General features: G+C 42.8%; 2 protein-coding genes and 2 non-coding genes across 5 annotated transcripts; all 4 read right to left on the bottom strand.

Moving 5' to 3' along the window:
- Positions 1-2,124: 2,124 nt before the first annotated feature.
- TRIT1 (tRNA isopentenyltransferase 1) lies at positions 2,125-38,949 on the bottom strand. Of its 2 annotated transcripts, XM_090269178.1 has the most exons (12): positions 38,750-38,949; positions 20,257-20,399; positions 14,552-14,648; positions 13,178-13,323; positions 11,068-11,210; positions 9,176-9,287; positions 8,687-8,799; positions 8,360-8,437; positions 5,657-5,766; positions 5,219-5,336; positions 2,767-2,962; positions 2,125-2,407 (listed from the first exon to the last, which is right to left on the bottom strand). In XM_090269178.1, exons 1-11 carry the CDS (start codon positions 38,921-38,923, stop codon positions 2,793-2,795), a joined length of 1,404 nt encoding a protein of 467 aa, XP_090125304.1. In that variant the 5' UTR covers positions 38,924-38,949; the 3' UTR covers positions 2,125-2,407; positions 2,767-2,792. The 2 variants fall into 2 exon arrangements, with proteins under 2 accessions (XP_090125304.1, XP_090125305.1); XM_090269179.1 differs by lacking the exons at positions 2,125-2,407; positions 2,767-2,962 and having other exon boundaries at positions 5,228-5,336; positions 5,641-5,766.
- Positions 18,827-18,933, bottom strand: LOC150014674 (U6 spliceosomal RNA). Its single transcript, XR_016510188.1, has one exon. It is a non-coding gene; the product is annotated as a U6 spliceosomal RNA (small nuclear RNA).
- A 4,368-nt stretch (positions 38,950-43,317) lies between the features above and the next one.
- On the bottom strand, positions 43,318-43,423 carry LOC150014675 (U6 spliceosomal RNA). The gene has a single exon (XR_016510215.1). It is a non-coding gene; the product is annotated as a U6 spliceosomal RNA (small nuclear RNA).
- A 7,681-nt stretch (positions 43,424-51,104) lies between these two features.
- On the bottom strand, positions 51,105-58,095 carry MYCL (MYCL proto-oncogene, bHLH transcription factor). The gene is made up of 3 exons (XM_090269180.1): positions 57,880-58,095; positions 57,015-57,519; positions 51,105-53,854 (listed from the first exon to the last, which is right to left on the bottom strand). Exons 1-3 carry the CDS (start codon positions 57,985-57,987, stop codon positions 53,256-53,258), a joined length of 1,212 nt encoding a protein of 403 aa, XP_090125306.1. The 5' UTR covers positions 57,988-58,095; the 3' UTR covers positions 51,105-53,255.
- Positions 58,096-71,533: the final 13,438 nt, after the last annotated feature.

Consider the following 71,533-nt stretch of genomic DNA (forward strand, 5'->3'; position numbering starts at 1 on the left):
ATGTAAAAAACAACATGGGATAGATACAATGCTAATTTCTTGTTTGACCAGAGGAAAATTTACTCTTGAGATTAGTATCAGTTAAAGTGGGGTAAGGCTCAGTAAAACTCAAGGGGCCCAAGGTAACCCACAGACTAGGGGAAGAAGGAGAAGAGAAGCCATTCAAGTCAAGTTGAGAAACCCAGCTTCCAGATCACATGGTACCACACTTGCAGTCCTGGCCTCTGACTCCTTCCCCAGATCATGCTGTGCCCCATCAGGAGTCTCGACACATGCCTCCCCCAACACAGGCACACACTCCCAAACACCAACCTGAGGCAGGGCCTCATGTTACCTGCTCTTACAGCAAGTTCCTTTCTTTGCAGCCCTTATCACAGCTGTAATTCTGTATTTGATCAACGTGGACTTTCCAATCACCACTGTATTCCGACAGTCTAGTACAGCGTATGACACATAAGTTCTAAAATATTTACTGGCTGAATGAATGGGCTGGCCATAGCTTAGGAATTCCTCACAGGCTGCTTTTAGCCTAAACCCTGGCATCTGAATAAAGTTCAGTATATGAAGGTGAGTATATTGGGGGGCCCTAGGGCAGTGGTTAGAGCCAAAAACAGGATACCTGACAGGTGGCAGGAGAAATCCAGGCATACACAGGTACTGCCAATAGGTAAGATGACAGATGAAGACAGCATGTGCCATACACTATCTTTTGAGTAAAAACTCTCGTCCTGGCTGGTATGGCTTAGTTGGTTGGAGCATCGTCCCATAGCGAAAAGGTTGTGGGTTCGATTCCTGGTCAGGGGACATACCTAGGTTGCAGGTTCAATCCCCAGTCCAGGCATGTGCTAGAAGCAATCAACTGATGCTTCTCTCTTGCACTGAAGTTTCTCCCTATCCCTTAAACTTTCTCTAAAAGCAATGAAAAAATGTCCTTGGGTGAGGATAAAAATTGTAATAAATTTAAAACTCAAGATATATAAGAAGCTAGTAAGTGACTATCTATGAGGAGAGAAGTGAAAGTGGGAGTGACATTTCTCAATGAATGTCTTCTTATATCATTTTGATTTCTGAATTATGTAAAAAAGAAAAAAACCTTTAAAAAATGTTAGTAATAAAAAAAGGAGAGTGAAGCTCTGGAATTCAGCGCTGTTTAAAAGGTCAGTCGAGTTCAACAGTTCTTTCACTTTATCCCCTCCTTATATGCATAGCTAACAATACATTACCAAGAATTGCTTTTTAAGGTCCAGCAGAAATGCTCCTTCTTCCACAATCCCTTCCCTTCCCCACCAAAGTGAAATTCCACACAGCTCTTAGGGCCTATGATATTTTCTTACTTAGGTTGGTGGTCTGTGTATATATATGATATTCATAAGCTCCCTCAAAGCAAGAACCACATCTCATTTTATCTCTGTATTCCCTATTGCCTAGTTCAGGGTCTCTCATATATAGTAGGCTCTGAACAAATAGAAGTACTACTTGAGAGGGGACTTATTGCTTAATTGGTACAGAGTTTCTGTTTGGGGTGATGAAAATGTTTTGGAAATAGTGGTGATGGTTGCACAACATTGAGGATGTAATTACTATTGCTGAATTATGAACTTAAAAATGCTTAACTTTAGCCCTGGTTGGTGTGGTTCAGTTGGTTGAAGCTTCATCTGTAAACTGAAAGGTCATGGGTTCGATTCCTAGTCAAAGCACATGCCCAGGTTCAGTCCTGGTTAGGGCAAGTGGTGTGTGTGGGAGGTGACCACTAAATATTTCTCACTCGCGTCAACGTTTCTCTCCTCTGTCTCCCTCCCTTCCCCTCTCTCTAGAATCAGTGAGTATGTTCTTGGGTGAGGATAAAAAAAAAAAAAGCTTAACTTTACGTTATATGCACACATACATATACTTAACATTGTTGGCAGCTCAGATCATTCCAAAAAGAGAGCTTCAACTGGAGATAACGTAAATCTCTAATAAAAGACTCTCTCCAGATGTCTTTTAGTAAACATCTGCTAAAAAAAAAAAATAGTATGATAACATGAAGAATGTCAAATATGAGAAAAAGCCATCTGTTGATACAAAGCATATTGTGTATAAACTAGACGTGGACATATATATCTTTTTAAGGACTAAAGAGACTCTTGCAAAGTTTTTCTTTTATTTAACTTTCATTGAAAATATACATTCCTAACTCAATAGAAAGACAGAAGTGATAGTAATTATCACACAGGAGGACTTCAACAAGTGTCACAGTCTTTAGTTTTTCAAATGCCATGTCATAGACACCTTGGTCTGATTCTCTCTTTCTCTATGGAATTCCAAGAACAGGTTTGGTTCACTCAATCATCTTGCTGGGCCCGTCCTTTGCTGCCATTCACTCAAATACAGAACTCCTTTCTGTGGGGCTCACAAACACTTCAGTCTGCAAATTAGATATTTTTAGTCAAAGTCAGGGACATAAAACTTCTTTTTAAGGGATATAGCGAATCCTGGTATTCATCACCAAAAAGATCCTCAGGTGTAAAAAAGTGCAATCTATGCCTCTTTAAAAAATAAAACTTTTACGGTTAAAAGGAAAAAACAAAAACAAAACAGCTTCCTGAATTCACTGTCAGGTTCATTGGCCACACAAGGAGCTGACAAGACCTGCTATTTCCATGACAGAGAACTTTCAAACCAAATCACCGAATGACAGAAAATGGTGGGAGCTTTCTGCACGGCACTCCTCTGCCCAGATTGGGACATAGAGTAACCCTCCCTCCCAAACTGGACCCCTGTCACCTCTGCAAAGGTCCCAGACATGTCTCTTAAACACTGGATTTCAACTCTTCACCATTCTGCCCTGGGGATCCCTTCTCTTGGAGCTCTTTGTCATGGTCTGGGGAATCACTCTGACTTTCTACGGTGGGGATGGCATCTGAATCCAATCTTCTTCTTTTCTTCAGCTGGTGCAAGTGGGATTTGGATTTTATGTGTGCTACAACAAAATAACAAAAACAAAAGAAACTTGTTAGGATATTCTAGAATTAGTCCTACATGCATATAAAATTAACAACACAGCCCTTCTGTTTAACAGTAAAGAATCGGCACATGTATTGCTATAGCTGCTTAGCAATTTTAAAGGGAGAATAAGTTATATGCCAGCTAGCTAGCAAACTACAGTGAGCTACCATGTATCAAATGCACCCTGCTAGGTTGCTTTATATCCCTAATTCTCCCCATAATCTTGCAGACAGTACTATTTGCTCATTTTATACAGGAGGAAATTGAAGTTCACAGAGCTTTTACATTTTGTCCAAGACCACACAGCAGGTGAGTTCCTCAGCTTACCTATAGCTCCAAAAAGAGGCCCAATTTTCCAGAATCAAGACTCTTGACTCAATTGTCAATTATGGGGCTTCCTGTTACAGTTACTTCAACCCACAACTAAAAAGTCACGAATCCAAGTCTTTGTCTGTATTGCAGGACAGCTGCCCTGTCCTGCCACAGGACTGCATCACCCAGAGATGCCCTTCCCACTTCTTCCCTGCTCCCACAGGTGGTCCCTCCTGGTCTGACATCCCTCTGCCTGGATCAGATAAGCCATTTCCATGACTAACTCACAAAGCTCACATTATCCAAGCACACAGTGCTCCAGGCAGATAACAAGAAACATTCTTTTCTGATGATCCCTTTTGAAGGTCCACAGAAGCAGTAAAGCTACTGTTGCTTGATATCAATTTCTGACCTCTTACTCCAGACAGTTCCCACCCTCTGACTAACTCACACAAGCTCCTTTTCACTAGGCTGTTCTTTTTCAGGGAAATCTTATTTGGGAACACCTAAAAAAATAGACAACTAGATTAAATTATATTTTCTATTTATTTAAATCATCATTTTTAAGGGTTCAGAAACAAAAATAAGGAAGGAAGAGGTTAGAAGTCAAGAGTAAGGTTTACGTGGGGAAAAAGTCAGCTTTGTTCTCCAGCTAGAGCCTAAGGCAAAGGGGGGGCGGGGGGTTTGCTGTGGCCTGGCTCTCCATGGCAGCAGCAGACAGGCGCAAGGACTGGACAGATGGCACTACAGAAGGGCTCACACAAGCTAGGCTCACAAAGGCTCACAAATGTTGCTTCTCTAAGGCTATCCCTGAAGGACATTGGACAAATCGAACCACTAAGTTTCCTTCAGAAGAAACAATCAGACACTTTCTCTCTCTTCCCCTTTCATCATTATAAACCAGCGACAATCGAGGCTTCTTCTGCTGCTTGGGCAATCACAGCCATCCCCAGTCTCTGACAATAGAGTTCATTTTGCCAGTTACCAGTTAATAGTAATCATTCTGCTGGTTGGTATGGGGAGAAAAATCTACTTCTAAGAGAACCCCACGGAAAGTGGTACTCTGAACAAAAGGATTCCAGCCACGAGGTAGGCCGACTGTGCTTAAAAGGAGTGAGACCTAAACAAGTTTCTAAATGCCGTATAAATTCAAGGCTTGGAAACTAGGGCGCTTTGGGCTTTGACTGGACGACTGCAGAAATCCAACAGCAAGCGCAGTGACTCTGGTGGAGGCAGATCCAGGCTCTAAAACAGAGACAGAGCCTTGATGCCGGGCTGACCCTTGGTTGGTTGGAAGTATCTTATAAAGAAGATATTATCAGTAACCACCTTCTTCACACATGACTGACAGCCTCGCTTTCACACTCTGCTGGGTTGAATGTTAAGTTTCCCATAACACTTCTGATCAGTTTTAGCAACCACCACCATTTAAACATATTACCTTAAAAATTACTGAGGAGACACCACTTCTGAAGAATGTACTCAGGGAGAGTAACTGCACTTCGTGCTCCCTCCCAGCTGTTGCTGCTTCTTTGGTTTCTTGGGTGCCTTGCCTGGTTTCCCTTACAATCCCACCTCACCCCACTAAGGTCTAAACATGAAAGGCAAAGGAACTCCTATAAGGCAGGATGACAAAAGGCAAAGGAGCTCCGGAAAGTTACCTGTAGACCCTTCAGTATAAAATATCTACTCTAGCTAAAGTTAGAGGGTATTCGATCTTCCTTTGAAATTCAGAATACAGAGATAACTGTCCAATTTGGGAAGGCATCCATGAAATTTGAGTACAGGCTCTCAAAGGAATCTGGCCCTCCATTTACAAACAAGCAGACAAGCATTAAACCTCACAAAGACCTTAAATTTCATGAAGTCAGTGTGATCCACCCTTACAGATTTCTCTGTGCCCTTCCCCAGACTCTACCTGCCCATTCACGGTCCCCAATGATGATTCGGTCACAGAGGTCACACATGTGGTAACTTCGCTTGTTCTCAGTTTCACTGCATGGCATCCTGACTGGAGCAGCAGCAGGCTTCCGGCCCTGAAAGAACAAGGGGGAGGGGGTGTGGGGGAGAAGCATTCAATTCAAAAAGAGTAGGACACTATTCTTCAACATTAAGGGGAGTGGTCCCAAGATTCCTTTTTCTCATTCCAGAGAGCAGGAGGGCTGGGAATAGATTTTCACAACAGCCTTTCTGAATGTGAAAGCAGAAACGCAGCCTCCAGGAATCTAAGAGCAGCCAGCCCTTCTACTCTAGTCCACAGAAAGGCCGCTTTGCTTCCTGACATAGCAACAAAGGCGTAAGCTAAGGAAAGCTGTCTGAAAACCAAACAGTGGACTGTACCGTGATTAATAACCACCTGGATGAAACTCTGCACAATTTCAAGAGCAGGTTCAAGAACAGACTCCTCCCACTTCGAGACATCAGATACTTCTAAGCCATATACTGGGGGGACACTGGGACCAGGTCCTAAAGATGACAAAGAAAAGTTGTGAGAAGTCAGCCCCAAGACCTAATCTATTCTGCTTCCAGGACTTCAAAATCCTCAAGGGGAAACACGGGGACCAAAGGAATTAACGTTCTGACCATGCCATTCATTCTAACCAGAAACGTGAACCCAACAGCTACATACAATCCAAGAAAGACCTAGAAGGTTGACTCGTCTGCAGCCAACAAGTCTAGCTATATAATCCAAAGTCTCAAGTGTACGATCTTCCAAATCAGTCAGGAAAACAATATAGAGTAACAGCTCTAATGACCTCTGTGTGGACTACAATATAAAGACGGCACACTACAGGAGGAATTAAATTAAAGGCTTGAAGTACTTCTGAATGCATGTAGGACTGAAGGTAGCCAAGAGGACAGCTACAGGCATTTCATCCATCTCAGCCAACCATGTTTAGTCTCTGCTGGTAGCGTCCCCAGTCTGTGGACACACTCAATTGCCTTTCACAGCTAGGTTAAGTCAGTTGCCTAAAGGCAAAGAGCACTGCCCCATGGACAAAAACATCGAAGTCTTCAGGATGCCAACGGCTGGCAGGTGCTAGCCTTTTGATTGTGCCAACCACAAATAAGATTCTTCTTAAAGTGGACTAGGCTGCACCTGCCACCACACGGAAAGGTGAGACTGGGAGGGTGCAGGCAGCATCCACAGCACACCTGGCCTTGGCTAAGCTCTGCACCTGTTTCCAGGCCACTCTATATTTTCCTTTCCCCTCTAAGTCCTTTGTTGGGCTTCTGTGCCCTGTCTAAGCACCTTTCAACAAGTTCTCGGCTCCCAGCTGCTATTCCTGGCTTGAGTCCAAGGCCAAGCTGGGGTGGGGAAGTCCCTCTGGCTTCTGGCCAGAACCATATCCCAGCAGACCAGCCCTGGCCAATCACACACAGCTCCTGATTTACAGGGCAGCTGCGCCTTTCACACTAGCACCAGGACGGTGCCAGCGCACGGCTGAATGAGGAATGGGCATATGATGCACTGTGCCATCAACCCCTCCTGACTCGGAGATGGGGGAATTATTGCGGCTCTACCACAGGAGGAAGTTCCAAATTATTACAAAAAAAAATCTTTTGTTACAGACTAATTGTAGCCCTGGGGAGAAGAGAAGCTGCATTAGAAATTGGTAGTAGTGAACTTCAATTTCAGCTGACTCAGACTTCTATCTAACAAGACATGCAGAGAAAGCAGGATAAGTAGAAGAAAGTATAAAGAGCCTCTTGGCACCAGAACGACAAAGGAGAGCTCTGTCAGAGAGTGAGATCTAGGAGACAGAACTGTAGCAATCTGGTGGGCAACAACATGAATCGGGGTGTTTATGCTCAGAGGCACTGAGAAGCAGGGGTGGAGGACCTCCCTGTCCTCGCCTATAACTGAAAGCAGAAGTAAAGGTAAATGGGATGATTTGTTAGCATATTTTTTAAGTGCCCACAAGATAAAACTGGGGTTTCACTTATGCTTGCTTAATCGTTTTTTAACTTTAAAAAATTTGTTTTTTATTTATTGATTTTAGAGAGAGAGAGGGGAAGAGAGAGGGAGAGAAACGCTGATTTGTTGTTCTACTTATTCAAGCATTCATTGGTTGATTCTTATATGTGCCCTGAGATTGAGCCCACAACCTTGGTGTATCGGGATGATGCTCCAACCAACGGAGCTACCCAGCCAGGGCCATGCTTGCTTAGTCTCTAAATAAGCACACAGTTTCTTACCCGAGGCCAGTATCAATGCTGTCTGGCTAATGGAGGAAAACATAGTGTGGGGCTTCAGCGTCAGGCCCTGTGTATTAGCTCAGGGGCTTTTGGCAACTTATTTAACCTGTCTTAAGCCTCCATTTCCGTATCTGCAAAAAGGAAAGAATAACACCTACCTTGAAGGCTCAATAATTTATGTATAGCACCAAATGTAGTGCTGAGGATCAATTGAATGAGATTTTCCTTTCCTTTTCCTTAAAAGTGCTATTCAACGAAAATTAAAGTTGAAGCAGTTTGAAATCCCACATATCTGAACACAAAGGTGCTACTGATGAAGGTTTTATCTGACTGCTCTTTAAAATGAGAAGTGAAGCCCTGGCTGGTGTGTCTCAGAGGACTGAGTGCCGTCCTGCAAACCTAGGGGTTGCCAGTTCGATTCCTGGCCAGGGCATATGCCTGAGTTGTGGATCAGGTCCCTGGTTGGGGGCTTGCAAGAAGCAGCCACACACTGATGTTTCTCTCCCTCTCTCTCCCTTCCCCTCGCTCTAAAAATAAATAAATAAGATAAAATGAGAAGCTAAAATCAACCCTGAGCACCAACTCTGCTAAGAAGATGTTGCTATTTTGCTCTGACCTGTTCGTAGCCAACCGGCATGTGTTCAAGGCATAAGGCAGACTCTTCATTAGAAAGATTTGTTTTCTGAGCCAACACAAGAAAATACCCCTGGACAATCATTTATGCAACAGACACCCACCCAGGTCAGGTCTCCAATCTTAAAACAGGTCCAGAAACTAAAGTTCATCATCTGGGTGAGGTAAGGACATCTATATTCTATTGAAAACAGACCCAGGGGATAAGTAAAAGCACGCAACTTACTGCTCAAAAAACGGTTTTTAACCCATCGGTTTTGCTTCCGGGCATATCTCTTAGTCACTTGTTTCAGAGCCTCAATACCTGAAAGATGAAAGTAGACGTTAAGAACCTGTAAGTACTTTTCACCATAAAGGCAGGCCCACCCTGCCCAGCACAAGAGAAAACTGGCCACAAACAGCAGCATACTGGTAGATACTTGATAGACAAAAATCTCAATTCTGAGCTGCAGACCATTTGGGACTCCTCTAGCCTCAGCTCTTTCTCAAACCATACCATCTGGGAACTGTCACCAAGGATGTCCAAGGCTAGGTTAGATGGAGAAATTCACACCTTTCTTTAGGAGCTGGTTACTAGTCTCGGGTGTGCATTTTCCCTCAGTGATCAGGTACTCGTGAAATTCCTTGAAGCCAATTGATTGGAAGATACCATGTTGATAGTCCTGGCTGGGAACAGGAGAGCATCAGCTGATAAACCATTGCATCTGAGAGCTAACAGAGGCTTGGAGATGATCTAGCTGAGCCATTTCATCCCTTAGATGAGGAAATTGAGATCCTCAGCAGTTACTGCCTCTCTGAACTCCTTCCTCCACCACCCCCACCAACTGCCAGGTTACTTCCTTTGAAAATTAACTCCTGGGAATGCCTGACAGATTAGAAAACTGCAACTGTAACAAGCACACCAAACCTCCTTAAAACAAGCCTTGCCAACGCCAAGAACAATGACTAACAAACAAGATCCAAAACAAGCATTGTGTTTATGGTCTTTTGACCATAAGCAAGGGATGGAGAGCAGGTTAAAGTAATTAAGTCAAATCCTCACCTATTTTCTGCAACTTTCTGCTGATTATAGCGACTGTGAAAATCTCTTAGTTCATCCAAGAGCCCAGCAGCAAGCATGTCATCCACTCTTTTATCCAAGCGCTTATCTAGAACTTGAATCAAATTAGCCCATCAAATTATCTTGCTATATACTTACATGATGAATGGACAGGCTGCATAAAAGAGAATTTGTTCAAATGCAAGAAAGGGTTTAAAGTCCAAAGATTATATAATAATGCATATTATATCTAGTCACCCTTAAGACTCTGCAGCTCCAATAAAAACAGCCAGAATGAGCCCTGGCTGGTGTGGCTCAGTGGATTAAGCACTGGCCTGTGGCCGAAAGGCTGTCGGTTTGATTCCCAATCAGGACACATGCCTCGGTTGTGGCCAGATCCCAGTTGGGGGTGTGCACAAGGCAACACACTGGTGTTTCTCTTGCACATTGATGCTTCTCTCCTCCCCCCCTTTCTCCCTCCCTCTCCTCTCTATAAATAAATAAAGTCTTTAAAAAATAAATAAAAACAGCCAGAATAAAACACACATCACATAAAGAGAAAGCAAACAATTGCAGCATTTAGGGAAGACAAATATTTTATTCTCATATAGAATGTATATCCATTGTTTACTGTAGAGGCAGCTGAGAACACTGATTTACCCATCTCCCTTTTTGCCATCATATTTGTTACTCTAACTTTGTGTGATTTCATATTTAAGAACTCTCAGATGACACTTTGGATAGGAACAAGGAACTTCAGCCCAGAGCCATCCTAGGCATATCTTGAACTACTGCGCCAGAAAAAGGAGCAAAGCGTGAGAGGTCATCACCATTCAGATGTGGTGGTTGAACACAAGCCTTATTACGATCAGATACCATTATTTTACACTGAATTGTAGGATATGGTTTAATTTACAACTTCATTATTAAAACATTACCTTTTCCTATAAACTTACAACTAAAATTAATTTAAGAATAAAACTTCATCATTTCAGTCATGCTCTTCTACATCTCTGCCACTGCTATTTCTTGGCCGCAATGATACTAACCTTTGTTTCTTTCTTCCTAAAAGGTTTGCATTTATTGAGGACTCTAGGAGTGTCAGGCACATTCTGAGCATTTTGTATGTTATTATTAACTCAACTGATCATCAATGAAGCTGTAAGATATGTACTAACAGATCTCCACTTTACAGGAAAGAAAAGAGGGGCACAGAAAGATAAACTAACTTGCCTTAAAACTCACATAGCTGGAAGATGATGGGGCAGGAGTCTGAAGCCCAGACAGTCTGGCTCAGAGACCGTGCTCTTAATAACTACACTATACTGCCCACTCTCATAATAATCTCCTCCTCTTTCCAGACCTTGCTCACAGGTTACCTTTACAAACTGGTCCCTGGCTGGGCCCTCACAGAGAATGCTCCTCATTCCTTCTCTGTGGCTCCACAATGTAGCATCTATCTCACTATGTGTTGCCCCACCAGACCGGGAGTTTCTTAAGATCAGGCATTGTCTCAGGTTCATCTCTGAAATCCAAGCACCAGGCAGAATACTTGACACTTCAACCTGTTCCACAGGAGCCTCCCTCCTCTTTAGCTTTCTCCTTTGGATCTTCCCTGGATGGCAATCTCTTTTCCACCCACCCGTCCCACCTTCTCCCACCCTTGGTATTTCATCCTAGCAAGGGCTGTCCTTACTCCCTTTCCAGATAGACACTTAGGGGAATGGCACTGTGCCTTAGTAAGTCAACAAATAATGGTAATAAAAGTAAAATTAATAGTTAACACTTGCTTAGTGTTCATTATGAGCCCTCATGGTTGCAAGCATTTTCTACATAGTAATGTATTACTATAAGATCTCTCTCAAGTAGACTCTAGGGCATCAAAGAGCTTTTACCTGTCTGGTCAGCATGAAGCCAGAGGATGCAAGAGTTAGGGAACCTCAGAGGGCCTCCAAGGGGACCGCCACCTTCTTCTGCATGTTGACGATAAAGAAATTCACTATGAGAGATTCCCGTTTCTTCAAACACTTGCAAGCTCCTAAGTCATTTAGGGGAAATGGGTAAAGCCATAAAAACTATTAGGAAATATTAATCCTCAAGGAGAGAGGCTATTTATTATAAAACATCTCATTGTCATTTTCACAGCATAAGCCTCTGAAAACGTGCAAGTCCAGGGTTCTGCAATTCTATAGCTACTCAGAAAGGGGTCCTAAAGAAAACTTTAGGTAAAGTAAGAAATAATACTGTTCTTCTAACACACATCAATTTTTCTGAAATCAGTTAAAAAGGTTCAGAAACAACAGCTTTTTTCTACACACACACAGAATGGGACTTACTTTCAGGTAAGCGGTAAAAAGACCTTGTTTGGGACACTTTGTTACAAGCCAACAAGTCTAGTCTTGCTGGAATGCCTTTCTCACAGTAGAAAAGTATGTTGTATAGCCAGCTCATCAACGTTCTTTTTAAATTATGTCTACAATTCTGAGCAATTCAGTCTTCTACTAGTACAAAGATCACTGGCAAAAGAACTCACATACTTCTTCTTAAGCCACCACCCACTCTGTCAGGATCTGTTATGTTATGCAGCACTAGGTAATTTAACTCCCAAATCTATACTCTACCACTCTGGGTGATTGCAACTTATCAGCTTGAAAGTGATCTTTCCCTTCCTGACCCAATTCTACTTCCTGAAACCTTAACACCAGAGTAGAGACCCCTTGTCATTCTGTATCACTGGTCATCTGAAGAGGACCTATGAGGGAAAAAATGTATAGTGATAGATATCTCACTTTTATGGAGATTAGAATATAGGTCAAACTAAAAGAAAGATTAAAAAGTCCTCCAATCCTAAAAGAGACTCTAGAGCTCTTGCTTAGAATTGACTGACTCTTGTGAAGACACAATTCTCAACTCATTACTAGTTTAGAAGTAGAAAATGAGGAATGGTGATAAGAAAGAACTACTTGAGCCCTAGCTGGTGTGGCTCAGTGGACTGAGCGCCAGCCTGTGAACCAAAGGGTCGCTGGTTCGATTCCCAGTCAGGGCACATGCTTCAGTTGTGGGCCAGGTCCCAGTTAGGGGAGTGTGAGAGGCAACCACACAGTGATGTTTCTCTCCCTCTCTTTCTCCCTCCTTCCTCCTCTCTAAAAATAAATAAAATCTTAAAAAACAAAACACCTTAGCTATTACAAGGCATTTGGCCCTCCAAAGGGCAACCATATCCCCCCAAATCTTATTTTTCAGTATTAAATTTTCAATCCTGTAGAGGAGAGCACAACTAGGAAAAAAAATTCTAAAAAAGTGTCTGGGTGGGATGGGGGCAATAATGAAAAAAGAATTCAGTAACATCATCTAGGATACATTTATTTGAGTGAACACTTCATAATCCCTATGGATACCAAATATTGCTATAATATTTAATCTGTAAAACCATCTACATAGGTACTTAGATCCTCTACACTGCCAGATGTGGTATTAGTCCCAACACAGAAAAATACATCTAACACATGAAGCTGCAATTTCAAAACAACATAAGAAAAGTTGACCTAATGATTCCATTCATCACCTCTCTCTTCTCTTCAAGAAAAATCTCCATGTGTAAAGGTGAGCCGATCTATAAGATAGTTTATAAAATCTACCTCCCACTGGGAAAGCTGCTAGGCAGAACTCAGCATTGCACAATTATGAAACCCAAATCACAATGTAAACCAACTGCATGCCAGAAAAATTTATATAAAAACTGTTATACAAGCAAAGATCAAATAGAAAATGAAGCGATTACACAGGCCCTAGGGGAAAACTATATTGCACTATGCATTTTATATGTAACAACAAAGTAGGGAGCTGGACTGTGGCAGTAACTCAGGGCCTCCTAATCTAAACTGTAACACATCAATCTCCACTAACTACTGTTAGCAAACCTCTCCCTTCACCCAGGCACACTTAAGAACTGACCGCCCTCTAACTCTGCAGGAACTCTGGGTCAGCAGGCCCAGGCTTTCTTACCTGGCTACTTTGCGCTTGTCATGTGGGTGCAGCTTGGCAGCCATTTCTGGGTCCACCTGGCTTAGGCGCTTGTGGAGTACATGGCCGTCCTCCTTCTCAAGCTCTACCTTCCGGTCGATCACTTTCTCTGTGCCCATCTCCTGGGGCTATTAAATGAAGGTTTAGAAGTATATTTATTCAACAATTCACACTGAGAGTGTGTATGTGCCAGGCACCTGGTTAAGTGTTAGGAATACAGAATAGAGATGAATCAAGTCTTGCCACGTAGTGACAGTTCATAAACAGAAAATTCCAATACACCGTGGCAGTGCTGTGAGGACTTACTGCTTATAGGAATACTCAGGTCCTCTGCTCCCCTGGTCAGACGTACAAATAGGTACCAGGGGCTGACAGGTCTGTATCAATACATCCAGGAATCTAGTGTTTTCAGCAAGTGCGACCAAAGAGTGGATCAGAACAGCTAGCACATGACAGTTTGCAGTCCCACCCTATGCAACAGCATCTCTGTAAGAAAGGTTAGTATTGGACAACTCCCTGACATATATGAGGGGTGCCTCCCCCCCAAAAAACCAGAATTATCTTCTGGAGGGCAGAAATTGAGTGTTCCTAGCTGAGTGTTCTAGGACCAGAGGGCATCGTTGTGACTCTGCGTTTGGCTTCAGTGAAACTTTTTTGAAGACTTTCAGCGCATCTGCCCATTTCATGATGGGTGACTTATGAGCACACCGGCCCACAACACACTGAGTGTTCAGCAGTATTTAACCAAAACAGCGTGACCCCTGTACCCCACCCTCCCTATTAACGCGATCTCGCCCCTATCGACTTCTTTTGTTTCCCTGATGAAAAAGTCCTCAAAGGGAAGCGTTTTACCACTGTGGAAGAGGTGAAATAAAAAACGGGAGAAGCACTAAAAGGCATCAAAATCGACAAGTTCAAACAGTGTTTTGAGCAGTGGACAAAACGTCTCGATAGATGTAGTGCATCAGATAGAGAATACCATGAAGGTGAGTGAAATTTAAACCTGTAAGATTACACAATTTTTTATAAATTCCAGGGTTATTTCGGGGGGTTGGGGGGTTCCCCCAATAGATTATTACAGCCAGGAAATGCTGAATCAGACTAGTGTGCTGCTGACTGAGATAGAGATGCTAATTAATCCACAGAGGAACATTTTTCCCACACAGAGCCCCTGCCCTTAGGCCTGCCTGGAGGAGCACACTTCACATACGGAGTTGGCATTTGCTTCAGAATATTAAGTAGGAAAATTACAGTTGCTGAGTACATGAAATAGGCAACAGTCAACCTTCTTCCCACTAATATTAGCTGGCAAGAAGATCTCATTTCCTCAGTGAGTTACACGTGAACCCAACATACCTTAGTACTGATAAGAACTTTCCAGAGAAGTGACTCGATGTAATAATTGGTTCCTCCCACAACAATAGGAATTTTGTCTCGGGCAAATATATCTTCAATGTGAATATTAAGAAAGACATCACAATATTTAATATTAGAAGAGAATCCTGACTCACTCAGAAAGGAGAGTATTAGCAAGAAACTATATTCACTTGTCTGAAGGGCAGAGGAAAAGGGCAGAAACCAAGATGAATTGATAATACTGATCTTCACTGTTTCCCATGAGTTCTCAGAATCATTTCTATCAGTTCTAGAGGGATTTGCATAAACCAGATAGATGAATGATTATAATTACTTCCAATTCTAGAACTTTCTATTCTAGGCCTTGCTGTTAAAGTGCAAAGCTTGCTTGGTATTCCAAATCAGCTTAATGAGCACAAGCCCAAGGACTCCCACAGAATCAAGTATCAGCTGTTCAGGAAACCACCAAGGCGACGTCCATTGTCTCTGCTTTCTAAGACAAAATACAAGCTGGTTCTCTAAGCCATGGTTCTTAAGACTCAGTCTTCACCACTCTGTGGTACTAGTGCACATTTCAGCCACTTGAGACTCCACTAGATAAACTGAGAAGTATTGGTTCTAAAGACAAATAGATTTCAATTACCAGCTCCAGTTCTTGGGCATGTTATTCAACCTGAGCTTCAGTTTTCTCAACCTATAAAATCCTCATGAGTGCTTATGAGCATTAAATGTGGCAATGCAAATAAATAAATCCCAACCACAATGCCTGGAATATTTTTTCAATTGAGTAAGCATTCAATTTATAATTTTGTCACTTTTGTTTTTATATCTCTGCTATTTTGAATTCTTCTCTTTAGAACTCTTTGAACAGATGATTATCTGCTTTAAGAAGGGCCTTGCTTCTGAGAATAATTGATAAAAAGACTTTCAACCTAAACAAAGACTCACTTACTTACTTCTTCCCCTTGCCAGCCAGTCTATGGGCAGACATAGATGACCTCTTTTCTAGCAGAAGCACACTAACCTTTACAAAGCTGGGGTGGAGTGGAAAGATAAAATGTTAGCAATCAAAGATCATAAAGAAATATTTTGTATTTATTTGTTTGCTTTCTAAAGAGAAACATTGTTTGTTTTTCAAAGAGAAACAAAGTCCTGGCTGGGTAGCTCAGCTGGTTAGTGTCATCCATATGCCAAGGTTGTGGGTTCCATACCCCATCAGGGCATATACAAGAAGCAAACAATGAGGGCATAAACAAGTGGAAACGTAAACTGATGTTTCTCTCTCTATTCCCCTTCCTCTCTCTAAAATCAATAAATAAAAGAATAAGAGAAACAACTTCTGTATTTCCTCCTTAAGTACAGGAAGTATACGATTACACAGTAGTTGTAGTAAAACTTCAAACACATAATTTAAAAAAGGGAAGGTTAAGAATAGTGGGATATCAGAAGGGGACAGTGAAAAAGAGGGAGGGGAATGGGTAAAAGATATGGAAGGTAAAAAGTTTAACTTGCTTGCACAAGACATGAAACAACTGTGATCCTGGGCAAAACCTTTCTCTCTGGGCCTCAATGCCTGGTACCTTTATCTGTCTAATCAAGAAGACTCATCATCTTAAGGTAGTTTCAGTTTTGCCATTCAGATTGTAGGTTCTTACCTAAATTCATTAAATTGCCAGTCCTATAAGTGATCAGATTAAATAATCCCCTACTGTTACTGCCCTTTGGAAATTTTACTCTCCATTTTCTATAAATTCTTTCTGAACAACTGAAATCACGCTATAGCAACGCTGTACTTTGGTGATTTGCAAAGGGCTTTCATATACATTATCTCATCTAATACAGCTACCTTGTAAAGCAGGTAGGGCAAGAATTATTATCCACATTTAAATCTCTGCCCATTTGATAGGAAAAAAAAAAAGAAAAAATAATTATCTCATTATTTTTATTTGCATGGCCCTGATTAACAGCAAGGATAAACACTTTGTCATGTTTATCACCATTTATATTTCTTCCTTTGTGAATTACTACTCATTACCTTTACTTTTTATATTGTCTTAAGAATTCTTCATATATTAAGTATATTAACAATTTGCCTTTCCTATGTTACAAATATTTTTCCCCTGGTTTGTAGTGTCTTTAAATTTTGTTTATAATGAGCTTTTCCTTCTTAAAATATAAAGTATTTTATATATATATATATAACATACATAAATTATGAAGCCCAGAAATAAAATACTCATGAACCCAATGTAAAAAAAAGGAATATTATTAATTCCTTTGAAGTTTCATTCCCATCCCAACCACCATCCCCTCTCTGAGGAACAATTGTCTTGTGTTATTGTGGGTGTTTTTTGTTTTTCATCACTCCCTTGCTTTTCTTTACATTATTGCTGATACATATATACCCCTAAAGAATATATTAATATACAGATATATATAATCACTATATAACAATATGATATAGTTAGCTCTCCTTGTTTTTTTAACCTTTATAATAAATGGTATGAACATGTATTTATCTTTCTAGAATTTCACAAATGTTATGTTGTTTGAGATTCTTCTACATTGATTAATGCATATAGCTATAATTTATTCATTTTCACTGCTGAAAAAGTAAAGTGATATGAACAAAGCAAATTTTATACATTCTTCTGTAAGGAGGAATTTCAGTGTTTATATGTTTTTGCTGCTAAGAGGAATGCTGTTACAGAATGAGATCTACCACATATCTTCTGGTATACTTGTGGTAAGTATACCACAATCCACTGTGGCTCAGTGGATTGAGCGTCGGCCTGCGAGCTAAGTGTCGCTGGTTCGATCTTCCAGTCAGGGCACATCAGAGAAGGAAAACTCTGACTCCAAAAAACCTCCGCTGCCTTGCGGCATACCTCTTCAGGGGAAAGGCTAAGGGAGTAAACCCCGACAGAAAATCCGGAGCCGGAGTCCCTAAGGCGGTTTGACGTTGTAGTCAACACCGGCAACTCCTGCGGCGCACCTGAAGCCAAGCTGTATTGACTCCGTCTTTCCCTTGGATCCTTCAGCTGCAAAGAGAGGGGGGGTCTGCTGCATGGGCAACAGCAGACCCTCCATATCACCCTGCCCAGGCTCTGTAGCTTCAGCTTCACTGGAGAGGACACTCCAGCATCATCGCAAGATGTCGATTCAACACGGGAGGAGACAGATACCGTGTCGCTCCTGAGTCGGACTGCACAGCCATTCTCGGCGGTGCAGATAGACTCTTAAGAAGCTACACCATCGTCTCTCGAGACGGACGGCTGCCGACGACGACGACTTGTGGTAAGGTTTCTCTAAGGTTGATACCTACGACTTCTGGTTCGTATACAAATAACAAATTCTTAATTCTTACATGGTCAAATCCAGCTATTTTCCTTTTTTAAGAAAAATTATTGTTATGCACATAAGAAGATGGTGATAGCTGCACAACAATTTTTTTTCAATTTAGAAGAGAAAGTTTATTTAGAAAGTCACAGAGGTAGTAGAAGTGAGCCAGCTGGGCTGTGTAGGCTCAGGAAACAAGTTACAGAAGCAAAAGAAGAGCATGCAGAGCTTAGGAGAGAGACAGGCAAAGGTAATGCACCTGGGGGGAGGAAGAGGGTGAAGGGAAAGGCACAGGCATGCTCCCAAGAGGGAGAGCGTGCCTGCAATGTGAATGTATTCAATACCACTGAACTTGTACACTTAGAAATAATTAAGATGGCAAATTTATGTTGTGCATGTTACTATAATAAAAAGAAAAAAATTAACTTAAAACATTTATAAAATTCTACAAAGCCCCTCCTTAACTCTAAAACCACATAACTACTAAATTATATATTATCCCATTTGTCTTAAAGTTTCATTAAAAATACATATATTTAACTCTGAAATCTGAATTTATGTCGTATAATGAGGATCTAATTTTATTTTGTTCCAAAACAATGAACTGTCGCAGGAATAATCATTAACTACAGCATTATTTCTTCATTGTTTTTATTTTATTTTTATTATTTTTATTTTTTATATTTTTGGAAAAAACATTTTTTGAAAAAGTTTTTTTAAAAAATATTTTTTTTATTTATTTTTAGAAAGAGGGAAAGGGAGAGAAAGAGAGGGAGAGAAACATGAATGTGTGGTTGCCTCTCACACACCTCCAACGGAGAACCCGGCCTGCAACCCAGGTATGTGCCCTGACTGGGAATCGAACCAGCGACACTTTGATTTGCAGGCTGGTATTCAATCCACTGAGCTACACCAGCTAGGGCTCATTTTATTTTTTTAAGTATGGAATGCTTCACAAATTTGCTTGTCCTCCTTGTTCTGAGGCCATGCTAATCTTCCTTGTATCATTCCAATTTTAGTACATGTGCTGCTTAAGTGAGCACTTTTCATTGTTTTCAAATGCTATCTTAATAAGCTAAATATTGGCTTGGCCAACAAGGCCGTTATGTTTTTTCTGTACGATGGCTCTATGAGTGCTTCACTGTCTTTAACATCATTAGAAACAATTTTGTTAGACTGTATTGTGACAGCTGTCATATTGGCGTGCATTTTAAAAAAGCTTATCAAAATTGGTGAATTTTGGGGCAGCCATTTTAATAATAAAGATGGAAGAATATCCAACATTTTCAATGTATTATGCTATATTATTTCAAGAAAGGTAAAAACGCAACTGAAACACAGAAAAAGATTTGTGCAGTATATGGAGAAGGTGCAGTGACTGATCGAACATGTCAAAAGTGCTTTGCAAAGTTTCTTAATACTATTGACATCTTAGCTGTGGGGGTGTCTTACACATTGCAGATGTTTAGCAGCACCCCTGGCCTCTACCCACTAGAAGCCAATAGCAGGAGATAACTGACATACTCAAAATACTCAAATCAATAAAGTTTTTGGTGAAAATGAAAAATGTGTCTTTTCTTTTATGGAAAAAAACATATGGACTTTTGGCCAACCCAATATATATTTCCATCTAAATTTGTAGCTGAATTTTCTATTCTGTGCCATAAGTTTGCCTAGTATATAATTTTCATGCTATTATAATTATTATGAATATTCAATGTTTTAGTATCTGGCAGTCCAGATTATTAAAGGCAGTCTGGACATTAAAATATAAGGGCAGTCTTCCTTATATTATTCTCTTTTCAAAAATCTCTGGTGTTACCCAGAACAAATTTTTTCTAGTCCCCCACTCCCACCCCAACAATCTCTTTGAAATTCTAACTGGAACTCCATTATATTTATAAATTAATTAAGGGTGGAAAACTGAAACTCAGTAGGGTGGATATTTTACTCAATAAAATTCACATGGTCAAAAGAAATGGCTCTGAGACTAGAACACAGATTTTTCTGGTTCCTGAATCAATGTTCTCACCACTAAAACTGTGCTTCTCAAATTTTAGTGTGCATATGAATCACCTGGGACGCTTGTTAAATGCAGATCTGATTCATTTGGTATGAAGTGAGGCCCAAATTCAGCATTTCTAACAAGCTCCCAAGGGATGCTGATGTTGCAGCCTGAGGACAAGACTTTGAGTAGCAAGAATACTGTATCTATCAATCCATACAGTGCTAATGGGACACTACCTATTGGTAGTTAGGTCTTGTATGCCCCTCCTTAAATTAAACTGCCACTAGAAAGAAAATGTCTTTCTTGGCTTGGGCTGCCTTGCCATCCACCAAGGTTAGTTGCTGTCTTTCCTAAGGATATCAGAGCAGTTGCCTTGTTCCTGAAGTCCACCACTGTGTAATTTGTCACAAGAGGATCCACAAAGCTGATCATGTGGTGCTGACATAGTTTCTGCTCTTGGGTAGAAACCTTGTTGGTGATGATGTCTAGGCCTTCATAAACCTAGGGGAAAGAAAATTAGCATAAGAAAGTCATCAGTCTCCATTAATTGTACACTTGACGGGTGAAAATGGTGATCTGTTCCTCCCTCCAGCTAAACACCTGACTGACCCAAAGCACCAGAGTAGCTGTGATCTAACCAGAGCATAGCCAGATCCACAAAACCCAAGACAAAGAAGCAGAAGAATACAGAACATTGGCTTTCTTATCAAAATACAGGTTTTATGCACTATCCCAAAGTACAGCATGCCTTCGAAACTTTTTGTAAGATAAAATGGGGTAAAGTGAAGAAGCAATAATCATTAATTTATATGAGAAAATTTTTTATCTCTCCCAGACCCCAAATTTAATGCATTACAATGTCTTTATTTTGTTCACCATGATTGAAATGCTTAATCACATCCAGTTTTACACTAAGTACAACACCCTTATGAGCTCTATTAGGCTTTGCTGATACCTAAGCATACATCTTGCTAGTGAATGCACAAAGTAAATTGAGATAAATCACAGATGCTCATAGACACAGTGTAAAGCTATGATGGCTCAATACTGAGATGATGGGTGTAGTTTCCAGGAAAGGAGACTTTATAACAACTTGCTGCAAAACAAATCCTGAACACTATTTTCGCCTTTTTCTCATAAAAGCAAAAATTCTCTTTGGATTTCTTTCAGTTACCAAAAATGGTACAGGTTTCCCCACTATCCGAAAGAAGAGCATTTATTTTAATGAAACCTTTCATAAAACGAAGTGGTGTAAGGCAAAGAAACAATTACCATTAATTTAAAAGCCTCTTAATTAATTAATTTAAAATCCTCTTCAGATTTCTTTTGGTTAGCCAAGGCAAGTATACTAATGTAGATCTTACATAAAAGTGAAGCGGCTTTAACGCAAAGTTCTGAAAATCGGGGATGCCTGTAGTGGCTATTAGCTCAGACTTAAAGATTAAAAGGATATGTAAATCAGTGCCCAAATGAAAACTAATTCTACAGGATTAACCAGAAGTTCTATGGCCTGAACTTTAAGCATTTAAAAATAAATAGACTGTTTTATTTATTCTACTTATCACAAGTTTCCAGAAAGGTAAGATTTTTCATTCCTCACAGTTCTACTTCAAATGCTTACATATCCTGGGATTTAAGTGCCTCTGAAAGGTTTTTAGAATTTGTATTAGATTGACTCCATTTGTGGAGAAGCAGTCTATCTACAAAAATATACGTATAACACACAAAGTCAACTATAATAATAAATAAATAAAACACACATACACACTCTGAAGTGAGACTTCTAATACTGCCGTATTCTGGTGGAAACATTGCGATGTATCCAAATAACTGCTTCACGGGGTCAGCCCATACAGTCTAAATAAATACTCAAAGGCAATATTCTATCTGTAAGCTCTTGACCTGCCAATTCAACTAAAAAGTTCAAGTGTACTTTTTCTAAACGCAAGGTCTCACATGAAGAACGGATCTGAAAATACTAGTTTGAAAGTACGGATGAATGTTTTGAGATTAAATGTTCTCTCTGTAATCACTGATTCTACAGAAAGCATTGAATGAACAAATAGTAAGTTCCATAGAGCCCACAAAGATGTTAAAAGCATTTTTTTATCTCACATTTCCCTTTACTTATATGGGTGTCAAATAAGTACAGTACAGTATAATAGTTAGGAGGAAGGATCCTGGCGCCAGGCTGCCCCAGATCAATTCCCAGCCCTGCCACTTACTAGTTACTTGTACTTGGAATAGTCAATTACTAACCTCTCTGCCACTCAATCCCTCATCAGTAAAATGAGGCTGATAATATTTCATAGGATTGTTGCGTGGATTAAATAAGTTAATACATGTAAAGTACTTAGTTTTTGCTTGGCACACTGTAAATGCACGTAAGAGTCATTATATAATTACTTATATTACAACCAATACCTCTACTACTACACAGCATAGGAAGAATGGGAAATCATTTTAGTGTCACTATTTATCATTCTGAAGTCTCTTGTTCTTAGCTACTGAGGTTATTTACCCAACAAAGACATAAGATATCTTCAAGTAAAAGAAAACAGTACACAGAAAAAAACACAGATCCTAGGGGAAGAACTAGCTCTGCCTTTAACTCATTTCACCTGTGCCTGAAAACAGGCTTGCATTCTTACACTCAAATAATGATGGAATCTTAAATCACAGAGTGTTATCAAGTACCATAGGGTATACTGAATACTGGGGTCTTCTGTGCAAATTAAAACAACTAAAGGGAGAAAATGAATAACTGTGTGTTCATCTCCCTCTTTCCCTACAGCCTTTAGTTGACTCTGTTGTGGCTAGATACATTGTTAAACAATTTACATTGCAACAACACGATTTTGCCAGATTTCTTTATTTTTAAATTTTTTATTAATTTTTTTAATTTATGGATTTTTTTATAGAGACAGGAAAAAAGGGAAACACTGATTGTTGTTCCACTTATTTATGCATTCATTGGTTGTTTCTTTTTTATTTTATTGATCATGCTATTACAGTTGTCCTAATTTTTCCCCCTTTGCCCACCTCCACCCAGCACCCCCCACTCCCTCAGGCAATCCCCACACCATTATTCATGTCCATGAGTCACGTGTATAAGTTATTTGGCTACTCCATTTCCTATACTGTACTTTCACCCCCGTGGCTATTTTGTAGCTACCTATTTGTGCTTCTTAACCCCCTCACCTCTTCACCCATTTCCCACAGCCCCCGACCCCCATCTGGCAACCATCGAAATGCTCTCCATATCCCTCACTGTCTCTGTTCTTCTTGCTTGCTTCCCCCCACCAAGATTTTATTTACTTATTTTTAGAAAGAGGGGTAGAGAGGGAGAAAGAGAGAGAAAGATGAATGTGTGGTTGCCTCTCCTGTGCCCCCAAGTGGGGACCTGGCCCGCAACCCAGGCATGTGCTCTGACTGGGAATTGAACTGGTGACCCTCTGGTATACAGGCCAATACTCAATCCACTGAGCCACACCAGCCAGGGCAGTTTGTTTTTAGACTGTAATTGTTGATAGATATTGTATTTGTTGCCATTTTATTGTTCATAGTTTTGATCTTCTTTTTCTTAAGTAAGTCCCTTTAACATTTCATATAATAACGGTTTGGTGATGAATAACTCCTTTAGTTTTTTCTTGTCTGGGAAGCTCTTTATCTGCCCTTCCATTCTAAATGATAGTTTTGCTGGGTAGAGCAATCTTGGCTGTAGGTCTCTGCTTTTCATAACTTTATAAATAGTCCTTGCCAATCCCTTCTAGCCTGCAAAGTTTATTTTTGAGAAAATTTGGCCCTGGCCTGGTAGCTCAGTTCGTTCAAGTGTTGTCCTTGTATGCCAAGGTGTGGGTTACATCCCTGGTCAGGGCACATGCAAGAACCAGCCAATAAGTGCATAAATACGTTGAACAACAAATCAATGTTTCTCTCTCTCTCATCATCAATATTTTTTTAAAGGAAGGAAATTCTAAGATATGCTATAACATAGATGAACTTTGAAGACATTATGCTAAGTTAAACCAATCACAAAAGAACAAATACTGTACAATTCCACTTATATGATATACCTAGAGTGGTCAATTTCAGAGATACAAAGTAGAAAGGTGGTTGCCAGTGGCTGGAGCAGACAAAGGGGTAAATTAGTGTTCAATGGATACAGAATTTCAGTTTGGGAAGATGAAAAAGACAGAGGGTGATGCTAGTTGCAGGACAATGTGAATGTGCTTAATGCCCCTAAAATGATAGAATGGTCAATTTTATGTTATGTATATTTTATCACAATAATAAGACTTGGGTTTCAATTCTTTTTAATATATCCTCAGAAGAATTATTTCTGGATCATATGGTAATTTTCAAAATTATTGAGAGGGCTGGCAATGTTCTATTTCTTGAACTAGATTGTGGTTACACAGGTACTTTCACATTTTGATAATTTTCTGAACCATACAGTTATGAATTATGCAAGTATGGTGCACATTATTTATCAATTAAAATCAATGCCCAGCCAAAAAGCAAAAACACAGCAACATTTTACACATTTGCACTAAGGATAAATATCTAAACAAACAAACAAAATTCAATTTTGTAAATGTTACTTCTGGTCTATAAAGATAATTATATTTATTGTAAAAGCCACAATCAGTATTTTTATTTTATTACCTGCCTAGAAAATATTCTTCCAACAAAATAGATTAGATCTGTAGCTCACTGTGTTACATTTTGCCTGATTTCTAGCTTCAATCATATTTTCGGCGTGACTCTACCTACAGAACAGTCAGTCCTGGGTGCCAGGGAGAGCTAAAGGGTCTGTGTTCCTTTTCAAAAAGCAGCATGTCACTGTTCCATTTCCCATTCTCCCTGAGGACACCTGAGATCTCCGTACATAAAAATTACTGGATAAAATTATTCTTTTTGCACAAATCAGATCTTGGCAATACTAAGGGAACTCTGGCCTCTTTGTGAGGCCTGATAAGTGAAACACTAAAAAATTACAGGTTTAACCTACTTAACCAATTATCAACATAACTTATTTCAGCAAACATTTACTGAAAGTCACTATGTGCCAGGTACTTGGCAAGATGGTAGGCATGCAAAGAAGACTAAGAAAGGGTCCCCGTCCTCAAGGAGTTCAGGCTAGTAAGACACACAGATACAAATCACTGTACTATAAAGAGATATGTGATATAAGTTAATAAGGGAGATACTAAAGTTTGACTGTACAATCTTTTCTAAATACCATAACCCCTAAACATTTAATGGTCTAGGTATCTAACTTGGTACTATTGGGAAATATACCTCTTTGTCTCACCTATAGTGAGAGTTTACTTTCAGACTGAAAAAAAATTGGGAAAAGGCCACAGGCTGAGGCTGAAATAACGGGAACTCTCCAAACCAACAGAGCTGAACTGCCCAGAGGCACTTAGGAAGGTGAGGGAAATCTCAACAGAGACAAAGAGGAAAACCAGCAGAATCTAGAGTTGTGGTTGTAAACCATCAGGGGACATTTGCTTGCAATGTCTACTGGCTGTCACAACTGCAGGGGTGGGATTGCTGCTGGCAACTAGTGAGTAGAGGCCAGGGGTGCTGCTCAGCATCCTACAATGCACAGGACAACTCCCCATCCCCGAAGAATTACCCAGCCCAAAAATGTTAATAGCCTAAACGTTGAGAATCCCTGAACCAAAGAAATTTCACCCTGGAAAAACTCACCAAAATCTTACATGTACAGCTAAAGATCCCACTCATGCTGTAGGGTGGCCCTAATGAGTTACTTAGCAGTATCCTGGGCACTGGGCAGATCATAGAGCACTGTCTTGAGTGCTGGCTGGCTCTGATGCCCCAACACAAGCCTTCCACAAACAAGAGTAAAAACTGCCCCCATAGTTCAGTTCCTTCCCTGCAAGTTATCTTCCCCCTTTTGACTTCTTTTCCTTCCCAATCCAAATTGGATCCTGAAGTCCTTCAATCACTTTCTTGCCTCTATGGATTACAAGTGCCTTGAAACCACAATCTTGGATTATGGATCATATCATACAAACATCTCTGCTAGGTGCCCCCACTCCCCAGCTCCAAGGAGATCTCTCTTTGAGATCACTAATGAACCTGACTGCCAAAATAACACTTTTCTACTAAGCTCCCAAAATATGTAATGGAAAAAACACAATCTGATACTATTGAGCTCTTTTCTCCTTCATCAATCATTCTCCTTTGGGGCTTCGATGGCACCGATCTCTCTAGCTTTTCCTCCTATCTCACTAGCCCTTCTTCAGTTTCCTTTACTGAGGCTAGTTCCTAATTTATTAGCAATGTATGTCATGGGAACAAAACTGAGATATGGCAGTTTTTAGGGCATTTACCTGCCATTTCTGTACTATAAACTTTCTCTACTCTCTCTCATGATACCAGACCTCAATATTTATCTGCCTAGTGAACATTCCCATCATCATTGAGAGGCAGATAATATAGTGAAGGGGTTAACAGTAGGGACTCTGGAGCCAGGTTACCTGGATTTAAGTCCTGGCTATACCACTTACTATAATAGCTATGAAAATTTGGGCAAATTATTTAACCTCTGGACCTAAAATTTCTTACTTATAAAGTGAGAATAATCTTAAATCAAATCTCAAAAGGTAACTGTGAAAATTGAATAATTAATACACACAAAGCATATGGAATAGGACACTGCCATGTACAGAAGCAGTCAAGAAATGTTAGCTCGGTAGCATCATCATCATCATCATCACTCCAGGCACCTGAAGCCTGATATGTCCAAAATTGAATTACTTATTTTCCCAGCCATACTTGAGTGAACCACCCAAATAATTAAACCACATATCTAAAAGTGATATGTCTAGTATCTGTCTCCCTTGCCCCCATTTCCAATGTCTCAACTTCTATCCACATTAGTTCCTAAAAGTATATCAAAGCTCATCACCATTAACCACATTTCCCACTGCCGTTATATCAACTGACGGCTTCATGATTTATTTCTCAGCTAGACTATTCCATCAGCTTCCTCACTGATCCTCTTACCTTTAGAGTATAACCCCTCAGTTTACATCCACACTGCAGCCAGTGATCTTCCTAAAGTGAAAATGTGATCTCATCCAGCCCCACACTCAGCACTACATCCCAACAAAAGCCTGCCTCAAGATGACTCCCTAATCCTCCCCATCCGCGCTTGCCCTCTGTGCTCCCACAGTGCCCTGCACTTACATCCATCACAGAACTTACCTTATATTTACATAACTTTAAAATATTTCTATCTCCCCCACTAGACTACAAGCTCTGAAGAAAGAAATTGTGTATTTTATGTCTAATCCCAGCACCTAGCACAGAGACTACACAGAGAATAAACTCAATGAATACTGCATGTCTTGAGGTACAGGTACTAGATCCTATGCTGAGTTTCATATCCTATGAAATTGTTGCCCTCATTTTACCAATGAGGAAATAGAAATTTAGACACATTGGTTAACCTGCCCAAAGTCACACCGCTGGTTAGTGGCAAAGGCAAACTCTGAGTCCACATCTTCTTACACTACAGTCACTGTTCTTTTTCCACTATACTGCTAATCTCTGTTCTGTACAAAGCAACTTTGTGACTTTGGGAAATCAACTTGCTCTCCTGAAACCTCAATGTCCTCACATCTAACATCGCTTCTTCTTCTCATAGTCTGAGCTTCAGAAAAGTTTTGGCACAGGAGGATGAAAGAAAAAATTATCTGTTTAAAGGATGTTGGCACTCACAAGCATTGATTGTTCTTTCTGATTAAAGGCATTTGAATTTGATTATTCAACTGAAGAGAGACTGAAGAGTAGGGAAAAGGTCAGTCTCTTGGTTAACTTTCATAATAAAAGATGACGCTTTTATTTATTTTTTAATTTACACTTTACTAGGTAAGAAAGAATGAATTAGCTGCAGGAACATCATGGCAGGTAACTACTCCTTTTAGCTCTGTCAGAAATTCAACTGCAGGCTTACTGAATAAATCAGACAGATTAAGATGCTCAGTAAGTGGGAGAACCTTTACCTGACTTGTTCAGTCAGTATGGTGAGAGGAGTGGTTTGAAATTTCTAGTGCAGATCATGACTTTCATTCTTCCTATGCCTATCTCTCTTCAAGGGAAAAGGGACTACAATCATAAGGCCAAGCTTCTCAAACGGATATGTAAAATATATATATATGTATGAATTCTTCCTGAGTATCAATCTTACTAAGTGGTAAAAGGAATTTGCCACATTTTTACATCCAAATAGACAGATTAGGGCAGAGAATGCAAAACTGACACATTTTTTAAGTTAAAACATGAGAAACTTTGCAATGCAGAACAGAACCCTTGCAGCAGGGCTGCTTAGAAGTCCACCTGCAAAGCAGGGATATAAAGAAATTCAGAAATCATCCATCCAGTCCAATCACCTGAAATTTTATACTTGAGAAAACTGAGGCTCAGGGAGCTCCCCTCCTCATATAATTGGCTGGTGGCAGAAACAGGACAAAAGCCTAGATGTGCTGCCTATAACAAAATTGTTTCTGCTGCCTCTTATCAGTAGAATTTTTATCCCCATTTAACTCTGGTCTGTTTGCTTGCTTGAAATACTGAATTCCTACTAAAATGAAATTAAATTTCCAGAGGCTGAGGAGAAGACAGTTACCATACACTGAACCCCTTCAAGGGTCTCAAGACTAAGTGTGACAGAAGACAAACAAAAACTCATAGACAATGAATGACCCATGGACATGGACAAGGTGCGGATTGTCTGTGGGAGCTGGAGATGGGATGGGCAGAGGAGAGCAAAGGGGGGAAAACTGGGACAACTGTAATAGAACAATAAAATATTTATTAAAAAACAAACTCATAGACACAGACAACAGTGTAGTAGTTACCAGAGGGAAGGGGGATGGAGGGCAGTAAAGGGTGAAGGGGTCAAATACATGGTGACGGAAGAAGATACGACTTTGAGTGGGGAGCACACAACACAATATACAGATGATGTATCATAGAACTGTAACCAATGTTACTCCAATACATTTAATTTTTTTAAAAAAGTAAGCATAGATAGCCCTGGCTGGTGTGGCTCAGTGGATTGAGTGCCAGCCTATGAATCGAAAGGTCACGGGTTTGATTCCTGGTCAGGGCACATGCCTGGGTTGCAGGCCAGTTCCCCAGTTGTGGGCATGTGAGAGGCAACCAATCAATGTTTCTCTCACACATCGAATAAATTAATAAATAAATTAAATATTTTTAAAAGAGTAAGTATAATAGAAAGATGGAAATGTATATACACAGACAATGCCATGTGACTGTAATACTAAGACTGAAAAAAAAAAGGGTTCTTTTGAGAAAATAAATTAATAATATTTTCCATTCTGTGGGCCATCTTTACAGCCTCATGATTGCCCACTTTTGATGGTTCCAGTGACATTTTATCTTACAATACCTGTGATAGAGCATAATAGCTGAAGTGCTCCATTACTGGAGCACCTAAGTTAGGGAGAGGCAGTAGAGTATAACAGAAGCAGAATGCCTATGTTCAAATTCTGGCTCTAATATACAGCTATAACCTTTATTTGGAAGGTTATTTGGGAATTTAATTTTTCTTTGCCTCAAGTTTTATCATCTATAAATGGATGTAATAATAGCAACAAGTTATTCTAAGAATTAGACTTAATACAGGGTGGGCCAAAATTAGGTTTACAGTTGTGAGTACACAGAAGTTTATTCTTGAACTATTATTTATTAAGTATTGCATTATTTTCCATACAAACAACTGTAAATCTACTTTTGCCCCACCCTATATATGTAAAATGTTTAGAATAGTGCCCGGCAGATGGTAAGCACTATATAAATGCTTGTTATTATCTATATTTAACTGGTGGAGGTTAAACAAGATTTTCTTTGCTCTTGTAAGACCCCTGCCTAGGGTTTAAAAGAAGAGAACCACAAAATACCAGAGCTGAAAAAGCTTTAGACAATGTATGGCCCACAAAGCCTAAATTATTTAATACCTGGACCTTAATGAAAGTCTGCTGGTCCCCGGACTAATCCAGTTTTTCCTCCCTAATGTATCCAAAAAGGAAACTAAAGCCCAGAGAGGGGCAGTACCTGTCCAAAGTTATATATACAGCGAGTTAGTGGCAAAGCTGGGACTAAAACGCAGTAGATAAGAATAAAGATTAGCCCTGGCTGGTATGGCTTAGCAGACTGAGCACCGGCCTGCAAACCAAAGGGTCGCTGGTTCGATTCCCAGTCAGGGCACATGCCTGGGTTGCAGGCCAGGTCCCCAGTTGGTGGTGCGTGAGAGGCAACCACACATTGAGGTTTCTTTCCCTCTCCTTCTCTCCCCATTCCCTTCTCTCTAAAAATAAATAACTAAAATCTCAAAAAATAAAATAACAACAACAACAACAAAAAATCTCAAAAAAGAAAAAAAGAATAAAGATTAATGGCCTGGATAGGCAGTTCAGTTAGATGGAACATCTTCCAGATGCACCAAGATTGTCGGTTCGATCTGCAGTAGGGGCACACACAAGAGTCAACTAATAAATGTGTGAATGGGTGGAACAGCAAATTGATGTCTCTCTCTCTCTAAAAATCAATATATAAAAAAATGTTTTTTAAGTTTATTCATTTGAGAGAAAGAAAGAGAGAGAAAGAGAGAGAGAGAGAGAAAGAGAGAAAGAGAGAGAGAGAGAGAGAGAGAGAGAGAGAGAGAGAGAGACATCAATGTGAGAGAGAAATATTGATTGGTTGCTTCCCATACATGCCCTGACTGGAGATTGAACCCCCAACTTTTTGGTGTACAGGATGACACTCCAACCGAGCCACATGGGCCAGGGCAAAAGGCCTGTGTGGCTCAGTAGATTTAGCGCCAGCCTGCAGACCAAAAGGCTGCCAGTTCAATTCCCAGTCCGGGCACATGGCTGGGTTGTGAGCCAGGTTCTCAGTTGGGGACGTGCAAGAAGCAACTTCAATGTTTCTTGTGCACTTCAATTTTTCTGTCCCTCTCTTTTAAAGATTTTTTAAAATCTTTAAAAAAAATTTTTTATAAGAGTAACGAGTGCCCTGGCTAGTGTGGCTCAGTGGATTAAGTGCTGGCCTGCAAAGCAAAGGGTCACCGGTTCAATTCCCTGTCAGGGCATATGCCTGGGTTTTGGGCCAGGTCCCCAGTTGGCGCGGCGTGTGAGAGGCAACCACACATCGCTGTTTCTCTCCCTCTCTTTCTCCCTCCTTTCCCCTCTCTAAAAATAAATAAATAAAATCTTAAAAAATAAAAATAAGAAAACTAACTAGCCCTGGATGGTATGGCTAGTTGGTTGGAGTATCTTCCCATAACCCAAATGGTGGTGGGTTCGATTTCCATCAGGGCACATACTCAGGTTGCAGGTTCAATCCCTGGTCAGGGTAAGTACAAAGAGGCAACTGATGTCTCTCTCTGTCTCTCTCTGTCCCCCTTCTTCTCTCTCTGAAGGCAATAAAAAAATATGTCCTCAGGTAAGGACAAATAAATACTAACTATAAATTAGGAGAGAATACTGACACTTGAAGAGTTAAGCAAATCATCTAAGTCTAACCAATAGCTATTTACTGAATATTATAAGCCCAGGCATCAGTCTTTTTTAATGTTCTGCATATGATTCCAGTGTGTAGCTGGGGGGTGAGAACCACTGTTACAAGGATTGTGCTATGCAACAAGACATAAACTAATCCTCCCCCCCAACAAAAAGAGTAAGGAAACTATTGACTATGATAGCTAACCAAAAGTATGCAGACCTACCTAAGCATGGACATTACAGAATCCCATATCTCATCTGCAATTACCTACACGTACGTGTAAGGTCTCCACAAGAAGAGCAACAGGAATGCACAGTGAAGACAAAGAGGCCCTGGGTACATCTTTGTTTACACTAGAGAATCAACATCATTTTTTATTTACATCTGTAAGTTCCAACAATTAATGAATTATAAACTTCAAACAAGAACTCTTTCTAAAAGAACGTTAAAACTAACTTGTACTCCTAAAAAGTGTACAAGAATATACTAATTAAACACTTTTATATGGTAAGAAACAATCTATAAAAGTCAAAAGACAAATGACCAACTAAAAAACATGCTTCCAATACACGAGACTGTACAAAGGGTTAAAAATTGCAACACACAAACAGCTCTTACAAATCAAAAAAACACAAGAACTAAAACCATTACATATACAGAAGCAGACACAACAGGTATGAACAGGAATTTCAAAACAGAAAAACAAATGATCAATGTACTCTTAAAAGACAATTAGCGCTGGCTGGTGTAGCTCCGTGAATTGAGTGCTGGCCTGCAAACCAAAAGGTTGCCAGTTTGATTCCCAGTCAGGGCACATGCTTGGGTTGCAGGCCAGGATCCCAGCTGGGGGTGTGGGAGAGGCAACCCATCAATATTTCTCTCCCTCCTTTCCCCTGTCTATACAAATAAATAAATAAAATTTTAAAAAGTAAAAATAAGAAAAGACAACCTAAGAAAGGAAATCCATTTCTTGTTTATCAGGCATGAAAAAGATAGCTAATACACAAACTGCAAAGCTGAGGGGAAGCAGATGTACCACTGGTACAAACCTTCTTGAAAGCAGTCTGGCAATATGTATCGAAATGTAATGTGTGCAACTCAGCAACAAAGATGACCAACCCAATTTAAAATTGAGCAAAGGACCTAAATGGATGTTTCTCCAAAGAAAATATACAAATGGCCAACAAACACATGTAAAGATGCCCAACATCATTAGCCATTAGAGAAATGCAAATCAAAACTACAATGAGCCCTGGCTGGTTTGGCTCAGTTGGTTGGGCCTTATGAGGAAGCAGAAAGGTTATGGGTTTGATTCCAGTCAGGCCAGCACTTGCCTAAGTTACGGGTTTGGTCCTGATCAGGAATCAGGAACCAATCTTCCTCTCTCACACTGATGTTTTTCTCCCTCTCTCCCTCCCTTTCCCTCTCTCTAAAATCAATAAACATGTCTTCCTGGTGAGGATTTTTTTAAAAAAAGGAAAAACCACAATGAGACACCACTTTCACACCCACTAAAAAAGGAAAATAAGCCCTGGCCAGGTGGTTCAGTTGGTTGGAGCATCATCCTGTAACCAAAAGGTTGTGGGTTCGATTTCTGGTGCGGGCACATGCAGGAGGCAACCAATAGGTATTTCTCTCTCACATCCATGTTTCTTTTTCTCTCTCCCTCTTTCTAAAAATCAATACATCAATCAATTAAGACTGCCTCCACAAAGCAAAAAAAAGGCGCAAACAATAAGTAATAACAAAGGACAAAACATTTTTAAAAAAGGAAAGGAGCCCTGGCTCGTGTGGCTCAGTGGTATGAGTGCTGGCCTGCGAACCCAAAGGTCACCAGTTCAATTCCCAGCCTGGATTGCAGGCCAGGTCCCCAGTTAGGGGCCTGAAAGAGGCAACCAATCGATGTTTCTCACCCTCTCTTTCTCCCTCCCTTCTCCTCTATCTGAAAATAAATAAATAAAACCTTTAAAAAAATTTTTTTTTTAAAGATTGACTCCAGACAGCCCCCATGTCTTCTGGTTAACAGGTTTTGATGACTTTCATTTCATATCCTAGTAAGCCTCTGAAATCCACTATCCATCCCAACTCTCCTTTCATATCCCTCTCCCATGCATCCCAGGTCTCCCTTGAGCACTGTTGGACAATAGTCCTTTGGTAAAAAAACACTGCTTCTAAATTACACCCCAAAGCAGACAAAACAAAACAAAACAAAACAGAACTCCACATCTATTAAATGTCACTCAGCCTGTTTACTAGTCAGACTGCCAAAAAATCATTTGCTTCTCCTCTTGTAGGTTTAGACAAACACAAACCAAAAGGACCTCTGCTCCTATGTATGACTACTGCTTCTCCTAGGACTTGAAGAACTGAGACTGATATTAGAGTTACTTCCTCGCTATAAACCCAAATAGAACACTTTGTTTATTTTCTCTTGGCATACAGTTAGTAGCCTGTATTTTCAGGCAGTCATTGTACATCTTTTGGCAAGTGCCTTTAAGTTTCTCAGTACAAATGTTTCATCCAAAGAAGGCAATGCATTGTACCTTGAATTTACATGCCAAGAAAAAGACTCAGACCGAAAAGAAGACCTTCAGTATCACCTTCCTGCAATATATGAGACGCTACACTAGTTAGAAGGCCCAGATCCAATTCCCAGGTGTGCAAGTGTCTTTTGCAGGATGATCTCCATCCTGCTCTTTAATCTTTCTGTACCTCAGTTTTTCCATCCTGGAAAACAGAATTGTATTACCTGCCCCTCCCTGAATTTAGACTCTTACTGCTGACTGAGAATATTTATGTTTCTATAATTTGTGAAACTGGGGTTTAAAAAACTTAGAAAATTAAGCTCAAATGTTGTTTCTCACTTTGCCAGACCTGCCATGCAGAATCCACAGAACATAGCAGGAGTCCTGAAGCAAGTAGTTCTGACTTTCCGCTCAACAATAACACATAAGAATGGGAAGCAAGAGGCTAGGCAGAACCTTCAGATGCTACATGGCTAGCTACGGAAGCAAGTCATTAAGTATCAGGCTCTATGAGAGTATTATCACCATAGACATACCACCCTTAACACTCCATTGAAGAAGCTACCTCAATATTTAAAAGCACTTCATCAATGTTTACCAAAAACAAGCACTTCCCCTGGATGGAAGTGCCCTGGTAGGGGTTGCCTTGGGGTGACACTATAGTTAACTAAGGACAAAGAAATGACAGCCCTAGTATGAGGTACAAGACAATTTAAGATTTAAGGCAGTATTTTACAATCCTGTCTGAGTTACTAGAACACTTCTGAAATACAAAATTCCAGACAGTATTCCAAAAGAGATTATTAAAATGCAAATATTGGATTGTAAAAAGATCAACTTGGAAACTTAAAAAAAAACTTTCTAATTATCACACTTTCCATTTGGTCACCCTTTGGTCTGTGCAGCTATTACATACAACAAAGAAGTTTACTGCTCTGTCTAGGCTCCCCACAAGGCCAAGCTGCCCCTTTGTTTCAGTAAACATTCTCTTTGCTATCATTGAATTATTGACATTAAATTATATCTCAAGGAGACTCCAACAGGCCCTCGAGTTGGTTCGGGAGTTTTCCTCTTACCTCTAACCCCTTTTCCTCCTTTCCTTCATAAACCTGGTGTAAAATTTTAGACTGCTCTCTGGGTGATTTCTCAGAGCAAAAGCAGCCTGGCAACTATAACTAGTAAGCAGAGGTATACATGAGATGCCAAAATATTCTGACATGAGAAATAAAAAATTCTCACGTAAAAAAAAAAAAATTTATCTCTATCTAGTTGCAGCACATTTTATGCCCCTAAGCAATGCATCATATAGCCGACACTAAGTTCAACACTACACTTGACAGACATCATTAGAAATTCATACTATGATTCACAATATGAATTCTAAAATACATTTCATATCCTGATCAAAATGCAGCAAACCCTTGTGAAAGAAAAGTGGTATACAAGTTAAGAAATACTCTCTAATGACTGAATCCCACAACTCCTGCTTCATTTAAAGGGGATGGCTTTGTGTAGATCAAGCACTGGGCATGGAAAGCAGAGAGACCTATGTTCAATTTCAGGTTGGCTACTTATTTTAAGACCCTGAGACTTTTCTTATCTGTGAAATAATAACGTCTATTTTACAAGGTTCTTGTGAGGATAAACAGTGCTATACAAATTTCAGTTATTATTATTATTATTCTGTCTTAAATTTATTTGAAATTGAAAATGGTCTGAAAGACCATTTGGAGCTGGTGATCCATTAAGAATGTCCTTTTCCTGGCTGAGTAGTTCAGTTGGTTAGAGCATCCTACCTATACGCCAAGATTGCACGTATTATCCCAGGTCAGGGCACATACAAAAATCAATCAGTAAGTGGAACAACAAATCCATGTATCTCTTTCCCCAAAAATCAATCAATAAAAAAAATTTTTAAATGTCATTCTGTTCATATGCTTACCAAAAATTTTCCAAGTCAACCTCAAGTCACTGAAAAGCATCATCTCTTTCCACTGACTACAAACAAGCAAAGCAGCACTATCCTTCCGTGGGCATGGTAAGCAGAGACAGAAACGAAAAACTGGGCATCTTTACAGTGAATGGGGCAGAGATACTTTATTTCATTATTTGGACTGAAAAGTAACAAAATTTCCCAATGAGGACCAAGATACAACTAAAATTAAATACAACCTATAGCTGATTCAGAAAGCTCAATAATCATCATACATTAATTAATCCTCATGGCATCCCAAAGAAGAAATTTAATTCTCATATTCTAATTACTTACAATCACAGGAAAAATTTGAATGAACAAGATATACCAATTTCATAAAGCAGGTCAACAAGTATTTTCTCCTTTCTTATCTATCCAAACTTCACCTACCTTTCAAGTCCCTTTTCAGAGAGCTTTCCATAACTAGGCCACCCTTCATTAATTTCTTCCTTCTCTGGAACTCTATGGTTTATCATAAAATTTAACACTTATAGCCTCTCTTCTCCTGACCCTGTGCACCTTGCAAAGCATCATTATCTCAGTTCAAACACTTAATAACTGTTTGTCTCATGTTTAGTTGGACTAACATTTCTTGGGGACAGGGATTATGGTTTTGTCTCTCCAAGAGGGCTTTTCAGAAAATAGTACCTACCTACCTATTTATATATATATATATATATCGGCGGCGGCGGCAGCCGTCCGTCTCGAGAGACGATGGTGTAGCTTCTTAAGAGTCTATCTGCACCGCCGAGAATGGCTGTGCAGTCCGACTCAGGAGTGACAGGGTATCTGTCTCCTCCCGTGTTGAATCGACATCTTGCGATGATGCTGGAGTGTCCTCTCCAGTGAAGCTGAAGCTACAGAGCCTGGGCAGGGTGATATGGAGGGTCTGCTGTTGCCCATGCAGCAGGCCCCCCCTCTCTTCGCAGCTGAAGGGTCCAAGGGAAAGACGGAGTCAATACAGCTTGGCTTCAGGTGCGCCGCAGGAGTTGCCGGTGTTGACTACAACGTCAAACCGCCTTAGGGACTCCGGCTCCGGATTTTCTGTCGGGGTTTACTCCCTTAGCCTTTCCCCTGAAGAGGTATGCCGCAAGGCAGCGGAGGTTTTTTGGAGTCAGAGTTTTCCTTCTCTGATGTAATATACATACATATATTATGTGTGTATATACACACATAATATATGTGTATATACACACATATATATAATATATATGTGTGTGTGTGTGTGCGTGTGTGTGTGTATTCCAAAGAGAAGGGAAGGGAGAGAAAAAGAGAGGGAGAAAGAGAGGGAGAAACATCAATCAGTTGTCTCTTCCATGTGCCCTGACTGGGGACCAAACCTGCAACTCAGGCTTGTGCCCTCACCAAGAATCGAACCTGAGACCTGCCAGTTTGTGGGACACACCCAACCAACTGAGCCACACCTGCCAGAATAGCACCTACCATATTTTTACCAGTTACTACGTGCCATATATTGTACTAAGTGCTTTACATACTTTATCTCATTTAATCATCACAATAATTTGTATTATTGGTATTATTCTTCCGATTTTACAGAAGAAAACAAGGGTATGAAAAGGTTAGGCTGAAGTTATACCTTAGAAAAGAAAGGGCTGAGATTTGAGCTAAAGTGTATCTCTCCAAGTTCGCACAAAATAGAGATTGTGAACAAATATTTGCTAAATTATACTAATCATTTCATGTGTGCTGATGTCACCCAACTGATCTAATGAGGGTAGAAGCCTTGCTCAGAGGTTTATGAGGTACAGTGGGGAGGGCTGCCCCTCCGTGCCAAGTACCCATCAGGTTCTAGGTTCAGCACCTGGCATTTCACATCAAGCAACTTATTTACTCTATAAAAAATTCTAACTAAATTCTTTTCAACAAATAGTACGGGTAATTCCTCCATCGGAGATTTACCCAAAATGTCACCTTCTCTCAATCCGAACACAAATGCTTCCAGGTGCCAGGTGTGCTACACTCCTTCTGAATCTCCCTTTGCCTCAAAGAGGACAAAGCCTTCTGTTTCCCAATGACCAGTAGGTTAAAAATCTCAGCATTTTTATATTTTTTTAATCTCAGCTTTTTAAAACAAGCATGTATCAAGTTCCTGGCCTTCTTCAGAACAGGCCATCCTGGGCTTCGTTCTCGTCATTCTAACACTCATAATCTCAGTTATTAATCACCACAGCCGTGTGAGATAGGTAGTGTTTTCTCCACTTAACAGGTAAATAACGTGCAAAAAATCCCGCAACATTGTTAAGGTTACTTGGCCAATGGCCGATTAGGGGCCACAATCCAGGTCTCCTGACTATCCACCCTGTTCCATTCCTTCAGCAGAAACTCATAAATAGTAACCGATTTATCTGGTGTCGCTGGGCACTCTAAATAGCAAAAACTCTAGAATAATTTTCACTCAAAAGGTATTTATTGGACGCCTATATGTCAACCTTGTAGGTTCAAATATTATCTCCTCTACCTATTGGCTGTGTTAACACGGAGCAAGTCTGTTTCACCCCCTTAGGTGAATTCCCTCATCCATAAATGGAGATAATAGTACCTACCAAACGGTAATGTCGTGAGAAATGAGATGAAAGAGAAACGCCTGGCACTATCTCTGACAGATTGTGGGCGCTTAGTAATTACGGATTCTCTTCACCTACCTCCTCCGCCCCACAAGCCTCGGGGTTCACTCACTACCCCCATGCCACAGGGTAATCACTCTGGCCAGAGGCCTGCACGCGGCCCCCGGTTTTCACAAGCCAGGGCCCAGAGCACTGTCATACCTGCATGGAGTCAGCGCTGACGATCTCGCCACCGAGCCGCTGGCCTAGCTGCAACGCCAGGGTGGATTTGCCGGTGCCCGTGGCCCCGAGGATCACTACAAGAGGCAACGTCCGTGGCAGACCCCGGAGCCCAGGTCCTACAGAAACTGCTCGTGCAGCCGCCGCCGCCGCCATCTTGAAGACATCTGCGCTTGCGCGGAAGCAGCTGTCCCCATGACAACCGGCAGTGCGACTGCGCAGACGTGGGGCTCAGTAGGGAGAATGTGAAAGGAGGGGTGACCTGCGGCACTGAGGTCCCCAAGCTTGAGAAGCTCCGGACGTGACTGCCATCAACTAGCTGGTGTCAGAGCGTCAACTACCAACTCTCTTACGTGGGGGATGGCAGTCCTATCTAAAATAGATCTATTCCTATTATTCTTTCACAGCACCCAATAATTTTTCTTCATAGCACTGATTACAATATAAAATTATAAATGGAGAATACTCTTGTCTTTTGTCTTGACTTTCCACTCCAGGCTGTTAGTTCCAACAAGCAAGGAACAGATTCTGTCTGGGTCATTGCTGTATCTCCAGTACCTAGCACAGTACCTGATACCGAATAGGCACCCAATACTGTTAAATGGAGAGGAGAATGGCTTGCCTATCTGGTGCTGGAGCCAGTCAGCTTAGAGGCGTGGCATTCTCCAGGATCACATCTCCCTGTTATCAGACAAGAGTGGCTGCTTTAATGTTTTCATCTCACAAGGCAGTCAGACACAGTCAGAAGGCAGGGCAAAACTTCCCATCTCTTTGGAGAAAGGATGCAAGAGATGGGGTGAGAACAGAGAAAAACAAACAACCCACAAAATATGAAGAGGAACAATAAGGAAGACAGAAAGGATTAAGCAATAGCAATCCTCAAATTAAAAGCAGGGGTGATGAAAATTAGGACCAGAGAGGACCAAAATCCAGGGGACTCTACACCTTTAAGGAAAGGCTTTGGGCCCTGGACGGGTGTTGCTCATTTGGAGTGTTGTCCTGTAAACTGAAAAGTCACCGGCTCAACTCCCAGGGTATATGCCAAGGTTGTGGGTTTATCCCTGGTTTGGGTTGTGTGTGCAAGAGGTAACCAACCAATCAATGTTTCTCTCTCACATGGATGTTGCTCTCCCCCTCCCTCCCTTCCCCTCTAAAAAAAAAAGAAAAAGAAAAGAAGAGGAAGGGCTTTGGAATCAGATGGACCTAGGTTCAAACTCTTGCTTGGTCACTTATTAGGTGTGTGGCCTCACACAATAACTTCACTTCTTAGCCTCAACTTTTGTATCGTAAATACCTCTCAGGATTACCATAGGGAGAAAATGAAGTAATGTCTGAAAAGTGTCTGCTACAATGCCCTGGCACCTAACCACCACCATTTGTTGAATACTTTGTATTTTTATAATAGTAACACCCCATCTGCCTTACTAAAGAGGTAAGAGCAGCAGCCTAAGGGCCGAGACATTTTCAATAATGTGTAAAAGCATCTAAATACCTATTGTATTAACCCCTTCTTAGCCAATTTAAGAGTTAATTGCTTTCTGCCTGAGATTACTTGTCTCTATCTAACTCTCAGATCACATCACCAGGATCCCTTGGGCCAGAGGAGTTACTCCTAGAAGTTTAGAGCATATGTGAGTATGTCTGCCAATATGTGGCCTGCCTGGAATAACTGTGAATACATTTCTCAATCACTTGAGTCACCATTGGCATAATAGCCACTCTTGTAGCCACCTTTTGTGTGGAGAACACCAGATCCTATGATCCCTATACCTCCTTTTCTCAATCCAACCTGCTTTGATCAAAAGCCTTGCTCTCTCCAGCTTATGGTACCTGCCTGGGGCTGGTTTTGAAATCAAAGTGTGTGGCCACATATTGGCAGACACTCTCAACATGATGGTTGTTAACTGTGGAGCCTTTGCCTGGAGACTTTCAGAGGGTACAGTTACCATGGCAACCAACAGAAAGATGACAAGCTGGAGAAACGATGCAAATAAAGCAAAAGGGAGGCTAATTTCATGATGACAATATGACCATGACAGAGTATGCTCACTCACAGATGGGAAGGCACTGTCCAAGGCACGACCAGGTGACTGTTATTAGAAAGAGGAAAAAAGAGGGGGGTGGAATTTACCACTGAGACCAAAAGAAGGAGAGGCTGGTTGCCAAGGCAACTGTGGAGAAAGAAATGAAAAAATGAGGCTTTACCACAGCAGCAGAAAATTGCTTCTAGCCAAGCAACACAGGACTGTTGCTATAGAAACAAAGAGACCAGGGATCCTGTAGACCATGGGGAGAATTATCACTAAAATGCTGAGCAGGAAATACTCCTAAATCAGAATGGAGTCCATGGTCCAAAACAAATGAGAAGTGAGAAAAACATCGTACCATTTCCATTCATTGTAATTCTGCCAGTATTACCAAAGAGAATGGGAACTTCTTTTATAATACCTTTTTGATATTTTATTTGTACCTCTGTCTCCCTAATGACCCTCTGAACTCTAAATTACACTAAGAATAGTTCCTGTGGTATAATCTGTAACTTGAAATCCTAATTGGAGAGATTAAGTTCAAAGGAAAATTGGGAAATTAAAGTCTATGACCAAGAGTTAAGTATTTCTAAAAAAAACAACATAAAATCCTCTAATTGGGAAGCTTTGTAGGGTAACAAGGACACAAAAGGCAACAAAAGGGAGTCAGGAAAGCTGTTTGTAGTCGTGCCCAGGTATTAGCTTTGACCCCCTCTTCCCGTTTTATGAGGTCGGATGGGATGTAGCTCAATCTATTCTGAAAGATAGCTCAAGAGGAAAGGGAGTCTCTCATCTAAAGTGTATGTATATACGCAGAGGTGAAGGACACAGAAGCCCATCTCCAACATACTCCACTGCTTACAGATTATTTTGGGTAAAAAAATTCTCATATAAAAGGCAAAAATGTTGGGGTAGGCTCAGTCTGGAAGAGCCAATCTAAAATGTAGGAATGAAGTACAAGGGATGCTCAGATTACTTGGAGGGTAATAATTCTTTGTCTGCCCTTCCGAAAGTCCACAGCCAGCCACCTAATTGTCACTTGGTGTGTGCGTGTTGTACCCTGGGGCAGATATATAGTCACTGTGGGCCCCTCTGCACTTACTTCATCTTCTTTAGGAAATTGAGGGCAGTGCATTGGGTTGGATGCACATGGGAACATGGCAGAAAAGGAGAAAGGGAGAAGTGCGGGAAGGCGAATGGGAAATCTGGGTGATGACCCATTATTGTTTATTATATTATTTTCTATCCTCTGCATATTTTAAATAATTTATTTCAGCCCTGGCTGGTGTGGCTCAGTGGGTAGAGTGCCGGCCTGCAGATCAAAAGGTTGTCAATTCAATTCCTGGTCAGGGCACATGCCTTGATTGAGTGCCAGGTCCCCGGTTGGGAGCATGCAAGAGGAAACTGATCGATGTTTCTCTTCCCTTCTTCATCCTTTCCCCAATCTCTAAAAATAAATAAATAAAATCTTTTAAAAATATTAACAAAAAAATAAGTATTTATTTTAAAATATTTTAGAAAAAGAAACATAAAAAGACCACTACTGGTGAAACCATTAGAGTGGAAGTTCAATTCAAAGTGAAGCATCCAGAAAGCTCAAACATTCAGGATGGAATTCTGGAGGATGCTTGTCATGGTCTGGACAGAAGGAAGAATGTGCCATGGGAGGACTGAAGCGTCTATTTCCAAGGTAAGAGAAAAGAAGTAGGATCAAAGACAAACGCTAGCTTTTTGGTACATCCCATGGTGCCTTTGCAAGCTAACCCCATACTAATTAGGCATCCTAGATAAAAAATATTTCCTGTGGGGATATTTCATGATGAACTTGGTGCCTGTATTAGATTCCTAGGGCTGCCATAACAAGTTACCACAGACTGGGTAGCTTAACACAACAGAACAACATTCTCTCACAGTTCTGGAAGCCAGAAGTCCAAAATCAAGGTGTGGACAGGGCCATGCTCCCGTGGTTCCCTCTACAGATGAATCCGTCCTTGCCTCTTCTAGCTTCTCGTGGTCACTGACAATCCTTGGCATTACTTGGTCTGTGGCAGCATGACTCTGGTCCTGCCCCTGTCTTAACATGGCCCTCTTCTCTGTTTGCATGTTGGATAAACCTGAATTTGGCCGTGGGTGGGGAGTGGATATTATACAATTCAGTATAGTGCCTGTGAGTAATCACACCTTCCATTGGTTTGGTGAATTGCTGTTTCCATTGGTGATTGGTTAGTTCAAATTTGGGAGCATCAGAATTACTCAAATCAAGCAAGGAAAAGAATAGAGCTCACCATGTTGTAGAGTTTATGTTACACCTACAGTTAAGTTACATACAGGGTTTGCTTCAGAGCACACTAGAATACTCTCAAAGGGTACTCACTTTGGGCCTTCTCAGCTCTCCAAGAGAGCCTGCATACCCACGGAGCATCCCTGAAGACTGCAAACTTGGAGTCGGGGAGGTGCAAAGGTCAAAAGATGCAGAGCCTTCAGAGGTCTTTGCCAGTTCTAGTCTCAGGGCTTTTTTTTTTTTTAAATATGAAATGCTTCATGAATTTGCATGTCATCCTCGCACAAAGACCATGCTAATCTCCTCTGTATTGTTCCAATTGTATTTTACTTATTTTTGTATCATTACAATTTTAGTACATGCGCTGCTGAAGCGAGCACCTCGGGACTCTTTTGAGCTTTCTCCTGTACTCCTCTGGCCCATTCTCTCTCTCATGGCGTGGCATTTTGGGCCATCATCATCTTTATATCCCGATGCATTTCAAGCCTTTATCTTCATTTCAAACCCTTTTCTAAAGCTTCAGTGTTACATTTCCCACTTCCTCTGTTTTGGATGACCCCATCACTTCAATCTCTGTGCCCCAAACCACAATCAGTTTCTTTTCCCGACTTCCCTATTTCAAAGAATCACAGAGGATGTTTACTATTGAAAGGATCCTCTTAGAAATCTAGTGCAATCCCTCTTGTTTTGTAAAAATGAGACCATTCAGCCAGCAAATCAGACCAGATTTCTCCCCTTTCCCCAGGTTCCACACAACCTTCCCCATCCCCTTTCCCCAAAGCTATTCCCTTAGCCTGGAACAGCGTCTCCTCTGCACTTAGCCAAATACTACTGGCGCTTCTAGTTCCAGTCAAAGTCACAATATCCTCAACAAGAACTTTCTTAATGACTCCAAACAAAGTGCTCTCTTCCCCTTCTGAGGCCTGTAACCCTTGTCTGAAACACATATTGCCTTATTTTGTAATCATGTTTGCATGCTCATATACTTCCATACGGAACTATAGCTTCATCTTCATTGCTTTTAACTGTGAGGGAGATACTATTCTAGGCACTTTATACATAATTTACTTACTCTTCACAACAGTTCTATGAGGTAGGTATTAATATTATACCCATTTTGGAGAAGAAGAGAACTCACTCAGAGAGGTGATTTGCCCAACATCTAGGCGAGTAACCCTAAGTCCCTGTTCTTAACTATTATACAGGGTAGGGGCAAAAGTAGGTTTACAGTTGTTCTTATGGAAGATAATACAATAATTAATAAATGATAATATAAGAATAAACTCTATGTTTCTCATACTCATGTCTGTAAACCTACTTTGCCCGACCCTATAATATGCCATCTATACCACCTTCTGTGAATATTTTTGTATCTTTGTACCTATGCAGCACTTGGCTCTAACCCCTTATTCCAAGGTTTTTCTAAGTGTGACCTCAGGATTCCACCTCCCTGCTTGCTTATCAGCAATGTGGATTTCTGGCCCTGACCTACTGCATCAGGGTCCTGGAGGTGGTTAGATTCTAAATACACACTCAGGCCCTAGCTGGCGTGGCTCAGTGAATTGAGTGCTGACCTGCTAACTGCAAGGTCACTGGTTCAATTCCCAGTTAGGGCACATGTCTGGGTTGCTGGCCAGGTCCCTAGTTGGGGGCATGCAAGAAGCAACTAACCTATCGATGTATCTACTGCATATTGATGTTCCCTTCCCTCTCTTTCTTCCTCCCTTCTTCTCTCTAAAAATAAATAAATAAAATATTTTTAAAAATAAAATAAGAAAGCTTCCCAGAAGGAGTACTTTCAAGTAATCTTGAGTATACATATTGCTGCTGCTCAAGAGGCAGTTAATTATAGGGGAAGGAGTAGCCCAGGTTTGGGGAGACTGAGATAGGCAGAGGAGAAAAGGAGGGCAAAGACCTGAGTCTCTGATGGGTCCACAGAATCCCATTACCCATGGCAGGCAGGAGCTGCAAGTCCGCAATGCTATTGCACATATGTGCCCTCCATTTGTCCTTGCTTGGCACTGCAGTGCCTTCAATCTGAGTTGGAGTCAACTGACTCCATTCAGTCATTAAATCCTCTAATTACTATTTAGGCAGAGATTTTTAAACCTGAGTATGTTTTTATTTTTATTTTTTAATATTTAATTTATTAATTTATTTCGGCAACCTTTCAGTTCACAGGCCAGCACTCAATCCACTGAGCCACACCAGCCAGGGCAAGCTTTCTTATTTTACCAATTCCCTCCTGTCTGTCACCTTTCAATAGGATGAATCTGTATTCTAGGTGTGGCTTGTTAAATGGTTTAAATAACACTAATTATTTGGGGAAAAAATACTTGCAAATTATATATCTGATAAGGGATTAATACCAGTGGTAGGCAGTTAGATAGGAGCACAGCAAGAATGATGAGCCAGGTACAAAAGGTCACCAGGGCAGAAAGTCGTGGGGGTGCCTAGCAACAGGCAAAACTGGGAAAACAAAGACCTCGCTCCCAGGGTAACCTTTCCTCCCCTAACATATTGCGAGTAATATGGTGTAGACCCTTAGACCTTTTATATCTATGGTTGTGCATTTCAGACCCTCCCCTGACATTTCCTCCCCTAGCATGTTGCCAGTCATGCAGGCTAGACCCTCTTGGGGGGCGGGGGACAAAACAAAGGGACTGGAGCATAGATCATAAACATTAAATCCCCAGGACAAGAGGTTTTGGCCCACATCAAATACATCTAGGCCTCAGTTGTGTTTCAGCTCCAGGCCCAGAAAAGCAGCAAAACCAAATAAGCAACACCATGGCTGATATCAAGACCAGATGCATTGATCAATCACCCCCTGCCCTGGCACTAACCAGTCCATAGAGACCTCACCAGACCCTGAAAAGACATATCTGGAAAGCTGATGAATATTCAATTGGGATCATCCTCTGAGATCTCCAGATAAATACAGTCATACCTCAGTACTCATCAGCTTCAGGACGTCAAACCCTGTACTTGTCACATTTTGATGACAAAAAAAAAAAATGTTTCAGCACTAGCATCGGGACTCGTCACACTTGCTAGAACTTGTATAAGTCATGATGCCGTCCCACAAGAGAACATGCTTCATTGTTCAGTAGTGCTCAGTTTCAGCACTCATCACTAGCTCCAGAACGAATATATGACAAGTCCTGAGGTACCACTGTACCCTCAAGCTGGATGACCCAGTGAGTCTCTCTATGGAGCACTCTCACTGCTCTTCCCCACCCCAATCCGCTTTCCCCCACCTGCTTTTCCCCACTCAGGCATGGTATCCTTGTCTCTTTCTCCTAATTTCCAGGGGCCCTCCTTTTGCCTCTGTAACTCGTTCCCTGAGCCCATTTCTTCTACAGCTCACTTCTTCTTTCCCTGTGACTTCCTAAAGAAACTCTTATAGTTTGAGTCTTGGCTCTGAAATCTTTCTTAGCTAGAACTCAAGAACTGAGGCTGCTGAGCCAGGGCCCACTCGTCTAACACCTGGTTCCACTTCGCTGCCAACATATCCAGAATATATAGAGAACTTCTAAAACTAAAAATAATAGTAATAAAAAAATCCAATCGAAAAATGAGCAAAGAACTTGAATGGCCATTTCTCCAAAGAAAAACAAATGGCCAATAAGCACATGAAAAGATACTCACCATCACTAATCATTAGGTAAATACAAATCAAAACTACAATGAGTTACCACCTCACATCTATTAGGATGGCTACAATAAAAAAAAATAACTAGTATTGGAGAGGATGTGGATAAATTGGAACCACTGCACATCTTACATGTGTAAGATGGTAGAGCTGCTGTGGAAAATTAAAAATGGAATTACTATATGAGTCAACAATTTTACTACTGGGTATACAGCCAAAATTAACTGAAAGCAGGGTTTTAAAAAGATATTTGTATATCCATGCTCACAGCAGCATTATTCACAACAGCTAAAATGTAGAAGCCATTCAAATGTTCATTAATAGATATATAGATAAGCAAAATGAGGTACATGCATACAATGGAATATTATTCAGCCTTAAAAAGGAAACTCTGACATATACTACAACATGGATGAAACTTGAGGATATTATGCTAAGTGAAGAAATCCAGCCACAAAAAGACAAATAGTGTATGATTCCACTTATAAGGGTTACTTTGCCAAAATCAGAGAGACAGTAGAATGGTGGTTGCCAGGAGCTGGGGGAAGGGGAAAGTAGGGAGGTATTGTTTAATGGGGACAGAGTTTTCGTTTTACAAGATGAAGAATTATACAGCTCTGGCTGGTGTGGCTCAGTGGATTGAGCACTGGCCTGTGAACCAGAAGCTCCCTGGTTTAATTCCCAGCCAAGGTACATCCTGGGTTGTAGGCCGGGTCCCTGGTTGGGGGCATGTGAGAGGCAATGGATTAATGCTTCTCTCCCTCCCTTGCTCTCTCCCTTCCCCTCCCATCAAAAGTAAATATATGAAAAAAAATTTTTTTTAACTTTGGAGATGCATGGTGCTGAAGATGATGGTTGCATAACATTATGGATGATTTAATACCACTGAACTTAATACTTAAAAATGGTTAAGATGGGAAATTTATTACATGCATTTTACTACAATAAAAATAATTAGTAAAAAAGATAATAGCTAGCATGCTCATAGAATACTTACCATGTGGCAGGCAATGGTCTAAACATTCCACATGCAATAACTCACTACAAAAAAAAAAAAAGCTAATTATTTACTAAGCACTTACTATTGCTCACAACCATCCAACATGTAATTTATACCTGTTTGACAGACACTGGGGCTAAGAAAGGTTAATAATTTTCTCATGGTCACGCAACTGGAAAATGCAGAGTCAGATTTAGAAGTGAGATCTGTTGGGTGTGAGCGAACACTTAACCATACTGCTTTCCACAAGTTCAAATGTGATCCATCACTTCCTGGGCACCTACTGGACTCCTGGTGTTGAGTCTCATGGTTTTTAATAAGTCAACCTGATAGAGATTTGAAGAACATTAACACAGTTGATTCCTTTGGCAGCAGTTCTAAATAAAGACATTAACAAGAGCTGCCCACTGAGTTTAAAGTAGAAATGTCCACACCCCAACGGAACTTCAGCTGATACATTTAGATACTCCCCTTCACCCCTCCCCAGTCACCCAGCCATCAATCATCTCCCAACCAGCTATCTCACCCTTAGAAAGAAACCTCTCTCTACTCTCCCTCCTATCACCTTCCAAATCTGCGGTCCCCCCAAAATAGCTACCAATAGGGGCAGGAGTTAAGCACATGTGTTAACTTTTTATTGTCAAACATGATGACCTTTCTTTTCTATACCAAGAGTGGCCTCTGGGCTGCCCCTTACTATGTCCACATCCCCAAGTTGGGTGTGTATTCTCTGAAATCCAGGAATAAAGTCCTGGCTATTTTTGGACAAAGATAGAAGTAGGAGTCGGTAGGAAGGAGCTAGGAAGGAGCTTAAAATACTTCACATTCCAGAAACACCCTCCCCTTCCCGCAGGAGATGGCTTTATTCCCACCCCTTTCTCAGCAGAGTTGGACTCAAAGGAGCTGAAGTTTGGAGTCAGGCAGCTGGTGCTAGCTGTGTTGACTTAGATAAATGACTTAAATGTCCCTGAGCTTCAGTTTGCTTATCTGTGAAATGGAGTGACACCTTCCCGTTCTCCAGGTTATTGTGAGGATTAAGATATGTACAACTAGCATTAATGCCGGTACCTAATTTCTCTCAAGGTTTAGTAAAGGGAGAGAAGCCCTACAAATTAGTCTCTTGACAAATGTCCTCAAAAAAGAAGGATGGAGTAGGCTCTCTGTGGCACACACCCACACCTTTCTTCCCTCTAGGGTCTGTGTATCTTTACTTTTCTCTCCTTAACTCTACTCATCCCCATGAGACTTGCAACCAGGGCAGCAACAGGCAGCAGCAGCTCATCCCAGGCTTACCCTCTGAATCTTTTTCCAAGGCCCTTTTCTCTGACTTATCAGTGAGTAGTCTGCTGTGGCTCACTTCTTCCTTGTAACATTTCTAGACAGTCAAAGTAGCCCTGCCTAGGTTCTGTCCTGTTGCTTCTGCCCTAAGTCCTTCGTTTCACTGTTCCCAGCTTTAATAAACGTTCTTTCAAAATCAGTCAATCAGTCAATAAAAAGGATAGGAACAGAGTTGACAGTAACTAAAAGAAAAATAGAGACTTAAAAAAAAGATTTTATTTATTTTTACAGAAAGGGGAACAAAGGGAGAGAGGGAGAAAAACCTTGATCAGTTGCCCCTCACAGGCCCCCAAATGGGGACCTGGCCTGCAACCCAGGTATATGCCCTGACTGGGAGTCGAACTGGTGACCTTTTGGTTTGCAGGCCAGTGCTCAATCCACTGAGCCACATCAGAAAGGGAAAAAAGGAAAAAAAGGAGTTTTAAGAAGAGTCCCAGTGGCCCTGGCCAGGTAGCCAGTTGGTTAGAGCATCATCTCTGATAGACCAAGATTGCAGGTTCAATTCCTGGTCAGGACACACATAAGAATCAACCAATGTATGCATAAGTGAAACAATAAATCGATGTTTCTCTTTCTCTGAAATCAATTTTAAAAAAAGAGAGAGAGGGAGAGAGAATGTGAGTCCCAGTAAACTAAGTTCTGCTTTTATCAAACAGCTACTTATGGATTGGGTTTGGTGATACAGAGGCTTTGGGGGTGGAGTGGAAAGTTTACCTGACAGGAGACTGGGTTTAGGATTCTGATTTTGTTATGTGACCTTGAATAAACCTCTCTGGCCTGGGCTGGTGTGGCTCAGTGGATTGAGTGTCAGTCTGTGCACCAAAGGGTCATCAGTTTGATTCCCAGTCAGGGCACATGCCTGGGTTGCGGGTCAGGTCCCCAGTTGGGGACTTGAGAGAGGCAACCAATCACTGTTTCTCTTATACATTGATGTTTCTCTCCCTCTTTTTCTCCCACCTTTCCCTTCTCTCTAAAAATAAAATCTTAAATAAATAAATAAAAGAAAAAGAAACCTCTCTGGGCTCCAGTACCAAGTGGCAGCTACTGCTTACTTACCAGGTTGTGATAAGGGGCACCTGGTAAATGTGAGGAATTTATAGTACTTTTTTGACTCTCCTCAGGCTCCATCAGAGTGCAGGAAGGCAGCACCACCCAGGTTTCAGCTTCAGGGCAGAAGTAGCTGAGGCAAAGTGGCTTTCTCCCACCATGATGCACAGCAACCGCTTTCCTTTCAAGCCCCAGAAGGGGCCTCTCTGGGGCAAGACTAACCCTCCCAGCCCACAGATGGGCAGAAGGACTGGTTGGGGAACATTTGCTTCACTTCATCTCAGTAAGTGTCAGGGACAGTGGCCCCACGAAGAGAGTTCCAAGAAACAGTTAGTAATAGAATTCAGATTGACCTCCTCCACACCCTATGCCAACAAAACAAGCTGATCATTCCCATGCAGTGTGGAAGACTTCTGTCTGTGTAGACAGGCAGAGCTGGTTTCAAATCCTAACTCATTCACTTACTGGCCGTGTAACTTTGGGCAGCTTTGTTTCACTCTTAGAATGTCAGTTCCCTCTTCTGCAGCCCTGGCGTGTGCCTGGTGTGGCACAACATGGAGAAGTGAGCTCAGACACGGGCGGCAGGAAAAGCCATTGCTAAAGCCTCTCCTCCTGCATTTACACCAAGTTTATGAGAACTATGTGGGGAAAAGGGAGCGCTGATTTTCTCTCATGAAATCCAGGGAAAAAGAAAACAAATCACATTACATCACAAATTCATTGTGAATTTTTAAAAAGATGTCCTGCAAAAGGTCACCATACCCCTAAAGTAAGAACAGGACCACCCTAAAGAACATAAGGCTTTATAGTTTAGAAAGTGGTTTATCCTCTACCACTTCATTTAACATCTGCCAAACCCCTGTGAAGCAGCATTTACCCCCATTTTACAGATAAGGAAACTAGGACTCAGAAAGATAAAGTTAAAGGCGCAGAATAAGTAAGTGGTAGAACCAGGATTTCAAGCCTTCTAAAGTACAAATTCAGCACTCTTTGCAATTCAAAAGAGAATTTTATGTTCACCAAGTGCTGAGCCTACATTGTTTAGACATGTCTGAAATGGCATTTCAGGAACCCAAAGTGGAATGACCAGGTTAGCAACATGGTTAAGAGAAATGCAACCCTCCAGCTCCCTCGTGGCTATGCTGAAATCGTCTTTCTTGGTTCAGTGAGACTCAGTTGGTATAAGCTGCCCCAACTCTGACATGTTTGAGAAATCTTTTATTAGAAGATGTCCCAGAAGGCAACATTTTAAAATCAGGCGATCAATAATCACAACTAAATACAAAATTTCAGGTAAACTTGCCGTTCAAAATAAATCAGACTCTTGCAACAGGAGAATTGCCCAAGACATTTTTTTCTTGTACAAAAACAACACCACTTTGCAAAAGGCATACAAAAATACAGTATTAAAAAAAAAAAAAAAAAAAAAAAAAAGACTGCTCCCAGCATAATACCCAACAGCAGCTTATAAAACACAAGCTATTCAAGTGAGACATCAGTAACCTACTTCCCACCTGTTCTCCAAAGACAGTTCCAGAAGTCAGTTGGCTCCCGAAAACCATGCTCCAAAAGGTACAGAGGCTTTTTCCAAACTTCCACTGGGGTCCTCTGGCACCAGGAAGCAACCTCAGAAACAGACCATTGTACATAATAGATTTGGAAGTAGCAGGTGGCTTTCCAGAGCCACATACAGCCCTCCCATCCTTCTCTCCCCCACTTTCAAACCCACAGCCAGCAGATACCTGCTGCCCTGGGGAGTTCTGGAGGGGGCTGGTCCTTCTTCCAGGCTAGGCTTAGGGGCTCCTGAGGTTGCCCACAAAACACTATAGGGTTGGGTGCCTTTCACAGAATGGAGGCTGCACCCAAAATCCACTTGGAGGTGCCAAGTCCAGCTGGGGCAAAATTCATCATGGTCCACTAAGCAGAGATCCCACCGGGAAGCTAGGCCACCTTCTGGAGCACTGGGTGAGTCCCAGCAGCTCTCCTAGGAAAAACTTCAATAAGGCCCAGATTCTAGAAAAGGGATCTGACTCATGCCAGGCTGGCAGGTGGCCCAAGGATGGCTGCAAAGACAGCAAGCTCCTTGGAGTTGCATGAGAAGGATGGGTTTGCATGGTTCTAGTACAACTTCAAACTTATCAGTCAGGGATGAGATGAGAGGCAGCTGGGAAATAGGAAGTGGTTCAGTTCTCACCGCTAAGGTGCCTGACATCTGCCTTGTGAAAGGATTCCAAGATGGAAGACACCTGGGTAGGGAATAAGGTCACAGCCAGGACTCCCAGCTATCTCCAGGCTAGGACCCATTTCCCTGTGTGTTGGGTAAATATTTCTGACCTGTGGGAAAGGGATACTGGAGAACCCATTGCATAACAAAGGCAGAAGGAAACAAAAGAAGTCCCTTATGAGGACAGAATGGTCTCTCCCCTCAGAGGAAAAGGCCCAGAGGGCTTTGAGACAAAGAATCTAGAGGCGAAGCTCTTTAAATGTTGTCAAGGTTGCAGCACCCAGAGTGGGAAGAGGGGTGTCATCTAACATTATAATATATATATATGTATATATTAAAAGGTTTCCAACTCCTCAGCTACTGTAAAGTGTCTGACAGTGAGGTAACGGTCCACGTTGATCCAAGTCTGAGAGCTTGTCTTCACCCAAGACAGCTCATGTGTCTCCTGGAAAAAGGAGCCTCAGGGAGAGCGTCCAGGCACAGCTGTCCTAGCATCACCCCAGAGACAGCAGCGGGAGCATCCTTTCCCAGACTAACGCTCATCTGGAGTGTGAGGTTTCATGCAGGCTGGAGGCCCCGACCACGTCCACCACCTGTTGCATAGCATCTGTCAGGCTTTTCTCCAGAGCGCATAAGCGAGGCAGACCCCAGGGCTCCTCAGTCAGCTGCCTGCCCGAGAAGCCGAAGGCGCCACAGAAGACACAGTGCTCCCGTGAGTCAGGGAAGAGGGGGAGCTGGGGTTCCTGGTTTCCAAGAATGCAAGCCCTTATTGTGTGCACTGGCTGCAAAGCATCCTGGGATCTACTGTCCAGACTGTCCCACCGTAACCAAAATGTGCAAATTACTAAGGGGGAGAGAAAAGGTTAAAAATAAACTTGGGTCTTTGTAAGACAGAGTAGTCAGGTTTTTTGGTCAGTTAGTAGCCACTAAGGTACGCAATTCTTTTCTGCAGTTGCTGCTGCCGGCATCGGAGCTGCCTTTTCTCAGAGGCCATCCTCTTCTCGGCCCCCACCAGGGCTTGCAAGTATTCCAAGGCCTTACTCAGGATCACCACTTTGGGGGCCTTGGAGCAGCTGGCCAGGGTGGGTACCTGGTCCCTCAGGGCCAAGAACCTGGAACGGAGGTCATTCCGCCTCTTGCGCTCCAGGAAGTTGTGGTTCTTTCTTTTGGTCACATCCTCAGTGTCAGAACTGACGGGTTTGGGGTGGCAGGCCTGGGAAGCCTCACTTTCTATAGGCAGGGGGCTCACAACCTCTTCATGCACCTCATCTTCCTTTTCCTCTGCAGCATCTCTCTCCAGAGCCTCTTCTTGGGGACCTCTCTCTGGATCCCCTCCTTGGGAGCAGCTTTCTGGAGGAAAACGGGCGGCATAGTTGTGTTGTTGCTGATGGATGGAGATGTGGAAATGTTTCATGCAGGGGTCCAAAGGGTCTGCTCGCACCGTGATGGTGACTGGCTTCCGTACACCCAGGGACTGTCTCTTTTCCACTGTCACAACATCAATTTCTTCACCCTCTGTCCAAGAAGAGAGATCAAGAGAAGAAACACACCCCATGAGAAACACATACCAGAACCCTATCCCGCGACTTGGGAAAGAAGGTGACGGTTTCCCAATTTAAATATAAACAAACTAAAGTGAGGGGAAAGACAGTCGATTCATTTGTAACTGGGTAAGGGCAGTATGAATAAAGGAGGACAAATAAGCGAGAAGGAAAATATTCTCCAATTTCCTTTTGTACAGCAAGGCTTAAATAAGAACAAAAGGCAGACCCAAGCCAACAGCCCCCAGTCTGCATAAGCTCTCCCCTCCCCCACTGAGAGGATGGAGAGAAAGAGCTATCAGCCTGGGACAAAGTTTAGCTATAAAGATCTTCCCTAGTCGGGCTCTTTCATGCCCCATCAGAATTGTAAATGAGGGGTCTGTGGGCAGAGCTGCCCTTTGTTCCTGCCCAGCACAGCCTGCACTTGGGGAATTGTTACTTTCCACAAGTTATAAATCCTATTATTCCCCCACCTCTCTATTCTACTATCCCTTTCAGCTGAAGATTCAGAGAAGGGAGGGCTACAACACATCCCTCCTCACCCAAAGAGGGGAGGGAAAGGTTTCCTTTAGGGGCATTTTGCTCCTAGGTTCAATGGGTTTCTAAAGTCATCCATCATTTATAGGTTGCCTGTCCCACCCCCTCCCCTGGACCTGAACAGGGTTGGATTTGTAATTGCAGGTCGGTAAAAGCTGCAGGAACTTCACAAAGGTACAAGCGACCATTTCCAAGCTATCTGTGCCAGGGGCAGGAACTGAGCAGCAGAATATCCCCTATCCCTATACAAGGGCTGAAACACCAGGGACCTGGAGATACCTGGACATGCCCTTATCATTCCCTGGCTTGAAGGTCTCTTGGGTTACCCCAACCCCAAGGGGACAGGGTGGTGGTGTAGAAAACCTTCCTGCTCCACACGTTTTCAGCACCCCCTCCCCAGACCACCTTAATGCATTTCACCCTGACAGCATAAGAGTTCAGTTCTCTGTCTCCTTTGCATATCAGGACGCTTGAGCCCCTTTGTCAGGAAGGCTTCCATTGTGTGGACAATCGCATTATTTCTCCATTAATAAAACCTGACCATGCAGCCCTCCTGGTCCCAAGGCCTGTGATTGGCTGACTAAGCTGTGTTTGGAATGCTGTTTTACCCAGCCCCTACCCACTATTGGCTGAGCTTTGCCATCAGTCATTCTCCCCACCCCCCTCATTGTTTGCAATCTGTTGCATTTTGTTCTGGGCCATGTGGCCTGTGAACCAGGAGCTTGCAAACAGGTTCAGGTTAAAGGGCAGGTCAGAAAATGATTCAGGAGGCTTCCCCACATCCCAGGCCTTTAATATTTCAATGTTAAACCTCGTGGCTGGGGACGCTCTGCCTAAGGAAAACATAATGTAAGACCACTATTCTCCTTTTCAGAGAGTAGTGTCTAACTCTACCCAGACAAGGAAATGCCTTTTGCTGGACAACAGAGAACAACACCCTCATGTGCCAAGGGAGAGGCAGAGCTAGATCAGCCAAGTCCACATCACTTTTGTAACATTCTGGACCTCAAACTAAGATCTCTAAACTCTCAAAACAGTGCTCTTCCCACTCTATCACTCCATCAGCCCGTGCAGAAATACATCTTTATTGGTTTCTTTATCTCAAAATTCCAATTCCAGCCATTAAATAAACACAAGCTTGGTGTAGAAAACAAGCAGGTTAAAATGACCTTAAATACAGTGGACTGGAAAAATATTTGACTTTTAATTTGTTATCCTTATATTTTCCTTTAAGTGTATGATGACTTCCATACCCCATTCCCCAGCTTCCTCTAAATGGTCATGTAAGTTATTCTTAAAAATGACAGTGAGCCCCAGCTGGTATCACTCAGTGGATTGAGCTCAGGCCACTGGTTCGATTCCTGGTCAGGGGTGATCAATGTCTCTCACACTCTCTCTCTCTCACTCACACACACACACACACACACACACACACACACACACACATTGGTATTTCTCTTCCTCTTTCTCCCTTATCCCCTCTCTCTTAAATAAATAAATAAATAAATCTTTTTAAAAAATAAAAGTGACAGCTTTCTGTGTCTTGATTTACCTGATGCTAGCCTCAGTCTGCACCCTGTAAAAACATCCTGTCTGCCATGTCTCTGCTGAGAAGAGGTTAGGCTAAGAAACATCATAGTCTGGTGGTACAGGATGCTGGTCTGCCCTCAGTGAAGGTCACATTTGCATTCAAGGAAGCGGGAAAGGGCCTGGAGCTCCATATCCTTGACTCCAGCATTTGGCCCAGAGTCTGGCACAAAGTAGGGGCCAGTGAACATTTTTTTAATGCAAGGAGACAGCTGAAGCTCTCAGATGGATTGGGAGGGAATTAAAAGGTCACCCTTCCATCTCAGGCCAAAGCAACAAAGCAAGGTGTAGCCCTTCTGAGATAAACAACTACGGAAGACCCTCTAAACAACAAGAAGTGTCTGGTTGCCATGGAAGGTAGGGAAAAGAGACTAGCTAGATGGCAGGAAGTTGGGGCTCACTTCTAGTAATTTCCTATTTCTAAGCCTCAGTTCTTCCATCTGTTAATGGGGAGAGTTCATTTCTCCCCTACTTGTCTCACGGGTAATGGTGTTGATGCACAAATGGTAAGGGGTGGGAGCTTCTTAAAGTAAAGCAGACAGGACACTAGATTTTTAAAAGGATGAAGGCTTTGGCTTTGCACAAAAGGATCCTCAGCTTCTTCTCTCCCTAGGGGTGTGTGAGTTTCCCAGGAAGGGGCAGCAACAAAAAACTTCAAGCCTCAAGTGATCCTTAAAGGACCCCTTCAACCTCCAGGGGACAGAAATCCCCTGCGGTCCAATCTCAGTATTGTCCTCTCTAAGTGCAAAGCCTCATCCTATCTCCCTTGTCCCCTGGGGTTCCAATCATCATCAAAGAAACGTTGGCTTCCACGCCACTTCTTCAAACTGTTTACTAACACACCCACGTGCCAGACAGACACCGCTGGGGGCTACACCGGCAGCTTCAGCCAGAGGAAGGGGGAGGTAGCCGAAGAGCTGGCGGAGACCCAGTGCCTGACCTCAGGCAGCGACAGAGTTTTGGCCACCCATGGGGTGTCCCCGTCTTGATTGGCCCGGGGCGGTCCTTACCCGAGTCGCTAGGGCTCTCGGACCCCGAGCAGGCCTGGGTCTTGGGCTCGCCCAGCGGACAGGGGGCAGCGGGAACTGGGTTGCCGACTTCGAGGCTGGGAGCGCATTCCGGGGCGGCGGGCACCTTGGGCTGGTTTCCCCGGGGTGCACCAGTGGCAAGCCGGTCGCTCACCGCTCTCTCCAGCCGTTCCCGGGCCGAGAAGCCGCTCCACATGCAGTCGCGGCGGATGATGGAAGCGTAGTTCCTGCCCCAAGCTTTTGAGTGGCCTCGGGATTCCGCCTCATCCCCGGCGCCCCCTCCGGGCCACGGCTCCGGGGAACCAATTCCAGAGACCGGGTCCCCGGCGCCGGGACTTGAGCCCCAGGGCGGCGACGTGGGGGGCGACGGTACCAGCTCGAATTTCTTCCAGATGTCCTCGCTGGGTGCTGTGGAGCGATAGAAATCCTCCCCACAGTCATAGTCGTAGAAATAGTGCTGGTACGAGTCGAAGTCCATGTCCGCTCCCTGCGAGAGGGAAAGGGGCCGTGCTGACTGGGGTAAGGGCCCGGGGAGGGAGGCGTTCCCGGGTCCCCCAGCACAGCTGGCTGCAAGGCCCTCGTCCCTCCCGAACCTCTGGGCTTGGAACCCACGCCCTTCCCTCACGTCTTAGGAAGCCCGGCCCTGGGTCAGTGTGCCCAGGGAAGCCGTTCACGGCGCGCAGAAGAGGCTGCGGGGAGCGAGTTCAAAAGCAAACTTTGCCAGCGCCTCTCGGAGCGCAGCTCCCAGGGCCCGGCCGGGCCGGGCGGGGGCGCGCTGTGCTCAGAAGGCAGCCTGCAGCCTGCCCCCTGGGACCCGTACTCTTCCACCGGCCGCCCCTAGTCTCACCTCGCTCTGGCCACCCGCCACCGGGAGCGGACCCGCTCCGGGCCGGCTTGGGGCAGCCCGGTAGCCCGCACACAAGCACATGCGCGCCAGAGAGCGCGCGGCCCGCATTCAAGAGCGCGTCCCCGTCGCGCTCCCTCCGTCCCTCCCTCGCTCGTGCACGGAGGTCCAACACAACCGGGATAGGCGCGGGAGCGCGAGATGCAGGCGCATTGTTTCCCGGCAGCCTTATATCTTGTAGCGCGCCCTGGGCTCTGGGACCCAGGGGCGGGCCCAACGAGGCTAGCCACACCCCTTCCCACTCCCCCTCCGGGCAGTCGACAGGTGGGGACCATGGCCTCCGCCCCAACCCTCTGGACGTCTCCCTCTATTCTAGTCCCTATACCAACCCCCAAATAAATTGAACATTGGGGAGCGCAGAGCAGGCGGCAAGCTGATGCAGCCTGGTGGTCGCCTCGTGGGGACGTGATTCTTTATTAAGACCCAGGCGGCGGCAGCTCCAGCAGACCGAACTCAAACCGAGATCCTTGCCCATTGTGGGCTGGGGACAAGGGCTACGCCCCGCCCTGCCCAGCACCGTGAGCTTGTTTCCCAGGCCTTGCCGGGCTTAGTTCAGGTGCGTCTGGCCGGCGGGCAGGGGTGGAGGGGGGTGTGGAGGGGCGGAGTGGTGAGGAGGGGAAGTTGTCATACTTCCACCGCGCCACCTGGCGGCCCTCAGCCCTGAACTGGGGAGGGTCCCCAGCATCCACTTCATCACCCGTTGACCCGTTTCTTTAGCTAGGTGTCCCAAACCTTGACACCAGTGAAGCGAGGGTGAAGACTCCGGACTTTGGAGCCTGAGATTTCACTTTTCTGTGCCTCAGTTTCATCTATAAAACGAAGGGATGGTAATACCTCACAGAGTTATTGTGAGGATTTAAGAAGAAAGTTTATCTAGAGAAGCGAATTAAGGCCAGGAGGAGAGGCCAGCAGAACAGACTTAGTTCCTGGCGCTGTGGTGAGGAGGAGAATTTTCCCCAGGGCCAGGCCAGGGCTGAGGTGCCTCTCCCTCACACCACACACAAAACACACTGTGTAGGGGCCGTACTAGTAGAGAAAAGAATGGAGATTTGGAGCCTGGAAACTTGGTTCAAGCCCTTGTTTTGCTACTTAGTAGCTGTAGAGCCAAGATATTGGACGTCTCTGCTTACCTGTAATATGGGAACATTGCTTGCAGCTGCATCTCTGGCCAAGATGGTGGACATATAAGCCCTTTATGTCACCTTCCATGTAGACTATCTTCGGTAAAGGAGGAAAAGCTAAACTATAAGGTTATTCTATTTAGGCCAAGGAAAGTAACTTGGAATAACTTCCAATTAATCTAGAATGCTTTACCTGGCATTCAAGGTCTCATCCCTGTCTACAGGCAGCAGTCTAATTGCCTGCTGTCTGTCTCTTTCCCTCTCACCCCTAACAATCTAAGAACACCAACTATTCACTGATGGCATCTAAGCAGAGGGGGGGGAGAAGTAAGTGCAAGCAGTTCAGTGTTGCTGGAACATGGGACATGGTGTGAGTTGATATATGGGTTGGAAGAAGGCAGGAAAGGTGATACCCTCAGTTTTGGATATGTTGGGTCTAAGGTGCATGTAGGATGGCTTTGAAAGGAGCAACTAGCTCTTACTAGCTTTGCAACCTCAGTACCTAGTCCAGCGTCTGGCAGGTATTTATGAACTTACTGAGTTCTCAACTAGGTTTTATTGAGACAGCCTATGTGCTTTGCTTTGTGGTGAACAGAGGCACAGATCACAAGGATTTCAGGTCTGGTTGCAACCCTGGGGCAGAGGGATTGGGAATGCCTTTTGGCGACTTGTTCTCTGGTCCACAAATGTCTGAAATGGTTGCTATACCAGAGCTCTTGGTGGCAAATGACAGAAACCAACGCTAGATAAATTGAAGCGGAAAATCACTTTACTGGAAGGATTTGGAGTTTAGAATCCATGGCAAAGTGAGAATCTATGCTTGGAAAATGGGTCTTCTTTCTCCATCTAGACAAGAGTCCTTACTCAACAGCTCCTCCCCACCATGGTTCATTGTAGTAGGTGATATCTGGGGGCAACCAGGAGGTGGCTCCACCTCGAGAAAGAGGATAAAGTAAATTAAGTTGTCATCTGAGAATTAGGCTGTTCCTTCACTTTGCACTTAAAAAACAAAATGTTGGTCTTCCTCGCCAGACTGTAAGAGCAATGAGGGCAGGGACAAATGTCAGTCTTATTGATTGCTGTAACTTCAGGGCTTAGAACAGAGCCTAGCATTTCATGAATGTTTTGTGAATGTGTTGACTGTTTGACTGACCTTAACCCTCTAATGCTTTAAAATAGAGATGTATCAGTTTCCGGTGGCAGGGTCAGGGGAAGGGGCCACAGCAAAAGTGGCAAGAAGTCCCCAGTCCTGGTTTGTGTGGCTCAGAGGATTGAGCGCTGGCCTGCCAACTAGAAGATCCAGGTTCAATTTCCAGTCACAGCACATGCCTGGGTGAGAGGTAACTGACTGGTGTTTCTCTTGCATGTGTCTCTCTCCCTCTCTTTCTCCTTCCCTTTCCCTCTCTCTAGAAATAAACAAATAAAATCTTTTTAAAAAAGAAGAAGCCCCTGAAGCAGCCCAAGAAGTAGGGCAAGGAGGTGGAGGAGGGAAATGAGATAATCAAGAAGAAGCAAAAAGAATAGCAGAAGAAACTCAAGGAACCAAACATGAAAGCTGTTGAGAAGAGCCCTCTGGCCACAGGTGGAATGAAGAAAGCTGGCAAAGCGCACCTCCACCACTGGCACATTACCTTTATCCTTCTCTCTCCTAAGATCCAAGGACCTCTTCTTTTGCCTCTGCAACTTGTTTCCTAAGCCCATAGGTTCACTTCTACCTCTGTGACTTTCTTTTTTTTCTCTGTGACTTTCTAAATAAACTTTCTCTTATTAAAAAAAAAAAAAAAGAAAAAAGATGGAGGTGAAAGAGGGTATAAGACGGATAAACGGTAATGGAAAAAATACAATAAAAAATAAATTATTTAAAAAAAAGAAATCTGGCAAAAAGTGAGCTGCTCCTTGTGGCTGGGACAATAGTAATCCTTAATTACACTCCTGTTCCAACATCTGGATTCCCTGTCATAACATCTCTTGCCACCCATAGCTAGAACGAAGTGTTGTCTTGGAGCCTGTTGTACATTTAAGAATAAACTTTTGTAAAAAAAAAAAATTATTATAGTCACGCAGTGGGTCTTTAGTTCTGCTCACTTTTTCATTTCAACCTTGGCTCTGGGGTCAGAGTAAAAACAGCCTAGAATCCTGTCAATGTGTGTTCTTTGGTCTTTGTTCTATCCCAAATTCTGTATCACCTGGTATTAAACAACTCATTTGAAAATAAAATAAAATAAAATAAAATAAGAGATGTGTCAACTTTAGAGATGGAGGCAGAATAACTATTAGGCCCGTCTAGACTGTAACCTGAATAAAGGTATAAATGCAGCTAAGGAAAAGAAGTGCCAGTCAGGATGGGTCTGGACAGGGATCAGAGGAGTTGTCGGACTTCTGGCCAAGAAGGAGGCATAGGTGGACATGCTTCACCTTCCTCCACAATCATAAAAAGGATTACAGGAGACCTCCAGCCAAGATGGAGGCCTAGACAGACAAACTGAGTCTCCCTCCACAACTAAGAAGGAATACAACTACCTCAAAACTAGAGACAACCAGAAGTTCCAGAAAATTGAACTGAATGGAAGTCCACCAAACAAAGATATAAAGAAGACATACTCATCCAGACAGGAGAGACGGAGCCAGGGCGGTGAGGACATGGTGTGGTGGCGGCGGCAGCAGCGACAACAGCAGGCTGGCGGAAAGCACAGTCACACATATTAAAAAGTAGGTGGGACACCTGGGGAGCACTCCCAGCACCAGACCAAACCGCACAGCTCAAAGTTCCAGCGTTGGGCAAAATAAAGCCTCATTTCTTCTGATTGTGAAAACCAGTGGAGGTTGGGTCAGAGAAAGAAACTGCGGGTCTCTCAGCAGAGTCCACTTGTTTAAAGGGCCCCCACAGTCCTGGAGCATCCATAGACCCGTCCAGTCTGGGAACAACAGCCAGGGCAACAGCTAGAGAGGTGTCAGTCCTATACAGAAGTGGGATAAGTGCCTGAAAGGGGGGTGAGTGCTGAGAAAGTGGCATTGTTCCCTCCCCCACATACAGCGCCACAACGTGGTGAAATGGGTTGCTACATACTAATGAATACCTAAGGCTCCACCCCTTACAAGGTAACAGGTGTGACAGCTCTACCTAAAACACAGAGGCAAACACAGAGGAGACTGTCAAGATAAGGAGACAGAGAAGTATGGCCCAAAGAGTAAATGAATCAAGGTTCTAGTGGGAGAACTAAGCGATGAGGAGATATGCAACCCAATAGATGTAGAGTTCAAAACATTGGTGATAAAGATGCTCACATGCTTGAAAGATATGCTTAAGTACGACAAACGCATAAGGGAAGAAGTGAAGACTCATCGGCAGCCGTCCGTCTCGAGAGACGATGGCGTAGCTTCTTGAGAGTCTATCTGCACCGCCGAGAATGGCTGTGCAGTCCGACTCGGGAGTGACAATCCCTGCCACACTTGTTACAGGTGAAGGCAGATGGCCGTTGTTGCTGCTGTTGACGCTGCTTCCGCCTCGATCTTTTCTGGACCGCCTCCTCATTGCGCGCAGCCTCTGCGCGTGACGTACCTTGCCTGACCGCGAGCCTCCAGGCTAGGCGGTCATCTGCTTGAACTTCCCATGTGTTGAGATTGATGGAGCATTGTGTCATATCCTTTTTGCAGATGTCTTTGAACCGCAGTTTTGGGCGCCCTGTCATCCTCTGGCCTTCTGCTAGCTCGCCGTAGAGGAGGTCTTTGGGAATACGGCCTGCATCCATTCTTTTGACATGGCCGAGCCACCTGAGGCGTCTCTCACTAAGAACTGCATGCAAACTGCTCATGTTGGCTCGCTTCAGCACCTCGGTGTTGGGAACCTTATCCTGCCAGGCGACATGCAGGACGCGTTGCAGGCACCTCATGTGGAAGCTGTTGAGTTTCCTTTCGTGCCTTGCGTAGGTGGTCCACGTCTCACTGCCATAGAGGAGAGTGCTGAGTACGCAGGCTTGGTAGATGCGCAGTCTGGTTTTCTCAGTGAGGCTGGAATTGTTCCACACTCGCCGGTTCAGTTTGGCCATAACTGTGGCTGCCCTGGCGATTCTCCGATTGACCTCCAAGTCGACTGACAGAGAGCTCGAGATGGTGGACCCGAGGTAAGTGAAGTCATTGACAACCTCCAGGGTGTATCCGTCGATGGTGATGCATGGGGCAGTCCCCGAGCCTTGAGCCATAACATTCGTCTTTGTCAGGCTGATGGCTAGTCCGAACTCCTTGCATGCGTGGGAAAGGCAAGTGACTAGCTGCTGGAGTCCCTCTTCGGAGTGTGATGTCAAGGCTGCGTCGTCGGCGAAGAGCATCTCACGGATGAGCACCTCTTTGACTTTGCTCTTGGCTCGTAGACGGGCCAGGTTGTAGAGCTTGCCATCGGATCTGGTGTGAATGAAGACACCCTCGCTGCAGTCCTTAAAGGCGTATTGGAGGAGCATGGAGAAGAAGATTCCGAACAGCGTAGGCGCGAGGACGCAGCCCTGCTTTACTCCGCTGCTGACTGGGAAGGCCTCAGAGGTTGCGCCGTTGTAGGACACCGTGCTGTGCATGTTGTCGTGAAAGATGCTCACATGCTTGAAAGATATGCTTAAGTACGACAAACGCATAAGGGAAGAAGTGAAGACTATGCTAAATGAAACAAAGGAAAATCCACACAAAACCAATGGTGAAGGGAAGAAAACTGGGGTTCAAATAAATTATTTGGAACATAAGGAAGAAATAAACAGTCAACCAGTACAGAAGGAGGAAACAAGAATTGAAAAAAAAGAAAGAGGAGAAGCTTAGGAACCTCTGGGACAACTTTAAACGTGCCAATATCTGAACCATAGGGGTGCCAGAAGGAGAAAAGGAAGAGCAAGAAATTGAAAACGTATGTGAAAAAATAATGAAGGGGCCTGGCTCCTGTGGCTCAGTGGATTGAGCACTGGTCTGTGAACCAAAAGGTTGCTGGTTTGAATCCCAGTCAGGGCACATGTCTGTGTTGCATGCTGTGTCCCTATTCTAGGGGCATGTGAGAGACAACCAATCGATGTTTCTCTCCCTCTCTTTCCCCTCCCTTCCCCTCTCTCTAAAAATAAATAAACAAAAATCTTTAAAAAAAATAATGAAGGAAAACTGCCCTGATTTGGCAAAGGAAATAAATATGCAAGTCCAGGGAGCATGGAGAGTTCCAAAAAAGCTAGACCCAAAGAGGACCACACCAAGACACATCATAATTAAAATGCCAAAGGTTCAAGATAAGAGAGAATCTTAAAAGCAGCAAGAGAAAAGAAGTGAGTTACCTACAAAGGGGTGCCTATAAGACTATCAGCTGATTTCTCAAAAGAAACTTTGCAGGCAAGAAGGGACTGGCAAGAAATATTCAAAGTGATGAAAAGCAGGGACCTACAACCTATATTACTCTGTCCAGCAAAGCTATCATTTAGAATGGAAGAGCAGATAAAGTGCTTCCCAGACAAGGTAAAGCTAAAGGAGTTCGTCATGACCAAGCCATTATTTTATGAAATGTTAAAGGGACTTATTTAAGAAAAAGAAGATCAAAACTATGAACATTAAAATGACAACAAACTCACAACTATCACCAACGGAATCTTAAAAATAAAAAGAAAAACAAACTAAGAAAACAGCCAGAATAGGAATAGAATAATAGGTATGGGGATCATTTGGAGGGTTATCAGCTAGGAGGGGGACGGGGGAGAAATGGGGGAATGGTGCAGAGATTAAGAAGCATAATTGGTTGGTACAAAATAGACAAGGGGATGTTAAGAATACTATAGGAAAGGGGGAAGCCAAAGAACTTACAAACGTGACCCATGGACATGAACTAAGGGGAGTGGGATTGCTGTAGGGAAAGCAGGTACTGGGCAGAAGGAGGCAAAGGGAAAAAAAATTGGCACAACTGTAACAGCATAATCAATAAAATATACTTTTTTTTAAAAAAAGGAGAAGAGTTGTGAAGGCGATCACCAGAGTGTCCATCCTAGCACTGCCTGGGGACAAAGATGCTGGTCCAGGAACATGGGAAATGGAGGCACCATTTCCTAATTCAATCCCCTAATTCAATCCCCACTTCACTGGTGCTCTGGATCACCAAGCAACATGCTGAAAACCACTTAATTTCCTGTGGTTTTCACCCCAGGGAGAGAATGCACTCATCAACAGACAAGAAGATCCAGTCTGTTTCAAAGTTTTGCTTCTTTTTATAAATTAATAAATTGGTATTTGACTTGAAATATCGGTCTCATGAGCCTGGGTAATGTGTTTGTGTTCATAGAAATGCTGCTGCTTTTAGGGCTAATAGCTTTGGTTTCTGCTGGGATGTCTGGACCCAGGATGATGATAAATTCACCAATGTAAAAAATGCTACCCTAGAGACACTCAATTTTTCTGCAATTTTTTACTTTTCTTCATTTTTCTTAAAAAAGATTTTAAATCAAAACAATACATTGTCTTGGCTGTTGTGGCTCAGTGGATTGAGTGCTGGCCCGTGAACTGAAAGGCTGCCGGTTCAATTCCCAGTCAGGGCACAAGACTGGGTTATGGGCCAGGTTCTCGGTTGGGGGCATGCAAGAGGCAACTAACTGATCAATGTTTCTCTCACACATCAGTGTTTCTTTCCCTCTCTCTAAATAAATAAAATCTTTTTTAAAAAAGAAAAGAAAAAATAATACATGGACAGTTTTTTAAAAAGCAACTAAATGTATGACAAGTTAAAAAAAAAAAAAAAAGGCAGCCTTCTGCTCTGCCTTTTCCACCCCTAACTCCCACTCCCCAGAGGGAAGTAGTCTTTTAGCTGTTTTTTGTCCCTAGTATTTATTTCCATATTTTGACCAATCCAGATTTTTTTGTTGTTGTTGCTGATTTTAAAATTCTCATTGATGTTTTAAAACAGAAGATGTAGTGCTTATATTTCCCTTTTCACCCCCACATACTTGGTCTTCCCTTATTCTTCCATAGAATTATAGTTCAAATTCAAAAGAAATATTCAATATTTACAGTATTTTGGCTATATATTTCCAGAGTTAAATTGTCTCATTTTTTTCTTTTGCTTAGATTTCTATGTATATAGTATGAATTTAACTTTACACATCCCACTAGAGCTACAAATATTGCTTCATGTGGTCAAACATGTCAGGTTCCATTTTTTTTTCTTGGAAATATCCCTTCTTGGAGTCCTTTGTCTTTCTGCTCCTTTGAACTTATTGATCTCTAGGCCTGTTCCACAATTGTCATTCTGCAACTTCCCTTCACCATCATCCTGGAAATTCCCTTCGCTTCTCTCCTGTGTTGGTTCACCTGTTTTCTGGAGCTCAGTTCTTCTTTCTTAACTTACTTCCTCTCATTGGTGAAGCACATCCTCCAGCAGATGCCTAAGAAAGGGTACTTGAGAAATAAAAGTTTTGAGACCTTGCATTTCTTTTATTTAAGTATATTTTATTGATTATATTGTTACAATAGTTCCAATTTTTTCCCCCTTTGCTCCTCTCGGCCCAGCACCCCCCTCCCCCAGCAATCCCACCCCCTTAGTTCATGTCCATGTGTCGTGCATGTAAGTTCCCCAGCTTCACCCTTTCCTATATTAGTCTTTTAATTAATTAATTAATTAACTTTTTATAACATTAAAAAATAACAATTCCTCCCCTCTCAGACTTAAGACCCTTTATAATCTTATAAAGGACAATGGGCAAAGGTCTCGTGCTCCTCTAGCTGCTTCAAGCTGAACATGGTCGTCATCCTACCTACCCTTGGGTCCAGAAATCCCTAATAAGAGTGGGGGTGTAGCGGGGAGGGTGGCCCTCCCACATGGGGAAGGATCTTGCAGAGTCCAGGTCAGCTGGCTGTCCCCGGACCACAGCATGCTTGGCTTAACAGGCTGGCATCCTTGTTGTATTCTGGGAGCAACAGATTTGGCCACAGGGTTAAAAGGCATCATTCAATCCATAACCACTAGATGACAAAAGGCAGGTATTAATTTTTCAATGTCCCACACTGGGGAAAAAAAATGGTTTCTTTGGAGGAAGGTGTGCAGGGCATGTCACATCTATCTAAAGCCCTTTTGCCCACTATACTTAGTTTGGGCTGAGGGGAATATTTTAGGTCCCCCCGCCCCCACCTCAGGCCTCTGGGCCCTTTCTATCCAAGCCATTAGGACAGAAAAGAGAAAACAGTTTTAAAGTGAAGCCCACACACCACCCCATAATTCACCAACCCAGCCACTTAGTTCAGCCAAACCATTGAGTTTCAGGAGGCAGCGATGCAGACAGGATTAAGTGAGGCCTATATGTGCAAACAATCACTCAGGTAATGAGATCATAGGCTTATGTCCTCTGGTTCAATTTTGCTCATTTGTTTGTGTTGTTCATTAGTCTCCTGTAGAGATGTTGCATTTCTGAAGTTGTCTTTATTATACCTACACCTTTGGTTGATAGTTCAATTTGGTATAGAGTACTAGATTAGAAATAATTTTTTCCTTAGAATTTTAAAAGTACTGTATTGCTTTCCTGTTTCTTAGTCATCAGCCTTGCTATTGCTAAGATTAATATCATTTAATCGGTAAACTTTGTATGTGATCTGTTTCTCTGGAAGCTTCTAGGATGTACTCTTTGTCTTGACCTTCTGAATTTTTTCAGTGATGTGTCTTGGTGTGGGTCTGTTGTATAAATAAAGAATTTAACTGGCCCCTGTGCATGTTTCCATCCGCCCTGTCCCCCCCCCCCTCCTTTGGAATTTCCTGAGTGATAGGGACAGTCTTTGCTATTCCTGGTGCTCAAGGAATGGTTTATGCTAATGAAGGTACTCATGGTGGGTACCTAGATAATTTAAGATGACTTAGGATAAGGGTTGGCCAAGCCAGAAAAGCCAATTATATGATTATAGGGTTGAGGCTTTGAGCCATGTGCTATCAGCCTGACTTCTGGGATAGGGAAGGAGGTTGGAGATTGAGTGGGCAATAATTCAATCAATCATGCCTACATAATGAAACTCCAGGAAAAAATTTGGATTCCGAGGCTCAGGGGCACTCTTCTGGTTAACCATACTGTATGTGTATTATTACATATCCACGTGCTGGTAGGGGTCTAACCTCCCATTTATTCCTTCCTTCCTTCTTTTTTTTTCCTTTTTTCTTCTTTTTACAGCCCTCACCACTAATTCCAGAACATTTCATCACTTCAAAAAGAAACTGCATATCCATTAAGCAGTCATTCCCTTCCCTTGTGAGTTTATATATTTTTCCCTAATGCATTAACTGTCATTTTAATGGAATTTCAGGAGTGAAGGAAGTAAACACATGTGCTCCATCCTCACATTCATCCAGAAATCTGCTCTTCCTTTCAAAGTGCAACAATTCTCACTTTCATTAGGCAGATTCCTGAGCCAGGTTGTCTGAGAGGACTTTCTGGAGGAGGGTAATTTGATCTGAGCCTTAAAGATGTCTAGGATTCCAGTGGAAGTTAAGGAGGTGAAGGTGGGAGAGGATGAGAAGGGAGAGTTAGGGAGGAGACAGGGGGAAGGAGGGGAGAGGAAGGTCTTGGCAGTAGCACCAGAAGAATTTAATCAGATTGAAGTCTGGTTTCTTATACCATGTTTGTGGTCCTGTAACCTCTGCTTGGGTTTCACTGAAAAGCAGTCCCTTCCTTAGAACCCTAAGGAAGGCAGCCTTGCCTTGAGTGCAGTGAGGAAGGAGTGCTGCAGACTCTGTGCCTCCCTCTCTGTAGCCAACGTGGGGAAAAGGCCCAACCTAGAGAGACAGGGACAGTTTTCAAGAACAAAGAGAAGTAGGCTGAATATAAAACTTATTTGTTTGTAAGCTGTGTTACCCTGATCTAGCTTGTACTGACTCAGTTTTCTCATCTGTAAATGCTTATCTCTAGCAGCATAATTGGAGAATTAAATAAGATGCTTTTTGCAAAGTGTTTATCACAGAGCCTGGCCCAGAAAAGAATTTCAAAAACCTCAGTTTTCTTCTCTTTCTTTCTTCGGTAAACAATACGGGTGGAGTCTCAACCAAGGAAGGCCTTGAATGCCTGGCTATGGACTGACGCTGAAAGCAATGGAGAATTATAGGAGGTTTCTGAGTGGAGGAGTGATGTGTCTGCTTTGGAAAGATCACTTCTGGCTAAAGCAGGAGGGAGAATCAGAGCCCTAACTCTACATCTGATGGACTCCATTTTCTTATATGTGCCCAACACATATGAATGGTCCTCATCAGTCTTTCCTCAGTGGACTATGAGTTAAAGTAAACACTTAATCCCTAACACAAACAGTATCTCTCAGTTTGCCTTCTTAGAGATAGATTAACGGAAGAGCATTCCCCATACTTGAAGGGCTGATGTAGACAGCCTGAGCTGCCGCATAGGGGATGAGATGGGATTTTTGAGAAACTCTGGAGATTGTGATAATGGCTGAAGCTGAGGAGGCCCTCCAGACACTGCCCCTCAGAGAGGAGGGATACCAAGTGCCTAGTGCTTAAGGATAGTTGGAAAACCATATGGACCCCTTTTAAGAAACTTTCTCATGAGGAATGACAAAGTTCATCATATTCTGCTTTGGGTGCTGAGCTCTGGATGCAGATGGACCAAGAGAATCACCTGAAATGACTTTTCTGTCCACTAGAGGGAAACCAAGCCTAGAGAGAGAATCAAGTGTAGGCGTCCTAAGGCCCAGAGGAAGCAGAAGGAGGGGCCAGCCCTTGAACTTAAGTTCCTTCGGATCAGTACTGTGCTGAATTGGCTTGTATTAGCTTGGGGAGGGCCGATGTTGCATTTCAGGAATTGTGAGAGCTGGTTGTTAAGAACAGTCATTAAAAGTTAAAGTATATAAATGTACACTTAAATAAATTTTAAAAACAAAGTAGCAAAGACTCTAAACTCATCGTCGTCGTCGGCGGCAGCCGTCCATCTCGAGAGACGATGGTGTAGCTTCTTAAGAGTCTATCTGCACCGCCGAGAATGGCTGTGCAGTCCGACTCGGGAGTGACACGGTATCTGTCTCCTCCCGTGTTGAATCGACATCTTGTGATGACGCTGGAGTGTCCTCTCCAGTGAAGCTGAAGCTACAGAGCCTGGGCAGGGTGATATGGAGGGTCTGCTGTTGCCCATGCAGCAGACCCCCCCCCTCTTCGCAGCTGAAGGGTCCAAGGGAAAGACGAGTCAATACAGCTTGGCTTCAGGTGCGCCGCAGGAGTTGCCGGTGTTGACTACAACGTCAAACCGCCTTTGGGACTCCGGCTCCGGATTTTCTGTCGGGGTTTACTCCCTTAGCCTTTCCCCTGAAGAGGTATGCCGCAAGGCAGCGGAGGTTTTTTTGGAGTCAGAGTTTTCCTTCTCTGATGTGCCCTGACTGGAAGATCGAACCAGCGACACTTAGCTCGCAGGCCGACGCTCAATCCACTGAGCCAAACCAGCCTCTAAACTCATCATTCCTTACTTATCTTACTATATTGATTGTTATGGTAGAAGTATGATGTTATAGTGTGCTACAGTCCAACTCCAACTTTGGCAGCTTGACATTGACCATGGTGGAATATGATTCCATGGAAACTCACAAATGCTATTACATATCAGGGTTTTTCCTGGTCCTATGCTAGCTGTTAGATATTTACTAGGACATTACTGCCTAGGCTTTTCCCACATTAGGTCTTGTGGGAGGAGATAAACTTTTCCAGAAGTCTTGCCAACACAGACACACTTGAGATGTCCCCATGGATGGAGTACCCAATTCAGAAGGCAGAGGCTGTAGGTGGGTGCAGTGGAGGGAGCATTGTTGTGTTGTTGCAGGAGCTTGACCCAGAGTTCCTCGCCCACTCTCTGGCTTTGTGCAAGTTGCTCCTGCCACCTGAAATCTCTCTGTGCTTAAGTGCTCGGGCATGCCTTTCTGTCTGCCTTAGCAATGAAGCAAGTTTCTAGATCATCCAGCATTAGAAAGTGTTCCCCCATGAGAAGGGGTGGGTGCTTCTCGAAGGGTAGGAAAGTGCCCATCTGGATCTGTATCCCCTGGCCTGGTTCATGTCCCTGGGCTGAAATGTTGGAGTGGCTGCACAGAACACTGTGAAGGAACAAGCAAGACACTGGAGTCAAACAGATCTGAGCTCTGCCACCCCAAGCTGCATGACCTGAGAAAGGCGCCTAAACCAATCGGTCCTCAGTCTCCATCCAACGTGTCAAACAGGGACAAGAAGACTCATCATGCATGACTGTTGTGAAGATTAAATAAGATTATTCATGCAAAGCTCTCAGCTGGGTGTTCCACCCCCTAGAAGCTGTTCCATGATGTAGAAGTTATTGTTATCATACATGTGGAGTGGTGGGAGTGGGTGCTGAATTTAAATTGGCTCTCAGTGCCTGATCACCCTGACAGTCTGTGTGTCAAGGAGGTGGGGGCAGGGCGGGAAGGACCAGGAGGCATCAAATCTGTGGTGGCACCAGAGGCAGACAACTAGGAAGTGGAATTGGGACATGGAA

Source organism: Furipterus horrens, unplaced genomic scaffold (assembly GCF_987537825.1).
Source record: "Furipterus horrens unplaced genomic scaffold, mFurHor1.1.pri manual_scaffold_3, whole genome shotgun sequence".
NCBI lineage: Eukaryota > Metazoa > Chordata > Mammalia > Chiroptera > Furipteridae > Furipterus > Furipterus horrens.

Bases quoted from the DNA above. Each gene is read 5' to 3' on its own strand.
- TRIT1 (XM_090269178.1), bottom strand. From the start codon at position 38,923: ATGGCGGCGGCGGCGGCTGCACGAGCAGTTTCTGTAGGACCTGGGCTC. The intron at 8,438-8,686 runs GTGTGAATTTCT...TTCATCTTTCAG, and splicing joins TAACCAGCTCCTAAAGAAAG to GTATTGAGGCTCTGAAACAA. The intron at 5,767-8,359 runs GTAAGTTGCGTG...TGTCATCTTTAG, and splicing joins TAAAAACCGTTTTTTGAGCA to GACCTGGTCCCAGTGTCCCC.
- MYCL (XM_090269180.1), bottom strand. From the start codon at position 57,987: ATGCGGGCCGCGCGCTCTCTGGCGCGCATGTGCTTGTGTGCGGGCTAC. The intron at 57,520-57,879 runs GTGAGACTAGGG...TCCCTCTCGCAG, and splicing joins TGGCGGGTGGCCAGAGCGAG to GGAGCGGACATGGACTTCGA. The intron at 53,855-57,014 runs GTAAGGACCGCC...CTTCTTGGACAG, and splicing joins CGAGAGCCCTAGCGACTCGG to AGGGTGAAGAAATTGATGTT.